This window comes from Helianthus annuus, chromosome 14 (assembly GCF_002127325.2).
Source record: "Helianthus annuus cultivar XRQ/B chromosome 14, HanXRQr2.0-SUNRISE, whole genome shotgun sequence".
In the NCBI taxonomy this organism is placed as follows: Eukaryota; Viridiplantae; Streptophyta; class Magnoliopsida; order Asterales; family Asteraceae; genus Helianthus; species Helianthus annuus.
This window is the reverse complement of record NC_035446.2, coordinates 74,863,267-74,924,214: the sequence shown is the minus strand read 5'-3', so window position 1 is coordinate 74,924,214 and position 60,948 is coordinate 74,863,267. Positions and strand designations below refer to the sequence as shown.

Here is a 60,948-nt window from a genome sequence, read left to right as displayed (position 1 = left end):
CCGGTTTCGGCACTACCTCGTCCCACCATGCAGTGAACGAAATACATGTCGTTTTAGGTCCGTTTTAGTGTGAAAATCAAGTTAAAAAGGTTTTCATTTAGATCTAACACTTGGTGAGTATGAAATCAGTAGATTTCTAACTTGGGAAGCCGTAGCTAAGCTCAATATACTCGGCTAAGTGTAGATGTTTGGTAAAACAAGAAGATTTGATGAAAAAGATGAATATTTGTAAAAAGAAGAAGGATTTTCATGAAAAATAAGAAGTTCGATGAAAACGATGAAGTTTGGGAGAAAATAGAAGAGTTTTGATAAAAAAGAAGTGAATCTTGTGGAAAATCATAGTGAAAAACGTAGTGTAATCACGTAAAATGATAAATCTTACTTGAAAACGGTCGAACAGCAATTCGGCAGAGTTTCGGATCAAAAGGCAGCAAGTGAATGGAATGGAGAAGGGCTTGGGTATTTATAGGGGAAGTCCGATCGCACAGAAGCCTTGGTTCGAACCTGTTGCCTTTGTACGAAGGCAGTACCTTCGTACGAGGCTGCCTGGCTTCGTACGAGGAGCCTGTTTTGTGTGGAGAATTCTCGTTTTCGCATATAGGATGCTCGTTTAATGTGTTTAGTTGCGTTAGTTAGTGTAAGTACCTTAAGTATTTTAGCGTGATACTAAGTATCGTGTCATGTTGCATTTTGGTGTGATAAATCGAGTTGCGAGAGCGAGCGTTTGTGCATTTTAAGCGAACAACAATCACACATAACATACTAACAAGTAAACACACAATTAGCACAAATAATATAAATAAATCCGTGTTTCGAGTTTGCGTTAAGTTTGCGTTGCGATAAGCGAGTGCAAGGGTAAGAGTGGTTACCGAAAAAACAAACACACTCGACAAGTAAAGTAGTATAATTCCCAGTAATTCGTGTTGCGTTTGCGTTGAACGTTTGCTATTATAAAGCGTTTAAGCGTGCAGTGGTGCGGTGTGATGAAAATGTATTTAGTATAACATAACCCTTTGTTTGTATCGAATCTCGGAGTACAAAACGGTTACAAATCGAAACAAGTAGCAAACGGATAACAATCTGAAAAGTCGGGTTGTTACAGTCACACCTACTTTAGGGAATTTCCTCCCGAAATTAAGTAGTGGACGTAACAAAGAGGTGTTGATATTTAGCTTTCATATCACTTTCGAGTTCCCAAGTGTCACTCTATAAATCTTTAGGTGATGGTGGGGTTGGGTGTTTAGGTTTTGGGTAGTAGTATAGTGGGTTTAGGTTTTAGGTTATTGGACATTTGTCACTTTATAAATCCTTCTTACATTTCTTACAATAAGGTGCCTTTATAGAATAACTTAACAATTTTTTAATATATAGTAATCTTCGATTCCAAGTATTATGCTTTTGTAGAAATCGTTCATCATTAAGGTACTTGTCCAGTGCTGCTTCAAACTTTCCTTCCACTTCGAAAACTGAATCTTTCAGTTTTATCATTTTGATTACGTATCCATTCTTGAAAGGTGTAGATAAAATATCATCATAAAAATGTAATTATATATATGACTTATATATGATATAGTAATCATGTGATGCCAAATATGACATAAAATGGTGGGTGATCTTCATATTGTGATGCGTAATTACATATTTTTGTGTGTGTGATATTTGTATCTTAGTGCATGATATGACACTAAATGATTGCCTTTAAATGATGTGGTGGCCTATATATGATGCTATTTTAGAGAGTGAATGAGCGGATGCCTTTTTTGGTGTGGGATATTCATATTGATATATCATATCTTTTTCTATAAATCAAACACTCATAATATAAAACGTTTAATGATGTTTAAGAGACTTAATGCTAAAATGTACTTATAAAAGCTAAGCATCTCAATTGATTGTCAATACATTTTTCTACTAACTAAAAGGAGAAGATCTCTATGACACTAGTGAGGATGGCCAAGGTTATTAGCACACATTTGATCTTCATGTGTATAGTGTTCCTCACATTGCTAGTTTCACATGAATGTAAGTCAATTCTATTATTTCAATTGATTTGATGCCCTAATTATCGATGAATAGTATAACGACAACATATTTTATGTGTAAAGGTAGTAGAAGTGGAATCAAGGCGACGAAATTACAACGTCCAAGCAGAGTTTGTTGGATACATAAAAGTGGTCAAAAGATACAATATTGTTGTTGTCGAAATGGCACACAATGTTTTGATACCAAATTAGAATGTCAAATAGGTTGTGGAGTGCCTTGTAGTTGAAAGAATTCAAAAAACAAATTCAATAATACAAAAATAATTTACGATCACTCCCCACATACCATACTCTAAAATCATATTTAAGAGAATCAAAAGGAATTGATGTGCACAGATACATAGATATAGAGACAAAAGGATCCATAATTCGTACTCTGAAAAGTTAACATACAAGCAAAGATATATTCACTTGTTCACATGATTAAGCAAAGTGAGTGTGTGGTCGTGTCGTTGTTCCTAAGCTTTTACATGTACACCGCTATAACATTTGCCAGCTACTAACACTTTTTTTTAGTTTTCTCTTTTTACTTTTAATTGGGTTTTTACAATATTCCATTGGTGATTCGTTAGTAATTACACACGGACAACCCATTATTAGTATATCTTCGGCGACACTCATTTGTATAGACCAGCAGCTGGCTCAACCATTTTTATGGCCTAAAACGAAGTAAAAGATTGTGGCTTCCCCCCCCCCCCCCCCCCAAAAAAAAAAATGAAAACAATTTGAGAAAAACCCTCAGTTTCTCGTTTTTGTTTCTTTTGCCTTTTAGAATAGCCAGATTCATGTTTACGATATATATTAGACACTAGGTTATCACCCGGGATTGCTTCCCGAGCTCGAGAAAATTATTTACATTAATTATGAATTACTTACATATAAACAAAATAATACAAACAAATTGATTGTATGTGTATAAATCAAATAAATTCAAAACAAAGTGACATAATTTATTCAAAAGTATGTTGATTAATATAGGGAAAGCCGAAAGCTTAACCCAAACACCAAAGTATTGGCAGATATCTTTTTTTTAGCGACAAACAAAATCTTTATTAATATAGGGAAAGCCGAAAGCTTAACCCAAACACCAAAGTATTTACATCATACATATTACATTCCACTAAACGTATCATTACACTTTTAGCGTTTTCCATTCCTCCTAACCAAGTGCATTCATTCTTGCTCAATTTTTAATCCATAGGAATGCAAGAACTTTGACCTCTTTGACTATTTTCTGCTAGGATGCCTACTTTTCGCTAAAAAATAATGCTAGAATCCTAATCTTATTTAATAAAACAAACTATTTTGAGGGCTAAATCAAACTAAAGTCCCCACTATAGATCTATGATAAATAACATTTATCAACCAACTATTACACGTACCTAAACCAGTGTTACATGTACCTGAAGGTAGATTAAGTCATTAGAAATTGGTTCACCTCCTAGACTGTTCTGACTTGTTTCCTGCATCTTTGGAAGAGAAATTCAAAACTAAAAGTCAAAAGCAATATAAAGGGACCTCAAACACAAAATTTAACAGATAATCAAGTTATAGGGAAGTAGGGAACCAAATTGCTTTCAACAATAAGAGTCTATTAATCAATAAAACATTATTGAAAGAAGATCTGCTAATTAATACATATGTTTTTTTCTCAAGATATTAGCATACTCTAAAAATAATAATAATAATAATAATAATAATAATAATAATTCACACATTAGTTAACACATGGCCATAAGTTTTAGTGTCTTCTCTTTTCTTTCATTATAGTTATTATTTATATCTTCTAGATCAAAAATCTTATATACATCAATTTTTCTTTTTAATTTGGCATGCTGGTCCAGTGGCCTGTTATCACTTAAACACAACCTGAACCGACCGATTTCCAAATTAACGGGACAAAATTGAATCAATGTGTACATAACTACAATACTACATAAGTAAGAAGTATAAATTTATTTATTCCAAACTAAATAATTTCGATTATTTGTTAAATATATAATTCATAAGCACATGGTTCGTCCAATATTCATGGGAAACTATTTATAAAATCTGTGATAAAAAAAGCTAATTTAATTTTTTTTAATGGCAACGCTTACATACTCCTTCAAAATTACACCAAATAAATCAAAATCTACTATTTGCTTGGGATTGAACCCAAGACCTCTCATTAAGAGGCAAGAGCCTCTACCAAGTGAGCTAGCCCCACATTGGCACTAATTCAATTTTATTAAAAACCCAATTTGCTAACACAAATATTATGATCGCGACATACCTTTTCACATAGGTCATTGGTTTTGTTATGAATAAGAAACCATCAGGCTGAATGAATTGCAAAAAATAGACACCATAGAGCTGTGAATATTAAAATGGAAAAGAAATCACACGTTTGACCCGTTAACAATATAACATAACCCAACTTGAACCATTTGTGCATACCTGAGGATAAGGTACTATTCTATATACAAACAAAACGAAAGGGCTTGGTTCAACAATTTTAGTAGTCCTGCATATATAATCATATAAAAGAGGTTAAATAATTAATTAGAAATAATTATGGATGTATATGTAAAAAAAAACTATTACTTCAAAATGGCCCTGAGAACTATCCTAGCTGCGCCGCGCCTCTGCGCCTAGGCGCGCGCCTAGTGCATTTTTGACAAAATAGTATCAACCAATTACTTTTGACAACGGAATATAACATCGTATAAGTTCCATGTAAACATCTTGTAAATGTTGGAAAAAAAAAACATTACACAACAATGAATTAAGTAGCAGCCCAAAGAAACAAACAAAGTTATGCAAAAAAGGAGATAACCATAGTTAACAAATTACTTGTCTTGCGCTGAGAACTTGAATATCTGTGTATTCATTGTATATCAAGAAAATCAAAACACGTAAATAAACACACACATATATATAGTATAATGTCTACTTCTTCTTGCTCCAATAGATGCTGAATATTGACAATTAAAGATAACAACATATGAATTAAAAAAAAAATAAGAATGGAAGTAGTAAATAAAAATGAAGCTTACCATAGTGAGCCATGTGAAGGCCAGCTTAATCGGTTGTTTTAATCACTTTTAAATATTTGTTTACAACTTCTCTTTGCTTCATAACAGGGAAGTGCTAAAAGAATTATTCTCCTTTCTTTGAGATTTTCATAACCATTATCAGGTATCTTTAGTATGCCATTTCCAGCTCTCAAATTATTATAGTCAATTGGCCAACAATAGTTATCTGATTCACTGCAAACCAGAACAAAGAGAAAAAATCTACTAATAATTAGATTAAACCAAATTGTTAGTTTGGTGTCATTCCCAAAAGCCGTCCGTAGTTAACAATTTGATCCAAAATTTTCATTAAAACCGAAACCAAACTAAACCATAAGCACAGAACAAAAACTGTGTGCATATGCTTCTTTTGGAAGAGAAAGTTAATTAGTGTCATCTAGCTCATAAACCTCGTCTAATTGTGTATAGCAAGCAAAACCATCTTACAAAAACACTATCATTAAAAAGTTTTATGCAGCCATGTTATAAAGCTAAACAAAATGAATATATCCTAAAAAGAAACGTGAGAGCGTGTAGATCAAATTATGTGATTTTCAAAAAAAAAAAAAAAAGAAGAAGAACAAATGTTTCGGAATAGTTTTGTGGCTTCAAAATGAAATCATTTCAATATTCCTTATGTCACTTCAACCAGAGGGCATCTTTCTTTGGGAAAACAAAAAATCCCAACTTTTGATCACATTTTAACTGTAGTCATGAAAACCTACACCCTTTCAACTTTTTCATCACCGTTGCACAAGAAAGCTTTAATGAACAAAATATTCAAATAACAAATAACAAACAACAAATATCTATCTAATCAAACCCATCTTCAACAAACAAACAACAAAAATATCTTTAAAGAAACCTAATAGTTCTTACATTCCATATGTCAATAATAATAATAATAATCATACATTCATGAATGCAATAATAACATACCTCTTAAAGGAATGGCCGTAATTAAAGAATCTGAGATAAGGGTTTTGAAATAGCACAAGCGATTCTGAGAGAATGAGATGCAGGTACAAGAAGAAGAAGCGTATGATACTTTAGGGTTTCAGGAAAGCGTATGGTAGAAGCTTCAAGCCAAAGAAAGAGGGAGGCTAGGGTTTCAATCTGAATCAATTTGATCTTCTTTCGTTATTCTTCGCATCAATCGCCGGACCGAATTCGTATTATTGATGATGATTCAAAGAAGAATTTTTGCAATTGATAATGGGGATGAAAGAAGGATGGATTGGAAACATGTGACTTGTAGGGTTTCTTGTGATAATAGATAATTATATAAGGTCCGAATACATGGGTTCGGGTTGCTCAAAACAGGGTCCGCGTGGAAGGAAAAGACCCAGCTCGTTTTCCCGCCAAAATGCATTCCAAGAAGCCCTAATATCATGCCACATCAGCCCAAATTTTCTTATTTATTATATATAATAGAATAATAGATAATAGATTATAAATCTATCAGCAATTCACAGAACTCGCTAACAAACAGAAAATTAGGCAACTAGAAAATTAGGGCTAATATCACAAACTTCAATTAGGCAACTAGGAAATTAGGGCTAATATCACAAACTTCAATTAGGCAACCGATTTTAACTAGAAAATTAGGCAACTAGGAAATTAGGGCTTTACCTTCAACAGTGATTCAGCGAAGATGCAACCACTGAGTGATTCAGCGAAGATGCAGCCACTGAGCAAAGATGCAGTCTTGATTTTGTAAGAAGATGAATCTGTACAGTTTTGTAAATTAAGCAGCAATTTAAGAACTTAAGAAGATGAATCAGTTTATCGGTGACTGAGTCGAGCGACAAGGAAGGATGCAGCGAGTAGTGACCGACATGATGCAGCGGCGACATATAAAGAAGATAAAAATTACCGTTGAAGTCTTGATTCTTGAAAACTTGAAGAAGATGATGAGGAGCGGCTGTTTCGCTTCCCGGTGCCATAACCCACTGCGATAATGCCACTGCCATAAGTGATAAGCTGCCCTAACCTATACGACTAGAGTTTTGAAAAAATACATATAATATAATTTTTTTAAATGGAGGCCTTATAGTTGATGTGGCCCAAGCCCCATTTGGCTTACCCTTGGGCCGGCCCTGTAGACTAGGCATCCATGGGTGCTTTTTTATTACTAGACCTGGTATCAATTTGGTTAAAACAATAAATGATATGATATCTTAAGAGTTGAATACATGGTTGGTCTCTGATTGCAAAGTTGGTTCAAGACTTCAATAATTACAGAGTTGGTCACATTGGTTATAATTTTTGCACTTTTGTGATCCTTATCATTAACCTATGTTAAATTTTTTAGTTAAGTGTGTACGAAATAACTAAATTTCCCTAGAACAATTAAATTAAAAAAATAAATATAAAAAAATGGCCACTCCTCATCCTCCCCTCCTCCTTTCTCCTTCTCTCTCTAAACCCCACAACCATATTCACTGGCCGATAATAAATGAATATCTTCGGGACACACAAATGAATGATTGTGGGCTTCAACAAACTTTTTAACTGTGAATGACACCCCATCCATCGAACCAAGCATAATTTGTGCTTTACATCCAGTTCGAATAGTCGGTCTTTTCCTACTTTTATAAGGCTTTGCCAACTTCGAATAAGGATCGTCAAAAACATGTGGCTTATGTCCCTCCGTCGAACATACAAAATACTTACTCTTAATAATACCACCACTACTATTTTCTCCTCCTTTTCGAATAGAAAAACCTAATTTCCTAGCATATGTCTGATAAAAAACATATGCTTACTCAATAGAACTAAATTCCAAGCCTATCACAGGCATGTAGGATGCATTCACCTATGGAATATACAATCTTTCGTCTGCACATATTAAATAAAAAAACAACATGAGTTTTATAATACACACCAGTCAAGCATTAAAAATTACACAACGTAACTAATCACGCATGTTACAATTCTAAAAAAAACAACATGCGGCTTACTATATAAACAGTAATGTTGAATTTATATATAAAAACGCATGTTAAATTTATGAAATATACAACATACGGTATTATCTACAAATTATATCAACTATACATACTATACATACTGATCAAAATAAACGCCTGTTACAGTATATATGATATAAAACATGTGGTATTAAGCACATATATATCCATTTCACATGATGATCAAATAAATTGCTCCAATTACACTCCTAATGATGAGGGAGATACATATTATTCATATCTATTAATTCATAAGATAATGAGCAACAGTGAATTTCAAAAGTGTTAAAGATGGCCAAAAGATTTTCTTGGACTTTATAATTTTGATCCTCAACATAAGGCACGTGTGTACTTTGTTTTTGTTTTTTCCCTTGTAAACAATTATCCTTTTATATAAAAAAAGTTCAACAGTGGCAACATGATAAAATAACCCTTGAAGACTTGCAAACTTGACCCTTCCTTTTTTTGAGTTTAACTAGCGGTAAAACTCGTGTATAAACACGGGTGGTTTCTTAGAAAACCATGCATAACACATATTAATATAACGTATAGATACGTGTATAGATATTGTACCAAAACTTGTTAACATAAAAACACTAGGGGTGTTCAAAACCGAATATCCGAAATTTTCGGATACCAAATTTCACTATCAGAATCCGTATCCGAAATTTCAGATATCCGAAATTCGGATGATCGGATAGCGAATCGGATATCCGAAAATCCAACTTTTTATTTAATTTTTATTTTTTCATTATTTTTTCTTATTCGGAACCGGATATTTCGGATAGTTTCGGATATCCGAATATAAGTTTTCGGATATTTTCGGATATTTTTTGGATATTTAGGATATTTTTGGATACTTCGGATATCCGAAATATCTAAAAAATTTAAAATCACTATCCAAAATTTCGGATATGGATAGTTTTGAGCACCCCTAAAAACACGACAATTAAGTTGAATTGTTAACATCCAAAAGTTTAATTGATAACTTAGCAGTCAGATCGTCTAATAGAACGTTTACAACTGTCAGATTTCGCACTTATTCAGCCGCATCATGAATGCCATGGACTTTAGCATCTTCAATTTCAATATCTCCTATGCTTCGTGCAGTATTGCTCTGTGGATCCATTGAAAACAATAAGCGATTGGAACCCTAAACGCATAACTTTAACCGCAATTTGGATAGTTTAAAAATTATGAATATTTGAAACTGATACGAATCATAGTTGTAACAACTCGCTTATTGCTCTCGTTACACTCGTTTCACTCGTTACGCCTAGCACCCGAGATTCGGATCATAATGTAAACTATATCGCTTACAACGCTATTTCGCATATTTTCGCACACGCTATATCATAACGCATACACTATTAAGTTATTTCGTTATCGCAAACACAAACGCAACTCAAAACGCGATTACTTATGCTATGACCTATTGTACTGATAATTATATATAATAACTATCTAAGTGCTGAGACTGTTGAAACGCACACACGCGGACACGCGCAATTCAACATATCGCACTGAAATACAACGAAACACGATATTATTTATCTCGCTAAAACGCTTAAAGTATCCACAATAGTGAACGCAACGAAACCCATCAAACGAAACGAAAGTTGGAAAACTAGCTCGCACTACTCGGCCGATCGAATGACCACTCGGTCGAATGGCCATCCGATCGACTGGCCATCCGATACCTCGCTCCACCGCCTTAACTCCTCTCTCACGCCTATAAGTACCACCCATACTCTACTGTTCACTGATTTTGACACCTCTATCCGAGCCAGATGCTCCCAGTCCCTCTCAAGCACTTTTTCTCTCGATTCATGGCCATTCCGTAAGTGTTTCTCCCTAAATCTTGTACAATCTTCATCACTACACACTTTCTCATCATCTTCTTCATCAAAATCACAAACAAACACTGATTTTCTTCCCGAAATCACCTGATTTGGACTGCTTGGAGGTCACATCACCTCGGTTGCTTATGCAATCGTGGTGTGATGCCATCTCATCAAGAATGGTCCAGATCTAAAGGATTTCTACACCATGTTACACGAATCTCAGCAAAATCTAAACATTTTCAACTGATTTTAAACTTTTCTTCAACTTCTCTTCACTTTTTTACTCAAAACCGAGGGAATCTAAACTCATTTAGGCTCTCTACTCACTCAATAGTTGAGAGCCGGTCTGAGAATGGAATTCTATCAGAGAGATGATTGATGTACGGATTGAACATGAAATCCCATCGAGAACAGTTGGCCTGATCGAGTGGGGTCGATTCCCATCTGATCGACTGAACTGGACTTGGTGTGGATTCCCGTTGTTTGACATGTCGTCACGCCGTCTCCGTTAAACTTCAAAACTTAGAAAATTTTACCAAAGTTTTCAAAACATCAGATCGCCCAATCGAATAGCCATCCGATCGGATAACCATCCGATCGGATGACTATTCAACCAAGTGACTTTTTCTTTACAACTTTCAACACTTAAACAATTTGACCAAACTTCAAACTACCGAACTCTCAATCGAATAGCCATCTGATCGAATGGTCGTCCGTCCGGATGACCATCCGTCCGGATGACTTAATTTATACTACAACGAAAACGTCAAAAGTTTTAAACGATTTACAAACACACTCACCCAATCGAATGACCAACCATTCGAATGGTTATCCGTTCGGATGACCATCCGTCCGGATGATCATCCGATCGACTCATCATTCGACACTCATTTTATCTGCACGACTTTCAATGCTGATGCTACTATTTTATGCTCAGGCTAACTCCAAGGCGCTCTCTTCAATCCAATCAAGTTGTGTTTACTTGTTAAACACCTACTGTGGGTATACTTGGCCCCCTTTTTAACGCTTTAAACACTTTTGGGGTGTAACATAGTGTCACACCCCAACCGATGGTGTAAACATCGGAGTGAGGCGAAATAGATTGCTCGAGACATCATAACACTAATAATTGTTGTAGGATCGTATTCGGACCTGTTTGAGTCGATCAGAAGAATTCGTATCCAAAACAAGAGGCGGAAACTAATGTTTTGGTGCGATTTCAGCAGTATTCACTTTTAACTGTTGTTGTATTGATCTCGAATACGGTTACAAGCTCTGACAACACTTCGGCAGCACTTCGTGGCTTACCGGAAGACAACACCTACAACTATGTATATGGTTTCGCTCAAACAACCTATATATATGCTCACAGGTTTCGCTCATACATACATGACACAAGAGCGAAACCTCACTTGACACATAAGCGAAACCATAAGGTTTGACACATGAGCGAAACTACATGACTGACACATGAGCGAAACCAAGCTAGGGACACATAAGCGAAACCCTATCTAACTCATGTTTCTTGATTTTCGTGCCCTATTCAATCCTAGACTCGATACAAGACGTAGTCGACAGACGTAGTGCACCAACAAACTCCCCCTCGGATGTTGACGGAGTCTTCAGTGTCGAGTCTTCGATTGTCATTCTACAGTCTTTATCAGTCTTCGATCTTCCTCTGAATTATTTGTCATTGCAAGAATCCTCAATCTCTATCTTCATCATTAACAAACTCCTCTCTCTCGGATGTTGACACGGTGTCTTCAGACTCCCCCTCTCAATCTGCTGGGATCGTAGTCTGGAATTCTTTTATTCATGCTAAGATCGTGATCAGGCTCTCATCTGGTTCAGGATCATCACCTGGCACACATTTACCTGCACAATCTCTACCCACACATAAGTTTCTTTTAAAGATTAATCTTTTAACAATTTAGAAACTATGTCAGACATTTTATAAAAGATTTGATCTCTGAAAACCACTTATAGAAACAAAACATTTTCACACTCTCTCCAAAACCTGTTCTTCAAGTTTAGCACTTAGAATTTCAAAAATCAGCTTTTCAACATCAGTCGTCGAAAATCTTTTTGAGTTTTAAAGAAAGTAAATGTGAAAACGAAATATTTACAGACACTATTTTTGTGAGTTCGTGCAAGAGGATCATATCAGTTTCTGAGACATATTACCAACACCGTTAAGCTTTAAACATTCTAAGTTCTAAACAATTTACCTAGATTGTCAGTATATTGGTCCACTTTAAATTTTCACACAAAATTTCAATTGATTCGAGATACTATATTAATGTTTTAGAAACTTGAACTTAATTGAGTATCACTCCACTTGAATATACTCCCGTATCTAGATCCCAATGTTCAGTCTTACAGGTGAGTATACCACAGATGATATCTGTAAAGGGGTTAAATGCAAGGGCCGTGAGAGCTCAGGTCGATACTTCCGTATACGCAGAGAGATGACGGCTTCGACTTATGGTGTGTCCCCTTTAGAGGATCTTTTGTTACAACAGCAGTGACTATCAATTTTATTGTTTCACCAGCTTGCTGAGGGCGATGCTATGTTTCAAGCATTTGCGGAAAGCATTATCCGGGGACTAGGTCAGTATTTCCATACAGCAGAAGTCCCGGAATAATACCCCAGATATCACTGAGTATAAAGACCTAGTATCTCAGAAAGAGGGACCTTTCAAACAAGATTTCGGGGGTTACCCATATATCCAAGAATAGTTACCCACGAATTAAGCAAGTTTGAATTTAGGTTTATATCTCGTTTCAATTTACTAAGTGTGCAAAAATCTACCGACACATCCGCAGTAAGATTGTTTATCACTTTTAAACATTCCATATCTTTAGCATGTTGTGATAGTCCACTGATGTACTATCATTTCCTCTTTTATGCAACCAACACTCATTTTTAGTTTTATCATGTTTTTGACTTTTTCAAATTTTCTGATGTTTTTGGATTTTCTAAAATTTCTTACTCCCCCTAAAATTCAAATACATCTAAAGAAAATTAAAAACAAACTGTACAGAACATGACAACTGATATTGAATTGCTTCAATTCTCCATCCGTTTGGATTAAACAATCAGAACTCCCCCTCACAACAAACTATTTTCCCATAATGATTTCAAAACACTTAAGTTAGTTTTAATCAGAATGGTTTTTCCGGAAAATAAGTTTTGTTGATTTTACCACTTGTAAAATTTGGGGCAAGATCATCACTTTGTTTCTTACTCTTTATAATGAATTGATCCCCAATTTTAATCGCTTGAATATGGATTACATCAAGTTCAACTTAATGACCTTGATTAACCACTTGTAAGATCACCCTGGTTCACATTCTGAACAACTTATAACAATCACAAACATACAGCTCAAACCTGTTTTTCAACCAATTACCATCTGTTGGTTGAATTCTCAAGGTGCCGATTCCTATTCCACGCTTACAAACCTGGGAGTTCCGGCAATTCCTGCTTTTCCAAAACAAACTTTATAAGCATTTCAAAGAATGATGCCGATTCATGCTCCGCGATTACCAACTTGGGAGCTCCGGCAAGTCAGGTTTTTATTCTTTGAAAAATATATCCACCCAAGCCTGACCTTCCTTGGGTGTAACAACAACTTCTTCATCTTTACTTTTAACGGACTTGTGAACCCCTCTTTTGGCAGCATAAATTCTTTAACACCTTTGGCCGTACCATTGACCATTTTGCGAAAAATGTGTTTCACATTTCCGTTGAAAGCTTTTTCAACACCAAATTTCTTCTTGTCAGAATAAAATTGATTTGAAATTTCTACCTTTCCAACTTTCTTCATAAAATTTTCAGCACACAACGGTGGAAAATTTTCATCGTTCATAGTTGGAACTGATTTTTCAACCTTTTTCTCAACATGTGGCTCCTCTGATTTTGTGGAATCAGATTCATCACCAGAATTGTTACCTGAACCTTTCACAACCCATTTTTGATTTGTTATATTTTCTTTTCTTTTCAAAGCACTCTTTGAACGTTCTCCCTTTTCAAAGGTTGAATTTTTAAAGCCTGTAAACTTTCGGGTTGAAAGTTCAGTCTTCTCAACAACTTTCTCTTTCAATTTACCAGAGACTTCCTGTTTTGGTTTGAATGTCTTCGGACAATTCCTAGCAACATGACCAATAGTTTTACACTGAAAACAAGTTCTCTTTTCAATCTTCTCTTGAACAACACTCTTCTTCAACTCTTCTTGCTTCTTGGCAAGGAATTCCTGATTTGTCTGCTTTCTGAATGATTGTTCTTTCTCAGCCTCTGTCGTTTTCTCTGAAACAAACATAGTTTTTGGTTTATAAATTTTTTTATTTTTATAGTTTTTCGGTGGAACAAAACCAAGACCTTTCTTTTTGAAATTACGATTATGGTTTGGTTTCTTTTGTAAACTAAAACCACAATTGTAACTCATTTTCTTGTTAATTCTTTGTTGATCTCTTGAAGTGTATTGTTTAGGTTTTCCGGAAAGATTTAAATCTTTTATTTTAGAAATATTAATTTCTGTGATCTTGAAAACCTTTTCAATCATTTCAAGTATGACACTTCTTATTGGAAAAGCTTCATCAGAATATAATTTGTCAGAACCTTTCAAAGTATATGCCACTTTGACCGATTCTTCATTCAAATTAGATTTTGATAACAAAAATTGTTTGTCATAAACCCGTTTGTCCTTTTTGATTGTTGACTTTGACGCATCAGACTCAGACTTTGACTCGGGTTTGGACTCCATGTTTGATTCCTCACTGTCATCTTTATCTAACACCTGATCGACCACACTTTTTATCAACGTTGACTCATGATCAGTGTCGGACGACGTGTATGTAACATCAATATTTTCTGGCAAGTTATCCGACGTCCCAGACTCCCATTGTAGGTTTATTGCCTTTTCGACTCTTTCGGAATTTGGATTTCGAGGTGAATATCCATTTTCGACCGGGGGCGGACATCTATTGTAGACCACACTTGGTTTCTTACCAGAAATCTTCACTTTATCTTCTTCTTTTGTCACGGATTTCATTTCATCGGACGTCTTCACTCCTTCAAACGTCTTCAAATTCTCCACAACTGGATAAATCCTGTCAACAACAAAAGTAGAACATGAGTAACTTTCTAATAACTTGTTGACTCTCTCAATTTCTATCTTTTGTGTTGCCAACTTCAACTCCAGATCAGCACATTTCTTTATGTGAAAGTTGACATCATCAAGCTGTCTTAAGTAAGCTATCTTTAGTATATTCATTGCCACAACTTGTTCAAATAACATAACTGACGCATAACATAGAAGTACAACTTAGTTTTTGAGTTCGCGATGAGGTTGCGTTGCGATAGAGTTGCATTTGCGTTTGCGAATAACACCTTTAAACAATATAAATATGCACAAGTAAACACATAATAGCGCGCAGACACACACATAGAACAATACCAATAACTGCGATTCGAGTTGCGATGCGATTGCGATGCGATAGCATTAAGTAGATTAGCATTTAATTGCGTTTATCACATTGTTACTTCACATATTACAAATCATAAAACAAAATAGCGTTAACTAATGTATATCGATTATCGAGGTCGGAGAGTACAAGCAATAATAAAGCCAGAAATGAAAGATCTGATTAGCAATCTTTTCTTCCTTTAACTTTGACTTTGACTTGTACTTTGACTTTAAAAGTCGGGTTGTTACATTAATAATTGGGGCTTTTTACTAGAAAAGGTTCATAAAGGTGCGTAATAAGGTTAAAAAGAGGTGTGAGACGAAAAGGTTGATTTTTCCGGCCACAAACGTTTTTCCGGCGACCAGACACTAACGGCGTTAGGGTTCCATTAGTCATGGTCCACTGAAAGCCAATTTGTGAAAAGATGGGACCGCTAGTGGGAATTTTTAAAGTTGGGACCGATGCCGGCCAACGGGCAATAGTTGAGATTATTAAAATCCATTATTCCTATATTTTTAATGGATTAGGATCATATACCAAGGCTCCAATTGTAAGAATGGTACAAAGGCTTCTAAAAAAACCAGCTACACACATAAAAAAACCCCTAAACACCCTCCACCACCCAAAAACCTAAACCCACCCATCACCCAATCAAAAAATAAATAATTTTTATGGTCGCGGGGGGGGGGGGGGTTAGGTTTTTGGGTGGTGGTGGGTGTTTAGGATTTTTTTTAGGTTTGGGGAGGGGAGGGTTAGGTTTTTTCAGTTTTTTTTTGTTTTTTTTTTTTGGGGGGGGGGGGGGTTAGGTTTTTGGGTGATGGTGGGGTGGGTGCTTAGGTTTTGGGTGGTGGTGTAGTGAGTTTAGGTTTTAGGTTATTAGACACTTGTCATTCTATAAATTTTTCTTACACTTCTTATAATTAGGTGCCTTTGTAGAATAACTGATGTGTGTAAAATGCAACATATAAATTACATCAAATGAGGCATAAAACTAACCCTTTTTAAGTACTAATGTTGGAAATAGAGTGTTTCTGTCTTCCTTTTGTATTTTCAGGATTAAATGAGCTCAAATTAACAAAAGAAGCAAAAAGACAGCTAAATCTAACATAAATACAAGAAAAGGAACATAAGTGGAATGCCCGACCCCTCGACAGCATCCTCCCAAGCAAAACAGAGAAGGCAGAAGACTGAACACGCCCCGTGCTCAGCCAGCACGGGGCCGTGCCCAAGAAGCAGCAGAAAAGACAAACCTATAGAAGCTTCTATTGCCCACCACGGGGCCGTGCCCAGTGAACACGGGGGCGTGGCGATAGTACTGCAGGCGCATTAATTGTAATTGCGAATTACAATTAATGAGGAGAGAGATTGTCAGACGGGCACGGGGCCGTGTGCAGCGGACACGGGGCCGTGCCCAGGCTTCTGTTCAGCCTATAAATAGGAGTGCTTGGTTTCATTGCAACTCATCCCTTGGCACACCACCTCTCTCACACTTCATCCACCACCCACCACCACCATAACACCATCATCCACCACCATCATCCATTGTCCATCATAGAGTGTGTGAGTCGTCTCGGGATCCAAGATTGATCGTAAGAGTTCTTGACAATCAAGGCCATGTTTGCCTAAGTCTCTTACATCACTTGGTGAAGACAAGTGTTTAGTATAATACTTTTTATTTTTAATCTTTTGCACTTTTTATTTGGTTTTGTATTAATGACTTTAATAACTAGTTGCTTATGTTGAAGGTGACTTTTCCTTATCGTTTGTTCGTGGTGTCTTGGCATTATTTTACTGTCTATATAAAATAAAAGATTTTCACCATTCATATCTCCACGGTCTATATGGAGGTATGTTGGCTACCTGGTCGGGGGTTAAGGGAACGGTTTGGTAAGGGTCTTGCCCTTGTTCAGCGTTTAGAGGTCCTGCAAGGGACCTTGGTCAAATTTAGTAGGATCTCCTTCAATACCCATAGGTATTGGATGGCGGGGATCCAAACTCTTTGACCCCCTCATAAGTTAACTACTATTAATACTATAACCCGGCTATTTAGGACTGTATCCCTGCTGACTCAGACTACTTAATCGAGGGTAACGTCACCTCCAAAAGAGGGGCCTACCATAATTTGCATTAATAACTTAATTCATTATCTTTCAATAATCCGACCCTTTAGGATTGTATCCTTGCTGACTCAAACTACTGGGTTGAGGGTAACGTCGCCTTCAAAAGAGGGGCCTACTACAATAACTAAGATAATCTCTTAAACAAGTGCAAAAGTACGAAAATAATCAAAGGTTATACTAATACACGAGTCGGATCCAAATGATTCATCTTGTCTATCTGTTTTTATTTTATTTTTCAGCATTTAGTTAGTTTTTATTTTCTTAGTTTAAAAATCTTTTCTAACATTTTGATTTGGTTAGACGTTGAGGATAAACCGGTACTAAAAGCTCTTGTGTCCTTGGACGACCTCGGTATCTTACCAACACTATACTACGTCCACGATGGGTGCACTTGCCCATATGTGTGTTTAGTGTTAGTGAATATCGTGTTTTATAAATTTAAAACTTGGCTAAAAGTGTAAAAAGGCTTAAAATATACATCTAAAATATATTACACTACAGACGCATCAAGTTTTTGGCGCCGCTGCCGGGGACACAAGGATTTTAAGAAAGTTAGGAATCAACGGCCTAATCATATTTTTATTTTTCTTTTTTATTTTTTAGGATTTTCTTAGTTTTTCAGCTTCTGCAGAGCTCAGCACGGGCCGTGCCTGGTCGGACACGGGCCGTGCCCAGCATTGTTACTGGCAGTTTTTAGTTTTCCAAGTTACAGAAGGCTGAGCACGGGGCCGTGTCGGTGCAACACGGGGCCGTGTCCAACTCTCCAGTAACTGGGATCTGGAAAACAATCACTGTAACTCCGACCATGGGCCGTGTTCACTGAGCACGGGGCCGTGGTGAACCTTCTGACCAGCATTCTTTTCTGTTTTTATTGCAGGACTTGGAACCAGACGCCACCCCTATGTAGTGTATGAGCTCCGGTTCTAATAAGGACATAAAAGAACCTCTAGAAGAACCCGAACGCTTTCTCAGAAAAAGACTAAAAGCCAAAAACCAAGAGAAAGTTTCGGGGAATCCACTTCCAATGGCGGACCAACGTACCCTCATGGATTATCTACGACCCACCGTAGGTAATCTCGGCGCCGCTATCAACGCACCGAATGTTGAAGCCAATAACTTCGAACTTCGGCCGCATTTGATACAGATGCTTCAAAACTCCGCAACCTTTCATGGGCTTGCGGACGAGGAGCCCCATCTACATATTACTAATTTCTTAGAAATATGTGATACTTTTCGGATCATTGGAGCATCAAATGACGCCATCCGCCTCCGAATGTTTCCTTTTTCACTAAAAGACCGAGCAAAAGCTTGGCTTAACGCCCTCCCAGCTGGATCGGTAAGCACCTGGGATGAACTAGCCCAAAAAATTTTATATAAGTATTTCCCTCCCGCTAAAACGGCTAAATTAATGACTGAAATTAATAAATATTCACAAGAGGACGGGGAATCCTTATATGAAACTTGGGAAAGGTTCAAGGAGCTATTGCGAAAGTGTCCACATCACGGCCTTGCGATATGGCAACAAGTATCCACTTTCTATAATGGGTTGTTGCCACACACAAGACAGACACTTGACTCTAGCTCCGGGGGACTTTTAGGTAATCGCCGCCCGCATGAAATATATAACCAAATTGAGGAAATTGCTCAAACCAATTTTCAGTGGCACACTCCCTGAGGCAATAAATCTATTGCCCCGGGCACCCATAAGGTTGATGAAAGCACTTCTTTACAAACCCAAATCGAGGCCCTTTCTTCGAAAATAAAAAAATTGGAAATGACAAAAACAGTCTCGGTTATGGCTTGTGAAGGGTGTGGTGGGCCACATGAAAATTGGAGTTGTATGAAAGAAACAGACGATCAACAAGAGTCGGTAAGCTACATTGATAATAGACCTAGGCCGTCGGGTCCTCCAACGGGCACCTACAACCAAGGATGGCGAAATCACCCTAACCTTGGTTGGAGAGAACCCAGCAATAGTAGTAACCAACAAAACCAACGAACAAACTTTCAACAACCAAGAAATGAGTCACAAAATTTCCCTCAACAACAAGGTGGACGAGAAAGGCTTGAAGATACTATATCTCGCCTTATCTCCGACACTGAAAAGAAAAACTCGGAAAGGTTTCTACAATTAGAATCAAATTTTAGAAATCAACAAGCTAGTATTCAAAACATAGAAAAACAATTAAGTCAACTAGCCCAAAATTTTTCCGAGAGACCACAAGGCGCGTTACCAAGCAATACCGAAACAAACCCAAAAGCGCAAGTCCATCTCATCACATTACGAAACCGCACCGTGGGGCCTACGGAAGTGCCACCGCCTACAGAGGAGACTATACCACCGCCTCTATAAGAGAAGGGTTCCCCTCCATCACCAGAACCTACCAAGGCTCCTCGGGTTCCGTACCCCGGTAGGTTAATTCGTCAAAAGACCAATGAGCAATTCGCAAAATTCGAAAGTCTACTAAAACAATTGCATGTCAACATTCCTTTTATTGATGTCCTAACCCAAATGCCCAAGTACTCTAAGTTCATGAGGGACTTCCTCACTCATAAAAGGAAAATTGAAACTTTGCAATTAGTTAACTTAGGCAAAGAATGCTCTGCACTCGTACTCAACAAACTCCCCCAAAAGAAAATCGATCCCGGAAGCTTCACGATTACTTGCTCGATCGGGGACTCCCCCGTTCGTAATGCACTAGCCGACCTTGGGGCAAGCATTAACCTCATGCCCTCATCAATGTTCAAAAGACTCGGCCTAGGAACAACGAGTCCTACAAAAATGAGCATACAACTTGCTGATCGATCCGTCAAATTCCCGCAAGGTGTCATTGAAAATCTCCTAGTCAAGGTAAACAAATTTGTCTACCCGGCCGACTTTGTCATACTTGATATGGAAGAAGACACCGAAGTCCCCCTCATACTAGGGAGACCATTTCTCGCCACCGCACAGGCAGTGGTAGACATGAATGACGGAACGCTCACCTTAAGGTACGTGGATGCGGAAGTAAAGTTCGGGGTTGGGAAGAGAATAGAGGACGATGACCCGGTCAACTACATGAAGGTTATTGATTCGAGTTTGGATGCTGCTCTCCGACGGTGCAACATGGGATGCCAAACATCCCACTCAGAAAATATATAACCTCACATTGGGTCTAGCCAAGGACCATTATAAACGTGGCGCACCACGGAGGCATTCCGCAGAACTATCCTTAGTTTAGTCTTTTAGTTTTAATTTGCAGGAATAAAACACACTCATGATGGTAATGGATGATAAGGGAAACGAGAAACATGGCCCCATGCACAAGAACAAGGCCACACGACAACAATTTCTCCATTACAGGAAGTTCAGCACGGGCCGTGCCCAGCCAACACGGCCCCGTGCTGAACACCCTGCAGGAAAATGCCCAGTTCAGGTAACTGGACATGGGCCGTGTTCACCAGACACGCCCCCGTGTCCAGGCTTCTGTTTCTTTTCTTTAATTATCGTTACTGGCACCTGAACACGGGGCCGTGCCCGGTCACCACGGGGCCGTGTCCAGACTGCCAGTAACATAAATTTTTGCTTTTAACACCATGTTACACATTCAATCAACCTAAAAATTTATTTTTGGGACACATTGAGGACAATGCGTAATTTAAGTGTGGGGGGGATGCTAAAACCTTGAATTTTGCAAGTCCTAATAACAAGCCTTACATAAAACTCTATTGGAACCGCTAATCACCCCAAATTTTTTTTTAAAAAAAATTTCATTTTTTTGTCTAAAGTTTAAGTTGGGAATTCTAAGACTAACAAGGTTATATTTTTACAAATTTACAACCGATAGCGTCATGATAAAAAGAACCAACATAAAAAAATTATGAAACGGCATGACAAGCTTAGTTAAAATTCGATATACTTGATCACACAAAAAACCCATTCCTACAAAAAGTGAGTTTTGAGCCTTTATTGAGCATACAAATATACATCTTTAAGCTAAATGCTCATTTTTCGTTTCTTGTGTGAATAGCCGCTTGGTTCATACGACTCTAGAACTTGCCACAACAATACATTCCCAGTCCTTACCAACTTAAACCCAAGTAAGTAAATGATAGAGGCATTAGGACTAACCCTTTTTCTTTCAAAACCATTATTTTTATTTTTATTTTTCTTTTCACCTACCCAAAAACTCCCCCTAGTTAACCCCTTTGAGCCTAAACCTTTTCATTTCTTACCCCCAAAACCCTTTTACCCACCAAAAACCCTTTTTTTATTTTTACCCTTTATTTTAGTAACAAGCTCGGTTTTGGTGTGACTAAAAAAAAAGAAATGAGGTTAGAAATAAACAAACAAAGCTCTTAAAACAAAAGCTTGTTTGAAGAAATACTTCATTAAGAATAAAAAGTCACTAAAACAAAATGTTTTACGAAAACCGACGTTTTTTACGATTTTCGCCCTTTTCTACTAACCACTAACCCAACTACCCACCTTTAGTCCAAGCCTTTACCCAAAAAGTCCTCTTGATATTTACAAAGGTAAAAAGTTAAAAAGGAGGAGGATTGATTGCTTGGCAAGCCTATGGTAGGAATAAGTTCCATGCCGCTCTCGAGTGATTCACTAAAAATACACATTCGGCCGAGTGTGAGTGATTTCCCCCGTGAGGTATGTGAACTTGTATATAAATGGAATTTTAAAAAGGCATGCTATGCCCAAATAATTAATTTCTCTTATGAAACGTTCTAAATAAATCATAACGAATAGGATTGTAAATAAATAAAAATAAAACCCAATAAAGATCTTGGATTCCCGACACTCTATGACAAGCCAAAACCTTCTCTTCTACCCATTCCATTTGGGAGTGTAAGCCACATATAAAAGAGTTTTGCTTGAGGACAAGAAAAAATTCAAGTGTGGGGGTATTTGATGTGTGTAAAATGCAACATATAAATTACATCAAATGAGGCATAAAACTAACCCTTTTTAAGTACTAATGTTGGAAAAAGAGTGTTTTTGTCTTCCTTTTGTATTTTCAGGATTAAATGAGCTCAAATTAACAAAAGAAGCAAAAAGACAGCTAAATCTAACATAAATACAAGAAAAGGAACATAAGTGGAATGCCCGACCCCTCGACAGCATCCTCCCAAGCAAAACAGAGAAGGCAGAAGACTGAACACGCCCCGTGCTCAGCCAGCACGGGGCCATGCCCAAGAAGCAGCAGAAAAGACAAACCTATAGAAGCTTCTATTGCCCACCACGGGGCCGTGCCCAGTGAACACGGGGGCGTGGCGAAAGTACTGCAGACGCATTAATTGTAATTGCGAATTACAATTAATGAGGAGAGAGATTGTCAGACGGGCACGGGGCCGTGTGCAGCGGACACGGGGCCGTGCCCAGGCTTCTGTTCAGCCTATAAATAGGAGTGCTTGGTTTCATTGCAACTCATCCCTTGGCACACCACCTCTCTCACACTTCATCCACCACCCACCACCACCATAACACCATCATCCACCACCATCATCCATTGTCCATCATAGAGTGTGTGAGTCGTCTCGGGATCCAAGATTGATCGTAAGAGTTCTTGACAATCAAGGCCATGTTTGCCTAAGTCTCTTACATCACTTGGTGAAGACAAGTGTTTAGTATAATACTTTTTATTTTTAATCTTTTGCACTTTTTATTTGGTTTTGTATTAATGAGTTTAATAACTAGTTGCTTATGTTGAAGGTGACTTTTCCTTATCGTTTGTCCGTGGTGTCTTGGCATTATTTTACTGTCTATGTAAAATAAAAGATATTCACCATTCATATCTCCACGGTCTATATGGAGGTATGTTGGCTACCTGGTCGGGGGTTAAGGGAACGGTTTGGTAAGGCTCTTGCCCTTGTTCAGCGTTTAGAGGTCCTGCAAGGGACCTTGGTCAAATTTAGTAGGATCTCCTTCAATACCCATAGGTATTGGATGGCGGGGATCCAAACTCTTTGACCCCCTCATAAGTTAACTACTATTAATACTATAACCCGGCTATTTAGGACTGTATCCCTGCTGACTCAGACTACTTAGTCGAGGGTAACGTCACCTCCAAAAGAGGGGCCTACCATAATTTGCATTAATAACTTAATTCATTATCTTTCAATAATCCGACCCTTTAGGATTGTATCCTTGCTGACTCAAACTACTGGGTTGAGGGTAACGTCGCCTTCAAAAGAGGGGCTGTAACAACTGTCACTAAAATCAATAATTAGGACAATAATTAGTCAATAAGAAAACCTTAATTGAGACACCCAAGTAATTCTGCACTAGCCCTAAAATTTTCAGAATGATCGGAATCAGGATCAGGGCCCCTAAAACTCGAGGGGGGCAAACCCTAGTTGATAATTATCTAAAATAACGTTGCAAACTTCTGATTGGTCAATTGTTTTGATTCACCAAGGCTAGTCCCGAGCTAGGCAGCCTATGAATTAGACTGCTTAGCTTACGGACCGTAAAGGGTCAGGCTTACGGTCCGTAAGGGAGTCCCAAAACTTGCTATAAATAGCCGACCTTGGGACTTGCATAGGGGAGTTGAAACGACGTAAATTGTCTCTGTGTACGTCGAGTTAGAACTGTTATACTACAATTAAACACACACGATCACGAGGTGCTTCCGCAATCAGGGTAATAACTCGATCGCTATTACGATTCAACGTCCGATCGATTATAACTATCCAACGATTGTCCGAGTGCTGCTCAAATTGAGCTTATACTTTGTTATTCATTGTGATTTCAACTTGAATGTTTGAGTGCTGTTCGAATTCGGACTATGCTCTGTCATTCGTTGTGAATCCATTGAATTGTTAAGTATCGCACTTGATAATAGTTGTGAGGGTTTAATCTCGTGAATTGACGTAACTGCTGAATTAGTTACTAATCCCGTTTATGTGTGTGCATTGTTATTTAAATTAGGTTAGAAGGCTAATCAGTAAAGCTTATACTCTGCTCGTAAATCTGTAATGTGAGTCATTCCTCTTTTATAAACTCTTTTCTCACAGTTTGTGAGACATTCTCTTTTTTATCAACTGTTTTACAAAACTCCAAGTTATTTTCAAAGTTATAGTTACAGTGATTAAGTCTATGTAATCACCAAATTACAGCCGGTATGTGGGGTTTTGTATACATTACTTATTTCCCGTCACACTTGGACAAACGGGTGGCCAAGGGGTGATCTAACCACAGTCACAGACACCATTGGACAAATGGGCTAGCCAATGGATGGTCGAGTGACAAATACTGTGGGTAGTTGGTTTGATATCAGAAACATTGTAATTCCCCTTAATACTGTAGATTATAACAAATGTGTCGTTTTCAGTAAAATGAATGATTCACTCAGTATTTCCCCGCTGACAAAACCTTTTTCAAACATGTTTCAGGTGATCTAGTATGAGCAAAGAAAAGTGCCGTGGAGCACTCCCAGCTTAGAAAAGTGGCTCAATGTAAATAAATAAATGAACATGTTTTGAAAATAAAGATTTCCCTGAGAAATCACATTACTGTAAATTCGGGAATTTATCCCTAAGTTATGAAACGAGCAGTTTAAATTATTGAAAGATCCTGTTTTAAAAAGACTTCCGCTGTCGCCTAAATTAAATACCACGGGATTCCTGTCCCGCGGCTCCTGAAACGGGTCAAACCGGGTCGGGGGCCGTGACAGGAAAAGGTGGTATCAGAGCCACTATTTTAAGCTTACTGATTAAGCTCACTATTTTAATTAGGAAAATTTTATTTGTCATTCTATGAATATATGCTTGTTAACTTACTAATTGTTAAAATTACAGTATGGGTAAACAAAAGATTTCTGCTATCTACCGCAAATTAGATAGTACACCTAAAGAACAGGGAACCTCTTCCTCCAAATCTCCCACCAATTTAGAAGAAGGAATCTTTGTCCGTAAGGCAAATTATGAAAATCCGCTTACACCAGAGAAAAGGAATTTGATTATTAGGAAAGGTCAAGAGAAAAAGAAACCCCAAACCAAGAGAGTGAGGTTTAACCTGGAAATTCAGGAAATTAACAGTAATCCACCAGGGGATAATAACTTAGATGAAAAATGGGCAAATCTGCATCTGCTTGCTACTGTAGCAGAAAATGCAAATCTTTAAGCTTTAAATCTAGAAATATTTACTTCCCAGTAAATAAATAAATAGATCTGAGTGTGTTCTGTTTGCTGATATGTTGTACAAATTGGTGTGCAATAAAAAAATGTTTATTTGTTAAGCTTTGTTTCAAAGTTTTAACTTAACATTTTTGTGCATTTTGCATATATGCCGTACAGCATGAATGAGATGTCGGAAGCATTTCAGAACCTCAACCTCTATCCTGTACCAATTGAAGTCTCCCACAACTTCACTGGTTACATTGCTGACATAGAGGAACCTCTGGAATTCCAAGCTCCACCGCTGGAAAAAGCAAAACCTAAAAAGAAAAGAAGATATGTAGGGTGGCGAAAGGTGCGCAGAAGGAAACCTAGGAGAATCCCTAAAATAGAAAACCCTGTAAGTGTGAGCAAGGGAAAAGAAATAGAGTCCGGAGAAAGTTCCAAGCCAGCAGAAATAGGGATAGACCTAAAGCAAAAGGGAATAGAGATCAGAGAAAGCTCTAAACAGTCTGAGGAAATCACATTCCAGGATGAAATAGACCGCCTACTGGATAATTGTGATGTTCTAGAGCCTATCAACGATAATCTCTTCTCTTATCCTGCTACAGCCCAATTCCCAATAAACCTAGGACCAGCTATTCCAGACCCACTAGTTCACACCCGACCATTAGGCCAAATGGAGGAATGGTGGACCAATGACTGGCAATTCCAAAATATAGTTAATAGTCCCTATAGTTTTCTCCCACAGTTTGATCCAGAACCTATCCCTAATCCGCCAATGAGCTATGAAAATTTAGCTGAACTACGTCAGTTTGGTGAAGAACTGATAGGCACCGGGAATAGGATCCGGGAAATGGGGGAGCAGATTTCTTGGAAGTACGACGAGAGGGAGCGTCGTTACTGAAACTGCCAGTGAACCAAAAGATAGGAGGGGTTTGGAGAAGTTTGTTTGTATTATAACTAATATAGTAAAACTGATTCTGTAAAATGGGCAATAAAACACTGTAAGATAAAAAGTGTGTATTGAAGCAGGTATATATATAAAACAAAACAGAAGTCAAGGCATCGACAATTTTGGCTATGCTTGCATGTTATACTGATCTATGTGTTTATCTGTGATTTTGGTATTAATAATTAGACACTAATAATTTCTATTAATATTAATTAGCAGATGGAAAACGCTAATAGTGAACCAGTTAATGAAGTAAATCAGTCTGAGCAAAATCAGGAAGATCAATATATAACTAGACAAGATATTGAGCACTTTATTGCTCAAGGGATAGCCAATGCTATTCCAGAAATTGTGGCTGCTGTTCAGAAACCTGTCAAACCACAATTAATTCCTTGTAAACGTATTCCGGAAGATAACAGCAGTAACAGCATAAATGGAGGCGGCAATCATGACGATCATGATCCGCAACAGGCCCCACTCCCTAAGAGAATGAAAGCTGCAACGCCTGGTTGCACTTACAAAGAATTTCTTGCCTGTAAACCCGCAGAATTTGCAGGTAATGAAGGGGCAACTGCAACACTGCGTTGGTTAGAGAAAACCGAGGCAGTAATTGCAATAAGTAAATGTGCTGAAGAAGATCAAGTGATGTATGCATCAAACTTGTTCAAAGAAGGGACGCTAGAATGGTGGAACACGGTGCTACAAGCAAAAGGAAGAAGGGTGGCCTATGCGATGAATTGGGAAGAATTTAAGAGTCTTGTCGAAAGAAAACTCTGTCCCGAATACGAGAAGGAACAAATGGCAAACAAGTTCCTGAGCCATCGTATGATAGGTGTAGACTGTCGAGGATATACTTCGACATTCTTCGAATATGTGAGAGTGGTACCTTCCCTGGCTTCGCCAGAACTGGTACTTATTTCTCGTTATATTTGGGGATTAATTGGAGAAATCCGTAACATCGTTAAAGCTGCGAGACCACGCACGATTGACGATGCTGTGGAATTAGCTAATACCTTAACCGATGAACTAGTCCACACCAGAGAAGAAGATCGCAAGAAGGAATTGGCTCAGAAGATTACCCAAGGATTTCGCGTGGGTAATAGTAACAATAAGTTCAAAAAGAGGGGAACAGGGCAATCCTCGTCACCTCCTTTCTGCAGAAAATGCAAAAAGAAACACTATGGACAGTGCAATATATTTTGCAACTTCTGCAAGGCGAAAGGACATCGGGAAGAAGACTGCAGAAGGAAAACAAGAGTTTGTTATAACTGCAGAGAAACAGGACATTTCCAGTCTGAATGTCCTAAGTTAGCTAAACCAGCAGACAGTAGAGCTAAAACAACTGAAGGAACTACTAAGAAAAATGCACGAGCATTCCAGCTGACCACTCAAGAAGCCGAACTCATTCCAGACGTGATAGCGGGTACATTCTTAGTGCATAATGTCTATGCAAAAGTATTATTTGATTCTGGTACAAACCAAAGTTTCATTAATACTGCATTCTGTCAAGCTCTTAACTTACCTCTAAATACCCTTAGGCAGATCTTTACTGTTGAAACGGCAGATGGAAATTCTGTCAACATAGACAAGGTTTTGCAAGAAGTAAAGATAGAATTGTTAGGTCATAAGTTTCTTGCAAACACGTTACCTATGAATTTAGCCGGATTCGATGTGGTATTAGGAATGGATTGGTTAATAGCCAACCATGCTCGAATCCTGTGTGATAAGAATTCCGTAGAAATCCGTACCCCCACAGGAGAAGTAATTCTAATTACAGGAGATAGACCTCGAAAGCCACTGAAATTCATTTCAGTAATGAAATTGGCTAGTTATTCAAGGAAACAAGAAATGGTGTATATGATTTCTGTAATCATTAACACTAAAAGTAAGGAACTTCAGGACATCCCTATAGTTTTAGAATACCCAGATGTTTTTCCAGAAGAATTACCTGGGTTACCACCTGATAGGGAAGTTGAGTTTAGAATTCATTTAATTCCAGGTACTACACCAATAGCTAAGACACCTTATCGATTAGCACCTACTGAAATGCTAGAATTGAAAAAGCAGTTAGATGAATTGCTAAGCAAAGGATTCATACAACCTAGTTCATCCCCTTGGGGTGCACCAGTGTTGTTTGTGAAAAAGAAAGATGGATCAATGAGAATGTGTATCGATTATAGGGAATTAAATAAACTTACAATTAAGAATCGATACCCATTACCTAGGATTGATGATCTTTTTGATCAATTGCAAGGAGCTAGGTATTTCTCTAAGATAGATTTAAGATCTGGATATCACCAATTGAAAGTACAAGAAGAGGACGTACCTAAAACTGCTTTCAGAACTAGGTATGGTCATTATGAGTTTACAGTCATGCCCTTTGGATTAACAAATGCTCCAGCTGCATTTATGGACATGATGAATAGAATCTGTAAACCATACTTGGATAAATTTGTAATCGTGTTCATTGACGATATACTCATTTATTCCAAAAGTCAGGAGGAACATTGTGAGCACTTACATGCACTCTTAACTTTGTTAAGAAAGGAAAAGCTTTATGCCAAATTCTCGAAGTGTGAATTCTGGTTACAAGAAGTGCAATTTTTAGGTCATATGGTGAATCACGAAGGAATTCACGTAAATCCTGCTAAAATAGAAGCAATCACGAATTGGAAAGCTCCACGAACGGCTATGGAAGTTAGAAGTTTTCTAGGATTAGCTGGATATTATAGACGATTTATTAAAGATTTCTCTAGGATAGCTGTACCTTTAACTAAGCTAACCTGTAAAGCCGTTAAGTTTGAATGGGGATCTAGACAAGAGGAAGCTTTTAGGATTCTAAAGCACAAATTGACAAATGCTCCAATTTTAGCTTTACCCGAAGGAACTGAGGATTTTGAAGTATACTGTGATGCTTCAAAATTAGGATATGGATGTGTGTTGATGCAACGCAAAAAGGTAATTGTGTATGCCTCTAGGCAATTGAAAAAGCACGAAGAAAATTATACGACTCATGACCTAGAGTTAGGAGCCATAATTTTTGCTCTTAAGATTTGGAGACATTATCTGTATGGAAGTAAGTTTACTATCTATACGGACCATAAAAGTTTAAGGTATATATTTGGGCAAAAAGAGTTAAATATGAGGCAAAGAAGGTGGATGGAAATCCTAAGTGATTACGACTGTGATATTCAATATCACGAAGGGAAGGCAAACGTAGTCGCAGACGCCTTAAGTCGTAAGTATCATGAAAAGCAAAAGCGAGTCCGTGCTCTTAGGTTAAATCTACAATTAGATTTAATGGAACAATTGAAGAAGATTCAGGGAACGGCAATCAAGGACGATGCCGAAGGAATGAAAGGTTACCTAAAGGAATTAGAACAAGGAAAAGATGGAATTTGGAGATTCCACAAGAAACGAATTTGGGTACCTAAGCAAGGAGAATTAAGAAATAAGATTTTAGAAGAATCTCATAAATCCAGGTATATTGTACATCCAGGAAATAATAAGATGTACCAAGATTTAAGAAATAATTTTTGGTGGATAGGAATGAAAAAGGATATAGCCGAATACGTATCTAAGTGTTTAACCTGTTCACAAGTTAAAGCCGAACATCAGAAACCTTCAGGACTACTACAACAGTTAGAAATGCCTGTATGGAAATGGGAACTCATAACCATGGATTTTGTTACTAAGTTACCCAAAACCAGAAAAGGTAATGATGCTATTTGGGTAATTGTGGATCGATTAACCAAATCAGCTCATTTTCTACCAATGAAGGAAACCTTTAGCATGGAAAGGTTAGCCAAGTTGTATGTAGATGAAGTAGTATCCTTACATGGAGTCCCACTCTCCATTGTATCAGATAGAGATAGTCGTTTTACTTCCCGTTTCTGGACAAGTTTCCAAGAAGCAATGGGAACTCGACTCAATTTAAGTACCGCATATCATCCTCAAACGGACGGACAAAGTGAAAGGACGATACAAACCCTGGAAGACATGCTCCGAGCATGTGTAATTGACTTTGGTGGTAATTGGGATAGCCATTTACCATTAATTGAATTCTCCTATAACAATAGTTATCATTCGAGCATCGAAGCTGCTCCATTCGAAGCACTGTACGGACGGAAGTGCAGAACTCCCGTATGTTGGGCAGAAATAGGAGAAAGTCAATTATCAGGACCAGCGATTGTGCAAGAAACTACTGACAAGATATCGCAAATCAAGGAAAGACTGAAGACTGCTAGAGATCGTCAGAAGAGCTATGCAGACAATCGCCGTAAGCCGTTAGAATTCCAAGTCGGAGACAAAGTACTATTAAAAGTATCTCCTTGGAAAGGAGTAGTACGATTTGGTAAGAAAGGAAAACTGAGTCCAAGATATGTCGGACCATTCCCAGTGATCCAACGAATCGGACCAGTAGCTTATCGTTTACAACTACCAGAAGAATTAGCTGGAATACATGATGTGTTTCATGTATCCAATCTCAAGAAATGTTTATCAGACGAATCCCTGGTAGTACCTCTTCAAGATATAGAAGTAAATGAAAAGCTGAAATTTGTAGAAAAACCCTTACAAATAGAAGATCGGAAGATTAAGTTTCTCAAACACAAACGACTAGTACTAGTGAAAGTCAAATGGGAATCCAGGAAAGGACCAGAAGACACTTGGGAACTGGAATCAGAGATGAAGCGAAAGTACCCTCATCTATTTCAGTAAATCTCGAGGACGAGATTTTTCTTAAGGTGGGGAGGATGTAACAACTGTCACTAAAATCAATAATTAGGACAATAATTAGTCAATAAGAAAACCTTAATTGAGACACCCAAGTAATTCTGCACTAGCCCTAAAATTTTCAGAATGATCGGAATCAGGATCAGGGCCCCTAAAACTCGAGGGGGGCAAACCCTAGTTGATAATTATCTAAAATAAAACGTTGCAAACTTCTGATTGGTCAATTGTTTTGATTCACCAAGGCTAGTCCCGAGCTAGGCAGCCTATGAATTAGACTGCTTAGCTTACGGACCGTAAAGGGTCAGGCTTACAGTCCGTAAGGGAGTCCCAAAACTTGCTATAAATAGCCGACCTTGGGACTTGCACAGGGGAGTTGAAACGACGTAAATTGTCTCTGTGTACGTCGAGTTAGAACTGTTATACTACAATTAAACACACACGATCACGAGGTGCTGCCGCAATCAGGGTAATAACTCGATCGCTATTACGATTCAACGTCCGATCGATTATAACTATCCAACGATTGTCCGAGTGCTGCTCAAATTGAGCTTATACTTTGTTATCCATTGTGATTTCAACTTAAATGTTTGAGTGCTGTTCGAATTCGGACTATGCTCTGTCATTCGTTGTGAATCCATTGAATTGTTAAGTATCGCACTTGATAATAGTTGTGAGGGTTTAATCTCGTGAATTGACGTAACTGATGAATTAGTTACTAATCCCGTTTGTGTGTGTGCATTGTTATTTAAATTAGGTTAGAAGGCTAATCAGTAAAGCTTATACTCTGCTCGTAAATCTGCAATGTGAGTCATTCCTCTTTTATAAACTCTTTTCTCACAGTTTGTGAGACATTCTCTTTTTTATCAACTGTTTTAAAAAACTCCAAGTTATTTTCAAAGTTATAGTTACAGTGATTAAGTCTATGTAATCACCAAATTACAGCCGGTATGTGGGGTTTTGTATACATTACTTATTTCCCGTCACACTTGGACAAACGGGTGGCCAAGGGGTGATCTGACCACAGTCACAGACACCATTGGACAAATGGGCTAGCCAATGGATGGTCGAGTGACAAATACTGTGGGTAGTTGGTTTGATATCAGAAACATTGTAATTCCCCTTAATACTGTAGATTATAACAAATGTGTCGTTTTCAGTAAAATGAATGATTCACTCAGTATTTCCCCGCTGACAAAACCTTTTTCAAACATGTTTCAGGTGATCTAGTATGAGCAAAGAAAAGTGTCGTGGAGCACTCCCAGCTTAGAAAAGTGGCTCACTGTAAATAAATAAATGAACATGTTTTGAAAATAAAGATTTCCCTGAGAAATCACATTACTGTAAATTCGGGAATTTATCCCTAAGTTATGAAACGAGCAGTTTAAATTATTGAAAGATCCTGTTTTAAAAAGACTTCCGCTGTCGCCTAAATTAAATACCACAGGATTCCTGTCCCGCGGCTCCTGAAACGGGTCAAACCGGGTCGGGGGCCGTGACAGGGGCCTACTACAATAACTAAGATAATCTCTTAAACAAGTGCAAAAGTGCGAAAATAATCAAAGGTTATACTAATACACGAGTCGGATCCAAGTGATTCATCTTGTCTATCTGTTTTTATTTTATTTTTCAGCATTTAGCTAGTTTTTATTTTCTTAGTTTAAAAATCTTTTCTAACATTTTGATTTGGTTAGACGTTGAGGATAAACCGGTACTGAAAGCTCTTGTGTCCTTGGACGACCTCGGTATCTTACCAACACTATACTACGTCCACGATGGGTGCACTTGCCCATATGTGTGTTTAGTGTTAGTGAATATCGTGTTTTATAAATTTAAAACTTGGCTAAAAGTGTAAAAAGGGCTTAAAATATACATCTAAAATATATTACACTACACACGCATCAATAACTTAACCCATTTTTTAATATATAGTAATCTTCGATTCCATGTATTACGCTTTTGTAGAAATCGTTCATCGTTAAGGTCCTGGGGTATGATGGGGCGGGGGTTGGGCTTGGGTTGGGGCATTAGTTGACACGTGGCTGGGGGGCAGACATGGGCTAACCCACATTCAACACGGTATGGTGGGGCGGGGAGGTTGGTGAAAGGTTGATGGGCGATTGTGTAAACGGGGTAGGCATCGAATCATCGGAGTGTGGGAAGTTAGTAAACAAACGATTCCCAAGAAGCGATGCATATCTCGCTTCATGGGGCATAGAAGAGTGTATGAAAAATGGACGAGCAATTGGACGATTGGGTGGTGGGCTAGGATTATTTTCTTGGAATGCATACGGGTTGGTCGGGTCAAAAGGACGGTGTAAGAATGCATTTTTTCGTTTTGTAGAAGAATAATCGAAGATGTATAGAAGATGTGGTTGAATGTGGTAAACAATGGAAGAAAAATGTGAGTTTTATAGTGAAAAATTAATTTTTTTTAACATAGTCGTTGGCCAACGGCTATTTATTTTTGGCCATACACAGCCCGCCATGTCAGCTCGCTTCCCCCGCCCCACGCCCGGCTTGAAACCCAAGCCCCAAGGGCCACGCCCCAACCCAAGCCCACCTGGGGTGGTGCCTTGGGCGTTTTCCCTCAACCCACGTGTAACAGCCCTCAAAGATAGTCTCGATAACAAACCGTAATCAAAACCAGAACCTGCATGCGATGAAACTTGTATATCTAATTTGGAAAATTTAGCGGGTAAGGAATCTTGGAGTCCGACGAACCAAATCACATAAAAATAGTCTTATTAGATTTACAATTAAAAACCAAATTGATTGGAGTCAAGACTGAGCATACGTGATAAGTATGGGCACGAAAATCGAGGAAAATCACACGATTGGACGAGAAGGGCGGCCAAGGACACGCGTCACGACACTGCGACACGTGTCAGACCTACGTGGGACACGTGGCAACCGAAGCTAGGTCGACCCTCCCCGCGACACGCGACAGGGGAGGCTGACCCGTGCGCGACTCGCGGGAGGCAACAAAATTGGGCTATAAAGCCAGGGGTTTGGGATCAGTTCAAATCGCTCAGTTCGACGGTCTAAAACGTCGTCCTACTCTCTGTATCTCCGTTTCTTTCTATCAACGCCCTAAAACCCCGAAACTCTGCTCGTTATTAGGGTAATAAATCTAATCACTGGTACAATACTTTATCCGATCGATTATAACTATCCAACGATTGTCTGAGTGCTGCTCAAATTGAGTTATACTTTGTTATTCATCGTGATTTTGACTTGAATATTTGAGTGTTGTCCGAACTCGGGCTATACTCTGTCATTCGTTGTGAATCCGCTGAATTGTTAAGTATTGCACTTGTAAATCGTTGTGAGGGTTCCTATCTCGTGATTATCGTTAAAGTTGAATTGAGTTAATACACTAATACGAGTTCCATTGTGTCTAGAAATTAGAACTCGTAATCAGGAAACTGCTAGAATACTTAATAGTTAAATAAACTTAGCAATTAAGTTAGCTGAGTAGATTAATTAATCTATTAATTAAATTAAGTATGATTAATTAATTAGTTAATCAAGATTAATTAAGTTAATCCAGATTAATTAAGCTAAACTAGATTAATTAAGCTAAGTACAACTAATTAAGATTAAGCAGGATTCATTAATCAGCTAAGCAAGATTTATTAAACACCTAAATAAATAAATATACATATATATAATAGATAATATCAAAGGAAGGTGCTAAGAAGGTGTAAGAGGATAGATATAAGTGAATAGGAAGCTTCCTAGAAGATGCATAAGTAACTTCCTAGAAAAGCTATAGGAAACTTCCTAGAACTTTCATACTTCTTGCCTATAAATAGGAAGCTTAGGAATTCATTTCCTTTGTTCATTTCTTTCTTCTTTTCTCTATACGTTGGTGTTCTAACCAATAATCACCGATGCGATGCTCTGTCCGATCGATTCATGAACCATCCAACGAATACCAAAGTGCTATACTTTGAGAGTTCGTTAAACGGATGCCAAAGTACTATACTTTGTGATTTCGGTAAACGGAATCCAAAGTATTACACTTTGTGAAATTCATTAAGGTTCGAATCTCGTGACTACCGTTAAGGTTTGATTTGGGTTTTACACAAATACGTATTCCATTCTGTTAAACTATATGTTTAACTACCAAAAATACTCCCAACTACACACTCACAATCAAACAAACTATTAAATCATCAGAAGATCCAGAATAATAAAGTGCATGCTTAATTATCGGAAGAAGTAGAATCAAGAAGCTTGTTAACTCAATCTTGCATGCTTATAAAGTGAGTCATTCTCTTTTTACCAAACTTGTTTTACAAAACTCCAAATTATTTTCCAAAGTTATAATTACAGGGATTAAGTCTATGTAATCACCAAAGTACAGCCGGTATGTGGGGTTTTGTATACATTACTTATTTCCCGTCACACTTGGACAACGAGTTAGCCAAGGGGTGATCTGAACACAGTCACAGACACCATTTGGACAACGAGATAGCCAATGGGTAGTCGAGTGACAAGTACTGTGGGTAGTTGGTTTGATATCAGAAACATTGTAATTCCCCTTAATACTGTAAATTATAACAAATATGTTTTGTATAAAACCTGAATGAACTCACTCAGTATTTCCCGCTGACAAAACCTTTTTGAAACGCGTTTCAGGTAATTACAGTAGATTGGAGTAAGAATTGGATCCGGCACTGAAGGACTTCAAGAAGTGGATTATTTTATTAATTAAATCAAATCAAGAAATATTGTTTTTATTAAAAGCTACCTTTGTAAAACATGGAATTTATTCCATCTATTTAAATAAAATCCGGTGTTTCTAAACTCTGATATTTTCCTAACTCACGGTCCTGATGAAAGTTCCGCTGCAATGTTTTTCAAAATAATCACCGGTACCGCTTGGCTGCTCGCGGCTTCCGATTCCGGCCAGATGGGGTCGGGGGTCGTGACAGTAAAGGTGGTATCAGAGCTAAGCCACTGCTTTAAGCCTATAAGTGTTGTGATAATAATACTTAAGCTTAAATAAAAAGAGTTAGGATATTACTGTTAAATGGTAGCACAGCCGATAGCAGTTAGACTTGAACATAAGAAAAGATGCCTTAGTATAAGCTAAGCCACTTGTTTACGCAATTAGGTGTTATAATAATACCCAAGTTTAAACGGAGAATTAGAAACTTAATATTATATAATAGCACTCTGAATGATATTTAGACTTGAACTTAAGAATTTTGCCTTAATATAAGCTTCAAAATAAAATTTCTTATATAAAGTATAAAGTAATGGATAGTGGTATGCTATAAGAATGACGGTTGGCAGGTAATAGCACTTAATTGCTATTAATTCCTGTTTATTGATATTACTTGGTTTAGAATAAAGATATGTTATGGAAATATAAATTTCCTTGACTCTGGATAAAAGCCCTAATAAAAGAGGCACTTTTAAAATCTTGAAAAGATACTATTTATGGGAAATAGAAAATTTCCTCCGGCAAAACTGGGTATAGAGTAGCAGACTCTCCAGCTTGTCCGGATATACTGAGATTACCTCTCCGGCGCGAATCGGATAAGATGGGGTATATAGTATGTCAAACAAGTGACAAGATTTCCCTAAATAATATCATGAGTTGATATCTGACTTATTTTGGAAATATGAATCTATTATATACATTTAACCTTATGAAAGGTATGTATATTACAGCATGTGAAATATATAAATATATAGATATGTATATCTATAAGGAATTCCAAAAGTCGATTAAGAATAAAGCACAAGCATATGTGTCAATAATAAATATAGATTTCTTTATCAGGAATCTCTCGCATATATCCTTATTTTCGATGTCAAACATTCTTTCGTTTGATTATCTACCTCGTAACTCGTGCAACAAAATAATATTGGAAACCCATTAAGTTGGGACACCATCCAAAAATATAAGAATTACCAAAGCGTTATCATAAACTATTAACACAAGAAAGAAACATCTAAAGTTGTGCTAATGCACAAGAAAACACATGAAACTTAAATTATACGTCCACAGACGTCAAAGTTTATCACACACAACTTCCAAGGCAAGACCTTTGAAAAATATAAATTAGGCACGATGACACCAATATTAATTCCGTCAGTAAAAGTACTACTAATCAAAAAGCGGCACTTTGCCACATATTCTTACAAACGATCTAAATCTCACTAAGGTACGTTAGAACAAGAATCCAATCTGAGTCATAATTATTAGCACTGCAAAAGGAATTACATACCTTTGCAAATCCCCTATTTCATTTTATTCGACATTCCCTGGTAATGTCACTTAACAACAGTCATCACACGAAAGTCCAGATAAAGTTCTTATATTTCTTTCGTTAAAATTCTGGCCTCTATGAATATACTTTGGCCTTGCTACTTCCCCTAATGGTCATCATACCATAAGGATTTCTTTCATGGTAGCGAGTATTGATCTGTCTCATTTCTTGGTAAATCCACACATTACACATGCACTGTTTGTTGCGCATGTGGTTCGTTTGATTTATGAAGACCACTGGAGGGCTTCATTCTAATCTGCTGTTTTATCAAAAGTTCAAATATCATTTTGCTATACTTGATCTTTGCATTATAAACTGCGTTTTTACAAAGCAATGACTTTTTAATATCGAATCAATGAATTTCTTGAAAAACTCGATTTTCTTTTGAAAGGTATACATGGTTTCTGTTGTGATCATGTCCGAAATTCCTTATTAAAACTCGTTTTATCCAAACGAAGTAAACTTGCTCGCATTACGTATTCAATTCAAAGTCCCATATGATGGATTGAAGCCATCATATTCAAAATAGTCCCAACAAGCACTTCAATTCTCTTGAACCATAACATGCTTGTTTAGTCTTCGAATTCATCAAATCATTTCTTTGATTACGATCACCTTGTGGTGACATTTTTCACAAAATTTGAAAATTGCGCTAATCTCGTATAAATTATTTATTTTGGTAAATAATTGTAATAAAATATTAATAATAGTAGGTATTAATATTATTTTTAGGTATTAAAGGTATTATCAAGACAGGTATTGGATAGCGTAGCCTTAGTTAGGCATGGACTGATCACCTATGCTTAAACAAGGCAACACTAACCAATATCCAACAATGATAATAAATATTTAATATATATAAATTAAGTCATCATACTTATTTAGTAAATTTCAATTATATATATAAAAATATTTTTATATAGAAATATATATACTTTATACTATAAAGAGAAGACATATTATAAATAAATGTTCATCTTGATTAATATTTCACAAACTATTAAATACTTATAGAAGTATTCTTTTATAATAATATATATCAAATGTTATTTACGCAAATATTTAAGTATGCTTGATATTAAAATAAACATTTATTATTTTACTTTTATGATTTAAAATACCCTATTATAAAATCTTATAATTAAACATACTTGATTTAAAAAAAAAAATCATGAGTTCTACGATATTGGGTAAACCTATTTATAAAACATATATCATTATTTTATCAAAATTACTACGGGTTTTAATATTTTAAACCTATCTATATTTATTTATTATTCTACTTTATGATAACATAAAAGGAAAAGGTATTTAGTAAATCAAAATACCACCTATCTTTAATCAAACCTTTTGATTCAAATCATCTGAATACAATTATGTATTAAGACAAAAATACACTAACTTTATTGTCTTTTCTTACAAATCACCTATCTCAGCACATTGATTTTCTCATATCATAATTCAATATTTGACAAAACATTTTCATGTTTTCATTTCATTTTGAACCTGTCAATCTTAAGTCTTCTTTAGGTACCAATCAAGTAAGTTTTCTTCTGACAAAGAATTTTATTAATTCCAAAAAGTTCTTCACATTCATTCTACAAATCTATAGATCATCTATCTTTTGGCTTAAACATAATCACCTTGGAAACTATATCATTTCACCGGAATATCTCATCTATTGAAAGATCCAAATTCGCTTCCTTGAAACTCTCAATTTCGAAAACGGTGAATTTATTCGGTCATCAATATTATTGAATTCTTTCAATCATTATAAACACTTTGTAGTGTCCGAATAGATTTGCAGCCTGTGCTAAACCCTATTCATGCTCCATTTGTTTGATTTGTCATATTCTTGGTACAATTATGTACTCAGATTACGATACACTAAATTCTATTATCCAGTACCATTTAAGTAAACGATATTGATTTTCGGATAATCATTAACAAATCATTTTTCATACTTCCATTCACAAAATAGAGAACTATCAATTCAGAATCTCCCTCAATTGATCAAAGTAAGTTCTTTTCTGACATCGAATTCTATTGTTTCTACAAAGTCATTTTATTTCAAAATTTCATGCCTATCAAGTATCTTTTGATTCCATCCGATGATATATTGTTAAAAGGAGTAACGTAACCCCTAAAGATATCATAACCCAAATCTCGAGGACGAGATTTAAAACAAGGTGGGGAGGATGTAACAACCCTCAAAGATAGTCTCGATAACAAACCATAATCAAAACCAGAACCTGCATGCGATGAAACTTGTATATCTAATTTGGAAAATTTAGCGGGTAAGGAATCTTGGAGTCCGGCGAACCAAATCACATAAAAATAGTCTTATTAGATTCACAATTAAAAACCAAATTGATTGGAGTCAAGACCGAGTATACGTGATAAGTATCGGCACGAAAATCAAGGAAAAACGCACGATTGGACGAGAAGGGCGGCCAAGGACACGCGTCACGACACTTCGACACGTGTCAGACCTACGTGGGACACGTGGCAACCGAAGCCAGGTCGACCCTCCCCGAGACACGCGACAGGGGAGGCTGACCCGTGCGCGACTCGCGGGAGGCAACAAAATTGGGCTATAAAGCCAGGGGTTTGGGATCAGTTCAAATCGCTCAGTTCGACGGTCTAAAACGTCGTCCTACTCTCTGTATCTCCGTTTCTTTCTATCAACACCCTAAAACCCCGAAACTCTGCTCGTTATTAGGGTAATAACTCTAATCACTGGTACGATACTTTATCCGATCGATTATAACTATCCAACGATTGTCTGAGTGCTGCTCAAATTGAGTTATACTTTGTTATTCATCGTGATTTCGACTTGAATATTTGAGTGTTGTCCGAACTCGGGCTATACTCTGTCATTCGTTGTGAATCCGCTGAATTGTTAAGTATTGCACTTGTAAATCGTTGTGAGGGTTCCTATCTCGTGATTATCGTTAAAGTTGAATTGAGTTAATACACTAATACGAGTTTCATTGTGTCTAGAAATTAGAACTCGTAATCAGGAAACTGCTAGAATACTTAATAGTTAAATAAACTTAGCAATTAAGTTAGCTGAGTAGATTAATTAATCTATTAATTAAATTAAGTATGATTAATTAATTAGTTAATCAAGATTAATTAAGTTAATCCAGATTAATTAAGCTAAACTAGATTAATTAAGCTAAGTACAATTAATTAAGATTAAGCAGGATTCATTAATCAGCTAAGCAAGATTTATTAAACACCTAAATAAATAAATATACAATATATATAATAGATAATATCAAAGGAAGGTGCTAAGAAGGTGTAAGAGGATATATATAAGTGAATAGGAAGCTTCCTAGAAGATGCATAAGTAACTTCCTAGAAAAGCTATAGGAAACTTCCTAGAACTTTCATACTTCTTGCCTATAAATAGGAAGCTTAGGAATTCATTTCCTTTGTTCATTTCTTTCTTCTTTTCTCTATACGTTGGTGTTCTAACCAATAATCACCGATGCGATGCTCTGTCCGATCGATTCATGAACCATCCAACGAATACCAAAGTGCTATACTTTGAGAGTTCGTTAAACGGATGCCAAAGTACTATACTTTGTGATTTCGGTAAACGGAATCCAAAGTATTACACTTTGTGAAATTCATTAAGGTTCGAATCTCGTGACTACCGTTAAGGTTTGATTTGGGTTTTACACAAATACGTATTCCATTCTGTTAAACTATATGTTTAACTACCAAAAATACTCCCAACTACACACTCACAATCAAACAAACTATTAAATCATCAGAAGATCCAGAATAATAAAGTGCATGCTTAATTATCGGAAGAAGTAGAATCAAGAAGCTTGTTAACTCAATCTTGCATGCTTATAAAGTGAGTCATTCTCTTTTTACCAAACTTGTTTTACAAAACTCCAAATTATTTTCCAAAGTTATAATTACAGGGATTAAGTCTATGTAATCACCAAAGTACAGCCGGTATGTGGGGTTTTGTATACATTACTTATTTCCCGTCACACTTGGACAACGAGTTAGCCAATGGGTGATCTGACCACAGTCACAGACACCATTTGGACAACGAGATAGCCAATGGGTAGTCGAGTGACAAGTACTGTGGGTAGTTGGTTTGATATCAGAAACATTGTAATTCCCCTTAATACTGTAAATTATAACAAATATGTTTTGTATAAAACCTGAATGAACTCACTCAGTATTTCCCGCTGACAAAACCTTTTTAAAATGCGTTTCAGGTAATTACAGTAGATTGGAGTAAGAATTGGATCCGGCACTGAAGGACTTCAAGAAGTGGATTATTTTATTAATTAAATCAAATCAAGAAATATTGTTTTTATTAAAAGCTACCTTTGTAAAACATGGAATTTATTCCATCTATTTAAATAAGGGAAATTGGCCTGTAATAATCCCACCTAGACCTTATTGGCCATTAATAATCCCACCTCAGAATATTCCCCCCACCAGTCCCACCTTTTACCTATTTTTCCTACAATGGTCCCCCGTTAAAAAAACTTAACGGAGTTAAGCTTTTTTCCAAATCACAAACAGATTTTTTAGGGCTTTTGTTTAGAATGACGATACGAGTCCATTGATGTAAAACTTGCCTCGAAACGGTGCTCCAAACGATGAAAACGGCGCTTCAATTCAGGTGTTTAAATTTCCAATTAACCAAAATCAAGTCACTTGGAGCACCATTTCAAAGTAATTTTTACATCAATGGACTCGTATCATCGTTCTGATCAAAAGCCCTAAAAATTCTGTTTGTAATTTGGAAAAAAGCTTAACTCCGTTAAGTTTTATTTAACGGGGGACCATTGTAGGAAAAATAGGTGAAAGGTGGGACTGGTGGGGGGAATATTCTGAGGTGGGATTATTAATTGCCAATAAGGTCTAGATGGGATTGTTACAGGCTAATTCCCCTTTAAATAAAATCCGGTGTTTCTAAACTCTGATATTTTCCTAACTCACGGTCCTGATGAAATTTCCGGTGCAATGTTTTTCAAAATAATCACCGGTACCGCTTGGCTGCTCACGGCACCGATTCCGGCCAGATGGGGTCGAGGGTCGTGACACCACGCCCCAACCCAAGCCCCATACCCCATAGCCTAAGGTACTTGTCGAGTGCTGCTTCAAACTTTCCTTCCACTTCGAAAACTGAATCTTACAGTTTTATCATTTTGATTACGTATCCATTCTTGAAAGGTGTAGATAAAATATCATCATAAAAATGTAGGGTAAAGTTACTGTACAAATAAACTTAACGTACTAAACATACGAATTGCATGAAAAGGAGAAAAGGAGGCGGTGGCAAATTTGTAATTATCAGTAACTATAAAATTACTCTGGTAGAGTAATTTTGATCTTTTGTAAGTAATTTTGTAAAATGTTCATGTAGAGTAATTTTGGTCTTGTAGGATAATTATCAAAATTACACTAACCCCCCTCCCACCCCCCCCCCACACACACACCCAAACAACTGTAGAGTAATTTTGATCTTTTGTAGAGTAATTTTGGTCTTGTAGGGTAATTATCAAAATTACACTAACCCCCCCCCCCAAACTAAAAGCTAAAAACTAAACCATAAAGCTAAATCCCATAGCTAAATGCTAACAAAATTACTCTACAAGATTAAAATTACTCTACAGGATCATTTTACAAAATTACTCTATAAAAGATCAAAATTACTCTACAAAAGATCAAAATTACTCTACAGGCTACATGATCATTTTACAAAATTACTCTACAAAAGATCAAAATTACTCTACAAGCACATTTTACAAAATTACTCTACAAAAGATCAAAATTACTCTTACAAGAGTAATTTTGATAGTTACTCATAGTTACAAAAATGACACCGTGCTTTTTTATCTTTTCCTTCAATTCTGAAGAGGTATGGTCTCAATTTCATACACACATGGCAGGGACCACACCACTTTCCTCATCCTACATGGCGCCTACATCAGCAAGCAAATCCAGAAGCTTCTAGAAGCTTCTGGAAGAGGTTAAGGTGGCACCGAAGATGCTTCTCCAGACAAAAAGGACGACACGTGTCACCATTAATCGAACGCCATGTAGACCTGCGACACAACCTGGGGGCAGACCGACAGCTGCGGTACGAATTCTCCTGCATGGACAAATAACGGCGCGCCACGTGGACCACTATCCTAACCACAGCAGAGGAGACCAAGATGATATTCCCCTTGGTCGGACAGATGGCGCCCGGTAACAGCTGGCAAGGTCTCTCCTCCCTCCTTCACCCTCCGGCTATAAATAGGACCATTCATCATTCAGGTTATTCATTATGTTCTCCTTACCTTTCACCTACAACACACACTATTTTCTTCTCAGAGCAGTACTTATTCTCACGCCGGAGCCTGATTAAGAGGGAAACCCCTATATTCCCCTCTTATCGAGCTAACAGTGTTGCTGTTTTGCAGGATCTCGGTCTTAGACGAGCGAAAAAGGAGATTGAACCCACATAAGAGACAACCCAGCTAGTTAACCTTGGTATTAACCAGTGTTTCATCAAATTCGTACGTTTTGTATGTTAGGTTTATTTGTATTTGATCTTTATCCAAAAAACGTAATTTATATATATGACTTATATATGATATTGTAATGTGATGCCAAATATGACATAAAATGGTGGGTGATCTTCATATTGTGATGCGTAATTACATATTTTTTTTTGTGTGTGATATTCATATTGCCATTTATGGTGTGTGATATTTGTATCTTAGTGCGTGATATGACACTAAATGATGTGCGTGAGATTGAGAAACTTGCCTTTAAATCTCTAGGCGTTTCAAGTATGCTATGGTGGCCTATATATGATGCTATTTTAGAGAGTGAATGAGCGGATGCCTTATTTGGTGTGGGATATTCATATTGATATATCATATCTTTTTCTATAAATCAAACACTCATAATATAAAACGTTTAATGATGTTTAAGAGACTTAATGCTAAAATGTACATATAAAAGCTAAGCATCTTCATATGATCTCTGACACTAGTGAGGATGGCCAAGGTTATTAGCACACATATGATCTTCATGTGTATAGTGTTCCTCACATTGCTAGTTTCACATGAATGTAAGTCAATTCTATTATTTCAATTGATTTGATGCCCTAATTGTCGATGAATAGTATAACGACAACATATTTTATGGGTAAAGGTAGTAGAAGTGGAATCAAGGCGACGAAATTACAACGTCCAAGCAGAGTTTGTTGGATACACAAAAGTGGTCAAAAGATAAAATATTGTTGTTGTCGAAATGGCACACAATGTTTTGATACCAAATTAGAATGTCAAATAGGCTGTGGAGTGCCTTGTAGTTGAAAGAATTCAAAAAACAAATTCAATAATACAAAAATAATTTACGATCACTCCCCACATACCATACTCTAAAATCATATCTAAGAGAATCAAAAGGAATTTACATGCACAAATACATAGATATAGAGACAAAAGGATCCATAATTCGTATTCTGAAAAGTTTATATACAAACCAAGATATATTCACTAGTTCACATGATAAAGCAAAGTGTGTGGTCGTGTGGTTGTTCCTAAGCTTTTACCTGTACACCGCTATAACTTTTTCCAGCTACTTACACTTTCTTTTTGGTTTTCTTTTTTTACTTTTTATTGGGTTTTTAAGATATTCCATTGGTGATTCATTAGTACACACGGACAGCCCATTATTAGTATATCTTCAGCGATACTCATTTGTATTGAAGTGATTTTTATTACTAGACCAGTAGGGCTGGCTCAACTATTTTGGTGGCCTAAGGCTAAGTAAAAGTTTGTGATATTTTTCCCAAAAAAAAAAAAAACGAAAACAATTTGAGAAAAACCCTCAACTTCTCGTTTTTGTTTCTTTTGCCTTTTAGAATGGCCGGATTCATGTTTACGATATCTATTAGACATTATAAATCTATCACAAATTCACAGAACTCGTTAACAAACAGAAAATTAGGCAACTATAAAATTAGGGCTAATATCACAAACTTCAATTAGGCAACAGATTTTACCAAGAAAATTAGGCAACTAGGAAATTAAGGCTTTACCTTCAACAACAATTCAGCAAAGATGCAACCACTGAGCGATTCAGCGAAGATGCAGCCACTGAGCGAAGATGCAGTCTTGATTTTGTAAGAAGATGAATCAGTACAGTGACTTGATTTTGTAAATTAGGCAGCAATTTAAGAACTTAAGAAGATGAATCAGTTTATCAGTGACTAAGTCGAGCGACAAGGAAGGATGTAGCGAGTAGCGACTGACATGATGCAGCGACGACATATAAAGAAGATAAAAATTACCGTTGAAGTCTTGATTCTTGAAGACTTGAAGAAGATGATGAGGCACGGCTGTTTCTCTTCCCGGTGCCATAACCCGCTGCCATAATGCCGCTGCCATAAGTGATAAGCCGCCCTAACCAATACGACCAGAGTTTTGAGAAAACACATTTAATATAATTTTTTTTAAATGGAGGCCCTATAGTTGATGTGGCCCAAGGCCCAAGCCTCATTTGACTTACTCTTGGGCCAGCCCTGTAGACCAGGCATCTATGGGTGCTTTTTTATTACTAGACTTAGCATCAATTTGGTTAAAACAATAAATGATATGAAATCTTAAGAGTTGAATACATGGTTGGTCTCTGATTGCAAAGTTGGTCCAAAACTTCAATAATTACAGAGTTGGTCATAGCGGTTACAATTTTTGCACTAGTGTGGTCCTTATCATTAACCTATGTTAAGTTTTTCAGTTAAGGGTGTACGAAATAACTAAATTTCCCTAGAACAATTAAATTAAAAAATAAATATAAAAAAGATGGCCACTCGCCCACTCCTCATCCTCCTCCTCCCCCCCCCCCCTCTCTCTCTAAACCCCACAACCATATTATTCTCCATATCTTTTTCTCATAATATGAAATGCTTTCACTGTCACACCCCAACCAATGACGGAAACATCGGGGCGCGACACTGAGCGAAACAGATTGTTCAAGAGAAATTCCATAACAACTAAATTACCGGATAGTTAATATTATGTCCCATACCATAACCCATCAAGCAATTAATTATTACAGACATAGATATCTCAAAGATAAATAACATGTTCCGACAACTCAGATTTCAATAAATAAATTGTCTTTGTTTCTAGACTCCATCCTAACTTGATTTCCAGCAAATAACAAGCAAAGCATCCTAGGCACCTGTCACATACATTAAAATATAGGTCAATACACATAGTGTAAAGGTGAGCATACAAGTTTAATAGTAATAATAGAGTTCGAAATCGTTTACGCATAACCAGCATGTAACATGTACAAAGTGAAGGCTAGTAGGTTATCGACAGAGAAATATGCACAGACGTGACTGCGAGTTGTAGAATGCGCAACACATATCCCCAATGGGACACGTGAAGTAAAGCCCTTAACAACCCATGTCCACGACAGGTGCTGAGTCCAAACTATAGTACTATCGTTGCTAAGGTGTCAGACAACAATCATTGTGTTAACATAATATACAAGCATTCATCGAATAACACGTAGCATGCAATAACGGTCAGCGTATAAATAGTGTTTGCGTTGTGTGTCGATTGTGATTTGAATAAGTAACGTATGTAACACCCAAAAGTGCGTAAAGCAAAAAAGGGATCGAGTATACTCACAGATAGCGTTTAAGTTAATAAACACTGTCTTGGATTGAAGGGAGCGCTGAGAGATTAGCCTGAACAGTTAACGATAGCATAAGCGAAGAACGGCGCAATAAACGATGAAAAGTGACTAAGTGTCAAATGGTAATCCGGTCGGATGGCAATCCGATTGGATAGCCATTCGATCGGATGTCAACCCATTCGGATGGTCATCCGATCGGATGGCCATTCGGTCGGATTGACATTAGTTTGGGAGAGACGTGTTTGTGTATGATGGCTTTGAAGTTTTCGTTGTAGCATTTTAAAAAAACAGAGAAGTATCTCTACCTTTCAGGTCGTCGATCGAACGGTCGTTCGATCGGATAGTGATCCGATTGGCAGGACACTTAGTGAGAACAAGTTCTCAGCAGGATTGTCACTCGATCGGATGGCAATCCGATCGGATGGCAATTCGTTAGAAACTGATGTTCTTTGAAAATTATGAAAATGATTAAGTGTCGAAGTTCCAAATGTAACTCGATCGGATGGTCGTTCTATCTGATGGCAATCCGATCGGACAACAATCCGTTCGACATTCAGTTTGTTTGAAAACTTGAAAATTGACTAAGTGTGGAAACTCAAGTGCAATCCGATCGGATTGCAGTTCGATCGGATGGCTATCCGATCGGACGGCAATCCGTCCCAACGAACCTGATCGTCTTGAACTTGATTATTTTTTAAAGTTTTGCAGTTTAATCGAGACGATGTGATAACGTGCTAAACAACAGAACCTCGTCAAGTCCCAAGTCGCCGATCGAATAGGAACCACCCTAATCCGACCAGTTAGCTGTTCTTGACGGTTGTTCATGTTCATCCCGAAATCGGTTGTTTCTTTGATAGAAACCAGATTTCAGACCGACACTTCACTAAGAATTGAGTAGAAGATCTGAACGAGCTCTTATTCTATCGGTTTTAAGTGCATTGAGTGTAAAAGAGTTAAAAGAAAGTTAGAAAAGCTTCTCTCAATCCTTTTAACCTTGGAAATGTTTAGATCTATACAAAAACAATGTTTTAATCATGTGGAAATCTTTTAGATCTGCGTTATTCTTGGTGGAATGAGGTCAAAACTTGAAGTTCATAAGAACTCCATGATGACATCACCCTAGAACACCTCAAATCCATTGATTTCACAGTTAAAAGTTAAGATTCAAAGGTGAAAATGATGAAGAAGTGTGTGTAGATCACAGATGTACAAGATTTGAGTTGAAAACTTACAAGAATCGCGAGAAATCAAGAGAAAGAAGGCCTTGAGCGTGCTGGTCGAGTGAGAGGGAGCTGTCACATCACTTGTGATGTGACAGGGGGTATTTATAGGTTGCCAAAAAGGGAAAGTTGGTTTTCGGCGTTTCGTTCGGATGGCATTCCGATCGGATGGCACCGAGACACTCCGATCGGATGGCAATCCGATCGGATGGCAATCCGATCGGGTAGCCATTCGATCGAGTGGTCATTCGATCGAGCGGCTCCGGCGAGTTGGTTTTCGGCGTTTCGTTTTGCGTGTAGAGCGTTGCGATGCGCTTAAGCGAGTATCAGTTATGTGATGCGATAAATTAATAATAAACACACAAATACTATATCTAACATACAATTATCATAATTAACTTGCGTTTAGCGTTTGCGATTCGATTGCGATAGAGTTGCGATTGCGTTTTGATGAATCACCACAAAATATAAACACAACTAAACATGCACAAGTAACACATAAATAGCACACACACGTAAAACAATATCTAGAACGCATAATATGAGTTGCAAATGCGATTGCGATGCGATTAGCGATAAAGCGATAAAACATGCGATAAACATCGATCAAACCTCGATTATTAATAGATACTCCACATAATACAACTAAAGCGATTAAAATAAAAGAATCGATTACAAGTCAAGAAAGTCAAATCAGTAGTTAAGCAAGGAGTGACAGATCGCAATTAGCAATCTTTTCTTCCTTTGACTTTGACTTTGACTTATACTTCGACTTTCATAACACGGGGTGTTACAGCCTCCCCTACTTAAAGGAATTTCGTCCCGAAATTAGGTTTTATCCGTAACAAACAACTGCGAGTACTTCGCCTTCATGTCACCTTCGAGTTCCCAGGTGAACTCTGCGCCTCGCTTGCCTTCCCAGCGAACCTTCACAATGGGAATGTGTGGGCGCCTGAGCTTCTTGGTTTCCCGGTCCATGTTCTCGACAGGCTTCTCCACGAAGCGTAATGTTTCGTCCACTTATAGATCCTCTAGTGGAACTTGTAAATCCTGCTCGGCTAGGCACTTTTCTGAGGTTCGATACATGGAAAGTCGGGTGGACGTTGCTAAGTTCCTCCGGTAGTTCGAGTCTGTAGGCCACTTTTCCGATCCTCTCCAGAATCTTAAAGGGTCCAACATATCGAGGCACGAGCTTTCCTTTCTTGCCGAATCTGATCACACCCTTCCAAGGTGATACCTTTAGGAGTACGTGATCGCCAACGTCAAATTCAAGGGGCTTGCGGCGTCTATCGGCGTAACTTTTCTGACGAATCCGAGCTTTCAGCAGATTGTCTCGAATTTGGAGGATCTTGTCAGTCGTTTCTTGCAGCAGCTCAGGACCGGTTAGTTGCGCATCTCTGATCTCATGCCACATAATCGGCGATCGACATTTTCTTCCGTATAATGCCTCAAATGGTGCCATTTGTATGCTAGAATGATAATTGTTATTGTATGAGAATTCGACCAAGGGTAAGTGCGCGTCCCAATTACCACCGAAATCTATGACACACGAGCAAAGAATGTCTTCAAGAGTACGAATCGTTCTTTCAGTCTGACCGTCGGTTTGGGAATGAAAAGCGGTACTTAGATTAAGCGTAGTACCGACAGCAGATTGAAACGTTTCCCAAAGACGCAAGGTAAACTGACCATCACGGTCAGAGATGATGTCACGAGGCGTCCCATGTCGACAGATGATCTCGTCGGTGTAGATTCGGGCTAATTTTTCTACCTTGAAGTCTTCTCGTATTGGCATGAAATGAGCAGATTTAGTCAAACGGTCAACGATAACCCAAATGCTATCGTGACTTGAAGTTGTACGCGGGAGTTTCGTGATAAAGTCCATGGCTATGCTTTCCCATTTCCACATCGGAATCTCGGGTTGCACAAGCAAGCCAAATGGTCTTTGCTGTTCGGCCTTGACCTTCGAGCAAGTCAGGCACTTCGAAACATAGATTGCAATATCCTTCTTCATTCCAGGCCACTAGTATCGTAGACGAAGATCGAGATATATCTTGTCGGCGCCAGGATGAATGGAATATCGAGACTTGTGGGCTTTGTCCAACAGGATTTGTCGCAAGTTAGTGCGTTTGGAAATCCAAATTCGGTCCAAATAATGGAATATCCCATTCGATTTGTTTACTAACTGTTCGCCATTATGGTAAATCCTTTACTTCTTCAAGGTGCATTCGGTAAAACAAGCATGCTGAGCATCACGGATAAGAGTTTCGAGATGATGCTGGGTGTGAACATTACGAACGCTATGCAAATAGCTTCGTCTGCTGAGGACGTCGGCAACGACATTTACTTTTCCAGGATGATAACGAATCTCACAGTCGTAATCATTGAGAAGTTCTACCCATCGGCGTTGGTGCATATTCAGTTCTTTTTGGCTGAGGATGTGTTGCAGGCTCTTATGATCTGTGAAGATCGTACACTTGGTACCATAAAGGTAGTGTCGCCAAATTTTTAACTCAAAAACAACTGCGCCTAGCTCGAGGTCGTGGGTGTTCTTCTCGTGGATCTTGAGCTGACGAGATGCGTAAGCGATAACCTTGTCTCGTTGCATGAGAACGCAACCAAGACCAAGGTTCGAGGCATCACAATAGACAATGAAGTCATTGTTTCTGTCAGGTAAAGCGAGGACGGGAGCATTGTAGAGCATATGCTTGAGAGTTTGAAAGGTAGTCTCTTGTTCAGTTCCCCAAACAAAAGGCTTGTCTTTATGCGTCAGAGAAGTAAGTGGAACAACGATTTTCAAGAAGTCAGCGATGAATTGACGGTAATAGCCCGCCAATCCGAGGAACGAATGAACATCGGATGGTGATTTTGGAGTAACCCAACTCTTAACAGCTTTGATCTTTGCGGGGTCGACGTGAATACCTTGACTATTGACAATGTGACCGAGGAATTGAACCTCCTCTAGCCAGAATTCACACTTGGAAAACTTGGCATAGAGTCGATTCCCTTGGAGTAGCTCGAGAACCAAACGTAGATGCTGCGCGTGTTCGGTTTTCGACTTCGAATAGATAAGGATATCATCGATGAACACGATGACGAAGCGGTCAAGAAATGGTTTACACACGCGATTCATCAAATCCATGAAAGCCGTGGGTGCGTTGGTTAAACCAAAGGGCATTACGACGAATTCATAATGGCCATAGCGGGTTCGAAAAGCGGTTTTCGGTATATCTTCCTCCTGAATGCATAACTGGTGACAACCAGAGCGTAAATCGATCTTCAAAAAACATGTAGCACCTTGCAGTTGGTCAAACAAATCATCGATTCGAGGCAGGGGATAACGATTCTTGATTGTCAGCTTATTCAACTCCCTATAGTCGATGCACATCTGGAACGACCCATCCTTCTTTTTGACGAAAAGGACTGGTGCGCCCCAAGGAGAGGTGCTAGGGAGAATGAAGCCTTTGTCAAGCAATTCCTGGAGTTGACTTGAGAGTTCGCGCATTTCGGACGGAGCGAGTCGATAAGGAGATTTAGAAACAGGGTTTGCTCCAGGAATGAGGTCAATACGAAAGTCGATATCACGACTCGGGGTAAACCAGGTAGATCATCATGAAATACGTTTGGAAAATCACGAACAACACGAACATCTTCCACTAATGTCTTTCCTTTCTTTTCCTTCTCCCCTACTACAATGTTTGCCAAGAAAGCTCTGTATTCCTTGCGGAGATACTTGCTTGCCTGGATGCACGACATTAGTTGGAGTTTCTTCGAAGCGACTTCACCATAAATACACAATAGATCACCATTAGCGAGCGAGAAACGAATCATCTTATCAAAGCAAACAACTTCAGCACGATTTTCACGAAGAAAATCCATGCCTACTATGATATCGAAACTACCAAGTTGCATCGAAATAAGGTCGATAGGAAAGATGTGATTGTTGAGTTTGAGAGTACAATCACGAAGAACAGAATTGACAGCGACGGTTCTTCTAGTGGCAACTTCAACATCGAATGATGAGGGAGATGGGCGCGCTTACGATTAAGGAGCTTTTCGAATTCTAATGACACAAAACAATTATCGGCTCCAGTATCAAATAAACACGAAGCATATAAATCATTCACAAGGAACGTACCATTGACCACATTGTTATCGGCTTGAGCTTGGCATGCGTTGATGTTGAAGGCATAGCTGCAGGCTGCTGCTGCTGCTGTTGTTGTTGTTGGGGCTGCCGCTATTGTGGCTCTTGCTTCACCACTTGATTGTGGCACATGTTTGCGAAGTGGTTGAGATCACCACACGCAAAGCAAGCTCTAACGTGGATTGCGAGTGCAGGAGCCACTTGTTGGCCTTGAGGAGCGGGAAGTAGGGCTTGTTGAGCAGGAGCTTGACGTGGACCTGTACGGCAGTTGGCGGTGAAGTGGTCGTACATATTGCAGTGCACATAATATCTGCAAGTGATTCCCACTGGATGGTGATAAGTACAAGTAGGGCAAGCTGGGTGAGGACCAGTGTATGCACGCTTGGCTGGCGGTGCATGGGTAACCGGTGCCGCTACTTGGCGGTGTTGAGGCTACGGTTGAGCTGGGATAGCTTGAAGTGGAGCGGCAGCTGTGACAGCGCAGTTTTTGCTACTGTTGTTGTTGTTGTTGTTCTTCCTCTTGCGGCGGGAGGATTTTGAAGACTGCGGAGCAGCGGCGGTTTCAGCGGTTGGAGCAGCGGTGACTTGGTGCAGATTCTTGGAGGCTTTATCCCAGCAACCAGCCTTGACTCACTTGTCGTTTATCTCAGCAGTGGGTAAGAAGGTTTCCTCAATTGTTGTCGTCTTTGCAGCTTGAACGAAATCAGCCACGCAATCCGGAAGAGCATGGATATACTTCTTGATGGTGATTTCGGGAGTAGTAACTTGACCCGGACAAATTATGCTTAGCTGCTTGAAGCGAGCAGTCAAACCAGCGTTGTCGCCATCCTTCTGTTTGATTTGCCAAAACTCATCCTCCAACTTTTGAAGCTCGTGGGGAGGGCAAAACTCTTTCATCATGATGTCCTTCAACTCGTCCCACGTTAGCCCGTAAGTTGCATCATTTCCACGCTTGTTTCTATCGGCAGTGCACCAGTCCAGAGCCGTGGATTGGAAAACGTTGGTGGTGTTAACAGTGCGGAGATTATCAAGACAGTTGCTTTGGCGCAGGGTGACTTCAATAGATTCAAACCATTGAAACATGGCAGTAGGTCCATCTTCTCCGGTGAATTCTTTGGGGCCGCAGGCTTTGAACTGCTTGAAGCTAAAAGCAGACTTAGGCGAATCAGTCCTGGACTCTTCAGAGGACTTGCTACCGTTTTCATTCAGCTCACTAACGATTTGTGGAATCACTTTTGCAATTTGCTTGGTGACCAAAGAAGCGATACACTTGTCCTCGTGATTTCGTCGAGCAGAGCGCGAGTGAAACGATCTAAATGACGACATTGTCTGCAATAGACATCGCCAAAGGACTCAGACACAAATTTCGATTAACCCTAGTATAGACTCTCACTCAGCTCTAAGCTACTTCGTATAAAGCTCAGGAACATGATCACGTAACACATAGACACATAGTCACGTAGGCACGTAAACACATAAGCACGTAAGGCATATAGAACATAGAAGCCACACTATATTTTGCACGTATTCACCTACATTTGTCGTACATATTCACCTATCATTCAAAGTCCGCGAATTCGAGAATAGCGATTGCGATTAGCGAGTACACAGCGAGTAGTATAGCATAAGCGAGTAACATAGCATGCGATTTGTTACCGTTTTGAGATAGATGTGTAGTGCGAATTATGTGTGTTGATCAAAGCGAACAACGAAAAGCGTATAAATCACCAAAAATCAAAACATATAAACAGGTAAAACCACATAAAACACATAAAATTCCACATAGAACGATAAATATCAGAGTCAGCAGTTGCGGGCTCAGAATCGAAACACATAAAATCAGCGATTACGAGCTTGAAATCGAGGATAGATTGTCTAAGGCTTGTAGACGTTGACTACCCAAAGTGATTCGACTATTCTCAAGGACTGTAAGTATACGTTTTGGCCTAATAGATTGTGCTCTATCATCGACACATGGTGAATGGCACGTATCCTTTCGGTTATTCGCGCAACTCGAGTTGTTGGAATCCATCGAGACTTTGGTGAGAATTTTGTAAAACCAAAATAGAGAACGGAATGAGTCATCAAGATTCGGGTTTCACCCCTAACTTAGCGACTACATTCCTGTTTGTGTGATAGAATCACGAGATTTAGGGAGAAATCTGCGTCGAAGTACGGATTTCACTCCTGATTCAACGCAAATTCTCGTGTTTATAGTAAAAATTGTGAGGCGAACAAGCGATTTAATCAAGAGTTTGTGGTTTTCACACCTAATCTCGATCTAATCACTCATTCATTTTCGAAAATAGTACAGTGCGACCGCCTTAGGGAAGGAAATGTGATAGTATAGCATGAGTCGATCGAGAAATGGTAATAGGCACGTGCGGAACCCCTAACGGGTTTGCACAAGGCGGTCTGTTGGTACTTAGACTATAGACTAGGTCGTTTCTTAGACATCCACCCGGACTAGGTCGAGTCTTGCCTAATTTCTTATAGTTATGGCTCTGATACCAATCTGTCACACCCCAACCGATGACGGAAACATCGGGGCGCGGCACTGAGCGAAACAGATTGTCCAAGAGAAATTCCATAACAACTAAATTACCGGATAGTTAATATTATGTCCCATACCATAACCCATCAAGCAATCAATTATTACAGACATGGATATCTCAAAGACAAATAACATGTTCCGACAACTCAGATTTAAATAAATAAATTGTCTTTGTTTCTAGACTCCATCCTAACTTGATTTCCAGCAAATAATAAGCAAAGCATCCTAGGAACATATCACATACGTTAAAATATAGGTCAATACACATAGTGTAAAGGTGAGCATACAAGTTTAATAGTAATAATAGAGTTCGAAATCGTTTACGCATAACCAGCATGTAACATGTACAAAGTGAAGGCTAGTAGGTTATCGATAGAGAAATATGCATAGACGTGACTGCGAGTTGTAGAATGCGCAACACATATCCCCACTGGAACACGTGAAGTAAAGCCCATAACAACCCCTGTCCACGACAGGTGCTGAGTCCAAACTATAGTACTATCATTACTAAGGTGTCAGGGCAACAATCACTGTGTTAACATAACATACAAGCATTCATCGAATAACACGTAGCATGCAATAACGATCACCCAAAAGTGCGTAAAGCAAAAAACGGATTGAGTATACTCACAGATAGCGTTTAAGTTAATAAACACTATCTTGGATTAAAGGGAGCGCTGAGAGATTAGCCTGAACAGTTAACAATATCATAAGCGAAGAACGGCGCGATAAACGGTGAAAAGTGACTAAGTGTCGAATGGTAATCCTGTCAGATGGCAATCCGATTGTGTTTGTGTATGATGGCTTTGAAGTTTTCGTTGTAGCATTTTTAAAAAAACAGAGAAGTATCTCTACCTTTCAGGTCATCGATCGAACGGTAATTCGATCGGATAGTGGTCCGATTGGCAGGACACTTAATGAGAACGAGTTCTCAGCAGGATTGTCACTCGATCGGATGGTAATCCATTAGAAACTGATGTTCTTTGAAAATTATGAAAATGATTAAGTGTCGAAGTTCTAAATGTCACTCGATCGGATGGCCGTTCGATCGGATGGCAATCCGTTCGACATTCAGTTTGTTTGAAAACTTGAAAATTGACTAAGTGTGGAAGCTCAAGTGCAATCCGATCGGATTGTAGTTCGATCGGATGGCAATCCAATCAGATGGCTATCCGATCGGACAGCAATCCGTCCCAACGAACCTGGTCGTCTTGAACTTGATTATTTTTGAAAGTTTTGAAGTTTGATCGAGACGATGTGATAACGTGCTAAACAACGGAACCTCGTCAAGTCCCAAGTCGCCCGATCGAATAGGAGCCACCCTAATCCGACCAGTTAGATGTTCTTGACGGTTGTTCATGTTCATCCCAAAATCGGTTGTCTCTTTGATAGAAACCAGATCTCAGACCGACACTTCACTAAGAATTGAGTAGAAGATCTGAACGAGCTCCGATTCTATCGGTTTTGAGTGCATTGAGTGTAAAAGAGTTGAAAGAAAGTTAGAAAAGCTTCTCTCAATCCTTTTAACCTTGGAAATGTTTAGATCTATGCGAAAACAATGTTTTAATCATGTCGAAATCTTTCAGATCTGCGTTATTCGTGGTGGAATGAGGTCAAAACTTGAAGTTCATAAGAACTCCAAGATGACATCACCCTAGAACACCTCAAATCCGTTGATTTCACGGTTAAAAGTTAAGATTCAAAGGTGAAAATGATGAAGAAGTGTGTGTAGATCACAGATGTACAAGATTTGAGTTGAAAACTTACAAGAATCGCGAGAAATCGAGAGAAAGAAGGCCTTGAGCATGCTGGTCGAGTGAGAGGGAGATGTCGGTATTTATAGGTTGCCAAAAAGGGAAAGTGCACAAGTGTCGGATAGGATGGCACCAATCGGATGACACTTCAATCGGATGGCAATCCGATCGGATGGCGATCGGATGGCAATCCGATCGGGTAGCCATTCGATCGAGTGGTCATTCGATCGAAAGGCTCCGGCAAGTTGGTTTTCGGTGTTTTGTTTCACGTGTAGAGCGTTGCGATGCGCTTAAGTGAGTATCGATTATGCGATGCGATAGATTAATAATAAACACACAAATACTATATCTAACATAAAATCATCATAATTAACTTGCGTTTAGCGTTTGCGATTCGATTGCGATAGAGTTGCGATTGCGTTTTGATTAATCACCACAAAATATAAACACAACTAAACATGCACAAGTAACACATAAATAGCACACACACGTAAAACAATATCCAGAACGCATAATTCGAGTTGCGATTAGCGATAAAGCGATAAAACATGCGATAAACATCGATCAAACCTCGATTATTAATAGATACTCCACATAATACAACTAAAGCGATTAAAATAAAAGAATCGATTACAAGTCAAGAAAGTCAAATCAGTAGTTAAGCAAGGAGTGACAGATCGCAATTAACCAATGTTTTTAAAACCGGACCGGACAACGAACCGGTCGTCTTACTGGTTCACTGGTCGGACTGGTTGAACCGGTCGAACCGGATTTACGAACCGGATGACAATATGTAATTTATAAATATATAATATAATAAAAAACACAAGTAAATAAATAAAACTTAATTAACCTTTATATTTGTACCATTATCTTTTTTGTGTTTTATATTTGAAATAACTCAAAAAATTTGAAATGAAGCTGTACTATTCGAAACTATTGACAGCCTTTATCAGTAAGTAGGCTAGGGCTATCGCCTATGATAGACATAATAATTTATTAAAATATTAAAAATCTTAAATCTAAATAAATATCAAATACAACCCATCCTTTCCCTAGTTTCCACGCACAGACAATCAAGCTTGCCCACTGGTCTTCTCTGGAAAATTCCGGTGAACACCCTTTTATCTTTCCCTCTTTCGGTCCATCACTTTCTTCTTACCGCCTGCTTAGCTCCACCAAAGGTAAATTCAGATCTAATTTCGCTTCCATTCCCATTTTCTTGTCATTCCTTTCATCTCAGTTTGAGCTCCATCTTCTTCCTTATCAAAATCTGACTTTTATCCACCGAACAATAAATTTCTATTCAAACCGGCCCGACCATAAGCGAGACCCGCCGGCCCGACCACCAGCCTGATGTTAGAACGGTTTTATAGGCTGAACCGGCCCGGATGAAGCCTTGGATCCCGGCCGGACCGGTCCGACCGGCCGGCCCGGTCCGGTTTTAAAAAACATTGCAATTAACAATCTTTTCTTCCTTTGACTTTGACTTGTACTTCGACTTTCGTAACACGGGGTGTTACATTCACTGGCCCAAGATTTAGAGTACCGAGCTCCCATATCATTTCATCTTGTATTATAAAAAGATTCCTATATGCCGGTAATAAATGAATATCTTCGGGACACACACATGAATGATTGTGGGCTTCAACAAACTTCTTAACTGACACCCCATCCATCGAACCAAGCATAATTTGTGCTTTACATCCTGTTCGAATAGTGGGTCTTTTCCTACTTTTATAAGGCTTTGCCAACTTCGAATAAGGATCGTCAAAAACATGTGGCTTATGTCCCTCCGTCGAACATACAAAATACTTACTCTTAATAATACCACCACTACTATTTTCTCCGCCTTTTCGAACAGAAAAACCTGATTTCCTAGCATATGTCTGATAAAAAAATATATGCTTACTCAATAGAACTAAATTCCATGCCTATCACAGGCATGTAGGATGCATTCACCTATGGAATATACAATCTTTCATCTGCACATATTAAATAAAAAAACAACATGAGCTTTATAATACACACCAGTCAAGCACTAAAAATTACACACATAACTAATCACGCATGTTACAATTTTAAAAAAAACAACATGCGGCTTACTATATAATCAGTAATGTTGAATTTATAAATAAAAACGCATGTTAAATTTATGAAATATACAACATGCGGTATTATCTACAAAAAAAATTAAAAATAAAAATTAAATTTTCGGATAATTTCGGATACTTCGGATATTTTCGGATATTCGGATATCCAAAAAAAATAAAAATTAAATTTTCGGATATCCGAAATATCTAAAAATAATTAAAATCACTATCCGAATCCGAAAAATTCGGATATTCGAATTTCGAATATCCAAAATTTTGGATATCCGAATTTCAGATATCCGAAATTTCGGATATCCAAATTTTCGGATATGGATAGTTTTGAACACCCCTAAAAAACACGACAATTAACTTGAATTGTTAACAGCCAAAAGTTTAATTGATAACTTACTGGTCAGATCGTCTAATAGAACGTTTAAAGATGTCAGATCTCGCACTTATTCAGCCGCATCATGAATGCCATGGACTTTAGCATCTTCAATTTCAATATCCCCTGTGCTTCGTGTAGTATTGCTCTGTGGATCCATTGAAAACAATAAGCGATTGGAACCCTAAACGCATAACTTTAACCGCAATTTGGATAGTTTAAAAATTATGAATATTTGAAACAGATACGAATCATAGTTAACGGGATCGTGGGTATAACGAACTCGCAATCTTCTCCTGATGATAGTAAATGTCTAATTTACCCTGCTAATGATAGCAAATGTCTAATTTGCCCTTATGAGAAAAAAATGAAATCTGCCACGCGCGTCCTCATCTGGTTGTCGCGTACAGAATGTAGGATAAAGGAAAATGTATTTTACACTTCCTCTCTATATATGTAGTGTGTGTGTGTGTGTGTGAGGTTTATTAGGGAACACTAAAAAAGTGGAGAACAGTGGGGAACCGACTCAAACGAACTCCGATTGCATTTAACATGTTAAAAATCAACTTTTTTTTTTTAATTTTGGGCACTTTTTCTTATAAATACATGTAGAAGCCTTTTTATTTAAAAATCGAACACCATATATGTTGGCGTTGTTTACCCTTTACGTTATTTAAGTAACATAATATAACATTAAAAATTAAAATATGGTGATGTGACATGCTTATTTTTATCATCGATTGATAAAAGTTTATTTCGAACGAGTCACGTATAGTTAACTTTCTTGTTAAATACTGTCACGAACTAAATAAACAGATACCGCCCAACCCACATCCGATACCATATTCGTTTTTATGGTTTTCTCAACATTGCGTCATAAATTCGTTGAAAACGTAGTTGCATTCGCAATAGAGTTTTTTTTTTTTTTGTAACGTCAGCATATAATGGCTGAACATCGGTACTCATATTCATTTTATATTTTTCGATTGATATAAAACACGTGTCAAGACAGATCAATCAAATCAAGGCGATACCGACTCCTCTTTGGACATGCTTCTTTTGGGTGCTTTACAGAATGGATCTTGAATCACCCCCTGCGGGACCTTCCCTAAGAAAACTAAACCCGATCCGACAACCCATCAACCCACTAATCACAAACCGATGAAACCACCTTCCCATCTTCATTCATAACACCCTCTTGAATTTCCAAATTTCCCCACCACAGAAACACACAGAATGAAACCACCAAGATTCAATTACACTGTCGCCATTTCAAAGTTAATAAACAACCCCAAACACTCTTCAAACCCACATCAAATCTTGAATCTCTTTCCCAAAAATCCATCATTTTTCCGGTCATATTCTTCTTCTTCATCAGGGCCACCGGACCCACCACTTTCTGCCGTCGTTGACCCAATCCCCATCGCTTCCACCGTCTCGTCACCGGACCCCCAACATGACGGTGTATCAGCCATTGATGCTGGGTCTTCGTTGCGCAAACCGATTAGTTTGTGGCCCGGTAT

General features: G+C 38.1%; 2 long non-coding RNA genes and 1 other non-coding gene across 4 annotated transcripts; 1 reads left to right on the top strand and 2 right to left on the bottom strand.

Annotated features, from left to right (window-relative positions):
* Nucleotides 1-3,094: 3,094 nt before the first annotated feature.
* On the bottom strand, nucleotides 3,095-6,358 carry LOC110884374. Of its 2 annotated transcripts, none has more exons than XR_004878560.1 (5): nucleotides 6,038-6,358; nucleotides 5,081-5,320; nucleotides 4,482-4,548; nucleotides 4,318-4,397; nucleotides 3,095-3,511 (listed from the first exon to the last, which is right to left on the bottom strand). It is a non-coding gene; the product is annotated as an uncharacterized LOC110884374 (long non-coding RNA). The 2 variants fall into 2 exon arrangements; XR_002561112.2 differs by having other exon boundaries at nucleotides 5,081-5,293.
* Nucleotides 6,359-18,905: 12,547 nt separating this feature from the next.
* LOC118486946 lies at nucleotides 18,906-19,012 on the bottom strand. The gene has a single exon (XR_004880113.1). It is a non-coding gene; the product is annotated as a small nucleolar RNA R71 (small nucleolar RNA).
* A 24,434-nt stretch (nucleotides 19,013-43,446) lies between these two features.
* Nucleotides 43,447-44,259, top strand: LOC118486338. Its single transcript, XR_004878559.1, has 2 exons — nucleotides 43,447-43,891; nucleotides 44,038-44,259. It is a non-coding gene; the product is annotated as an uncharacterized LOC118486338 (long non-coding RNA).
* The last annotated feature ends 16,689 nt before the right edge of the window (nucleotides 44,260-60,948 follow it).